At 30.8% G+C, this 72089-nt stretch overlaps 5 protein-coding genes and 1 pseudogene across 5 annotated transcripts in view; 3 read left to right on the top strand and 3 right to left on the bottom strand.

Annotated features, from left to right (window-relative positions):
• The window catches only part of LOC113363385 (uracil phosphoribosyltransferase homolog), a 4840-nt gene extending 317 nt beyond the window's left edge, over positions 1-4523 (top strand). The window contains exons 2-3 of the mRNA XM_026605883.1: positions 2856-3140; positions 4220-4523. Coding sequence (XP_026461668.1) covers positions 2856-3140; positions 4220-4478 — 544 coding nt within the window. The 3' untranslated portion in view covers positions 4479-4523. The remainder of the gene's footprint in view (positions 1-2855; positions 3141-4219) is intronic.
• Positions 4524-8292: 3769 nt separating this feature from the next.
• Positions 8293-9606, top strand: LOC113391315 (SET domain-containing protein 4). Its single transcript, XM_026627259.1, has one exon. The coding sequence runs from the start codon at positions 8293-8295 to the stop codon at positions 9604-9606; it is 1314 nt and encodes a 437-aa protein (XP_026483044.1).
• Positions 9607-12183: 2577 nt separating this feature from the next.
• On the bottom strand, positions 12184-51165 carry LOC113391314 (tectonin beta-propeller repeat-containing protein-like). Its single transcript, XM_026627258.1, is given in 29 exon segments — positions 12184-12240; positions 14110-14164; positions 14777-14925; positions 15313-15507; positions 15607-15742; positions 17642-17734; positions 17797-17935; positions 18129-18259; positions 20354-20556; positions 20621-20792; positions 35348-35635; positions 37396-37628; positions 37922-38191; positions 38798-38987; positions 39058-39352; positions 39422-39630; positions 40058-40160; positions 40284-40474; positions 41093-41163; positions 41284-41491; positions 42678-42813; positions 43597-43607; positions 43609-43676; positions 44228-44408; positions 44640-44732; positions 44975-45147; positions 45220-45382; positions 48679-48905; positions 51103-51165. Coding segments are annotated over 27 exon segments (4365 nt in total). The 5' UTR covers positions 48904-48905; positions 51103-51165; the 3' UTR covers positions 12184-12240; positions 14110-14125.
• A 3547-nt stretch (positions 51166-54712) lies between these two features.
• LOC113372795 lies at positions 54713-56092 on the bottom strand (annotated as a pseudogene).
• A 3235-nt stretch (positions 56093-59327) lies between these two features.
• LOC113391313 (mitoguardin-like) lies at positions 59328-60491 on the top strand. The gene has a single exon (XM_026627257.1). The coding sequence runs from the start codon at positions 59328-59330 to the stop codon at positions 60489-60491; it is 1164 nt and encodes a 387-aa protein (XP_026483042.1).
• A 5594-nt stretch (positions 60492-66085) lies between these two features.
• Positions 66086-69119, bottom strand: LOC113391312. Its single transcript, XM_026627256.1, has 5 exons — positions 68943-69119; positions 68416-68817; positions 66752-66835; positions 66456-66509; positions 66086-66387 (listed from the first exon to the last, which is right to left on the bottom strand). The coding sequence occupies exons 2-5, from the start codon at positions 68792-68794 to the stop codon at positions 66086-66088; spliced, it is 819 nt and encodes a 272-aa protein (XP_026483041.1). The 5' UTR covers positions 68795-68817; positions 68943-69119.
• Between the last annotated feature and the right edge of the window lie 2970 nt (positions 69120-72089).

Raw genomic sequence — 72089 nt, 5'->3', positions numbered from 1 at the left:
CAAATCAAAACATCAAGTGATGAATTACTAACTAGAGCTTTAGTGCTTCTAATATCAGCGGTGCTTTAGTGCTTCAGAAGTCTTTGAACACAATCAAAACCCAAAATTTACCTGAACCAAGCATTTCCTTTGACTCAATAATCGAGACATTTCTCATGTGTCAATAATGATATTTTATGTATTACTCCATTTTAATGTTGTAAAGATACTTCCAAGTCTCTTGAAAGTTTGCACAATGATGAAACCCCCAAATTGTCTACAAGTCTATCATCATCATATAGAAAATAACTCTATAAAACTCTATAAAATTTTCACTAAACGAAGCATATCCTTCATGTCAACAAGTTTCATCAAAATTTTTGTTTAAAGAACTCATGTAAGTCTTCAATTATAACCTATAGAATTATTTTAAAATAAAAACTGTTTCAGAAGTCTGCAAATAAAGAAAACATCATCCAATTAAAGTTGAACGAACAAAGTTTGTAATATACATTCTAATTGAGGCATTTCTAATGTGTCAATAATGATATTTTATGTATTGCATCATTTCAATATTTTGAAGATATTTCTCTAAGACTATTAAAAGTCTGCACAAAGAAGAAAACCCCTAATTGTCTATAAGTCTATCATCACCATATAGAAAACAACCCCCAAATTTTAACTAAATGTAGCATTTGCTTTATGTCAACGAGTTTTATCCAAATTTTTGTTCATAGACACTTCCATCTCATGTAAGTTTCAGTTATTATTTATGGAATCATTTTGGAATCGAATTAAACTGTTTCAGAAGTCTGCACGGGAAAGAAAACCTCATCAAATTATAGTTTAATAGACAATGTTTGTAATATACATTGTAATCAAAGCTTTTCTTTAGTGTCAATAATGTCTCTTAAAAGTCTGCACAATGAAGAAAACCCAAAGTTGTGTCTGAACTTTAAAGGTTTGTGATGTGTATTTTAATGGAAGCATTTCTTTCGAGTCAATAAAGTTGACTTTGTTCTATAAAGACTATATGAAATGATTTAAATACTTTGAAGATTCTTCCAAGACTTTCAGAAGTCTGCAGTTTGTAGAAAAACCTCTAATTGTATCTGTACATACAATGTTTGTTATATACATTCTAATGGAAGTGTTGTTTTCATGTCAATCATGTTGACTTTATCTGGTATGGACTATATGAAGACACTTTCAAGACTTTAAGAAGACTTTTATAATACACATACTAATCAAAGCATTGTTTTCATGTCAATAATGTTGACTTTGTTTTGCAAAGACTATATGAAACGATTTAAATACTGTGAAGACACTTCCAAAATTTTCAGAAGTCTGTGAATTTCTCAAATTATATCTTAACATACAATGTTTTATAATACTCATTCTGATCGAACAATATTGACATTATTTTGTAAAGACTATATGAAACAATTTAAATACTTCAATGACACTTCCAAGGCTTTCAGAAGTCTGCAGATTATAAAAATTCCTCAAATTATATCTCATTATACAATGTTATATAATACACATTCTAATCAAAGCATTACTTTTGAGTCAATAATGTTGACATTGTTTTGTAAGGACTTTATGAAATGGTTCAAATACTTTGAAGACACTTCCAAAGCTTTTAGAAGTCTATGGATTGTAGAAATTCTTCAAACTATATCTCAACATACAATGTTTTATAATACACATACTAATCAAAACATTGTTTTCATGTTAATAATGTTGACTTTGTTTTGAAAGGACTATAAATAAAGATTTAAATACTTCAAAAGCACTTCCAAGGCTCTCAGAGGTCTGCAGATTGTAGAAATTCCTCAAATTATATATGCACATACAATGTTTTATAATACACATTCTAATTGAAGTCTCATGTCAATAATTTAAATCTTTGAAGACACTTTCAAGGCTTTTAGAAGTTTGCAGATTGCAGAAAACCCCATAATACTAATTGCAACATTTTTTTCGTGTCAACAATATTGATTCTGAGAAATCATGTATTTCTTTTTTGGCATTCACTGATCAAATGTCTATTTCAATTCAACATTTTAAAGTATACCGAGTTGCTCTAGGATATACTACTCATAGGCAATAATATTTTAATATTTAATTCAGTAAAATGTAGGAGACAACCATAGATAAATAAGCATAAAGAGACAACTACATCAGCCATAATAACAGAATGGTTTGAGAGTTACAAAATCGTGCTACAGAAATAAATAAAAATTAATTTCTAAGCTCAAATTAATTATCTAATTTCAATCGCAATTTTTGAATATACCGAATCACTGTAGAGTCTCTTTACTAGAAAACCATTTACATAAATTAATTTGGAACAAATTTGTCTTTCACATCATTTATACTAATCGAATAGTTAAAAAGTTACAAGAAATAAAAAAAACAAATGTGGAAACAATTTGCATGATTAGAATCAGATGCACTATATAAATAGTAAAACGGATTAAATAATTATTAATGAAATTAAAAAACCTTCAACAAGGTATTCAAAAATATTTTGACTTCCACCCTAGTTTCCTTTTCTTCTAAAAAGTTACCAGAGATATAATATTTAAATGCACAAATAAAATGGTCAATTGACGATTCAAGATGGCGCATTTGATTATCTAGTTTTAATTGATTTTGAAGAATATAGAGTTGTTGTAGAGTGTTATCTTATAAGAAATATATTTAGATAAATTAATTTCGAACAAGTTTGTCTCTTACCTAGTTCATACTAAACGAATGGTTCAAAAGTTACAAGAGATATAATATATAAATGCATTACGAATTTAGCAAGAAAACTTCAACCTTACCTCAATCTATCATTTATTACCTCCACCCTCGTTTCCTTTTCCCAGGAACACGTCTCGAAGCGACTTCAAATTCTACGCCGATCGCCTAATTCGTCTCGTGATCGAAGCAAGTCTCAATCAGCTCCCCTTCACAGACTGCTCAGTAGTGACCCCCACAGGAGCACCCTATCGGGGCCTCAAGTATCGTTCCGGGAACTGCGGAGTCTCCATCATCCGTTCGGGTGAGGCGATGGAGCAGGGGCTGAGGGACTGCTGCAGATCTATAAGGATTGGAAAGATCTTAGTGGAGTCGGATGCTGATACACATGTTGCAAGAGTTGTATATGCTAGGTGATAAATGATAAATGATTCGATTTTTTTTATTTTTTAAGTCATTCTGAATCGTTTGATCGAAATTGGATAAAGTGTGTGTGTGTGTGTTGTGAACAGGATTAAGTAATAATTTTGGTTTCCTTTGGTTAATTCTAATGTTGAAGATTTTAAGGTTGTCTAAGAAGTCTAAAGAAGTTTTACTTCAAATTTTGTTTGTCTCGTTTTTCAGCATGTGAGGTCTTATTTGAAAGGTGAGTACTGCGCGATTTCTCATCAGAAAATTCAATACGACAATTTTATGTTTTTTTGACATTTCAAGCCGTTCTGACTCTTTTGACACAGTAATTGGGTTTGTGTACACAATCATTGTTTCTGCACCAATTTCAAAAATTTATAAGCCATTTGATGAAATTCGATGAAGACTTGAGGTGATTAGATTCTAATGTTGAAGGTTTTGTTGCATAAAAAGTCTAAAGAAGTTTTTCTTCAAATTTTATTTGCCTCGTTTTTCAGCATTTGAAAGGTCTCGGTGAGTTCAACGCGATTTTTATCAGAAAAATCAATTTGCTACTTTTATGTTTTCTTGACGTTTCAAGCCGTTCTGAATCGTTTGACACAGTAATTGATTAAATTCGATAAGGACTTGAGATGATTAGTTTTGTGAAATGATCGGCCGAGCCGTTTCTTAATGATTATCAAAAAAGTGCCAAATTTTTCGTCCATCGCTTCCGCAAAAAATCCTGAACCGATTTTGAAAATTCAAAAAGTAAGAATTCAGTTGGGAGTCGTGCTGATCAGTTTCTGGTAAAGATGGGGCTATAGAGTTCATGGTCTAAAACGAACATAATAAAATATTATAGGCCTATGGAAAGTGGATTGATTCTGAGAATTTATTAAACCAGTTTTGAATAATGGGTTGCACTTTTAGGACATACAACAAATATGTCCTAATTTCAACCCTTTCGACTCGGATGCCACCGATCCGGCGGCAAAATACATATGAATTTCGGAATTTGCGAGTGGAAAGGGTTCTTATTGATCTAGCACATTTTATTTACTACCACTTACCTAGTTAATATATCATCTCCCTATTTTAGGTTTCCAGAAGACATAGCAAAGCGTCAGATCCTGCTCATGTACCCCATCATGAGCACCGGCAACACGGTTACTCAAGCTGTGAATGTCCTAAAGGAGCATGGAGTCAACGAAGAATGCATCATCCTGTCAAATCTTTTCTGCACCCCTGCAGCAGCCAAAAATGTCTCTCGGGCTTTCCCTAAAATGAAAATACTGACATCAGAACTGCACCCGGTTGCTCCTAATCACTTTGGACAGAAGTACTTTGGAACGGATTGAGAGGAATGATGAATTATTGTTAAGAAACTAGAATTTATTGGAGTTGCATCAGATATGGAATTTAGCTAAGCGAACATTGAAGTGTGATAAATTTTATTTACCATTTTGTACTTACTGCAGCTTTATAATCTCATTGATCTATTCGAGTTCAAAGTTACTTCGAGCAACTGTTTGAAGTATATATATTGTTTATTATTAAGTGTGAAATATTTATATCAAAGAATGCATATTTTGTAATTATAAAATGTTTATGCAATTATTATTATAATAAAGTCATTTATTGTTTTTGCAAATGAATTATTTGTGTTAACTAAATTAGATAAATGTACTTTTTACAACTGTTTGAAAGTACAAAATGTAATTTATAAATTTTTTGACTACTGTGCTATTTATAGTGTTAGAGCGGATTTTTGACGTTTTCTCAAAGCGGCTGGACCGATTTAAAAAAAAAACTAGTGGGGTGGGTGGCATCGTGCCTTAAGGCAAATTGCTGGAACTTCCCGTACCGTAACGAAACGTTCGAGGAATATTGAATGTTTTCAAATAGATTGTTATAAATATTGTATTATTGTCTAATATTTATAATAATTATATAAACTGAATTGCAGAGTTGAAATTATTTGTTTAAAGTATATTAGAACTATAGTCAGAATTAAAAATAAAATCTGAATTATTTTCGATATACAAAAAATTAAAAAAAAAAAAAAAAAAAAAAAAATGTTACAAATTTTTTTTTTTCCAAAATTAATTATTTTGTTAAGACAAGCAGAAAGTTCTTTGAATCAATTGAATCGGACGCTTAGTTCTCTCAAAAACTGCCATTTTTTGTACATTTAGCTCTGTATCTCCGAAATGGCTGGGCCTGCCTTTGCGAAAAACTAATAACCCTTTCTCCCAATCATTACTAATGGAAGGTTTTTGGATCATTCAAATCGGATGCTCCGTTCTCTCAAAAACTCGATTTCTATTTTCTGCACTCTTTGCTCCTTATCTCCGTAACTGCTGGACCTGTCTTTGCCAAAAACTAATCAGCTCTTCTCCTTATTAATAGGAATCGAATGTTTTTTAAACCATTCAAATCGGTTGATCCGTACGCCCGAAAACGTGGACGAAAATTTGTATCCATACATACATACACACACACACACACACACACACACACACATCCATTTTTTCTGAGGTATGCCAAAACGTTCAGAAACCTTCAAAACGTCGAGAAATGTAAAAATTTTCAATTCCGATTTTCGGCCCATTACAATAACTTACCCTACGGGAAGTTAAAAAAACGTTTTCTCAGCGTTTCAAGTCATTTTGAACCAAATAAGACTAAATTTGAAAAAAGTGTATGTATGTATTGTTTTTTAAAACTAGAATTTAAGAGTTATTATTATTTTGTTGATAAAAATGTTATAGCATGTCCGTGGTTCTATTGAGAGAGCATTGGCCTCACCACACTAGTATCCAGCTTTTATTTTCACCTTGGCCAACCTGATATCAAGCAGTAGTGATATTAGTTTGTACTTGAAAATGAATATACTTGTTCATTGCTTCATATCATCATTAAAAAAATAATTGCTTCAGATCAATAGCCCCGCAGTCTACCTAAATAACAAACCTGTCCCACAATCAGATGCGGTAAAGTACTTGGGTATGCATCTAGATAACAAATTAACATGGAGACATCATATTAATAATAAGAAGAATCAAATTAAACAGAAAATGAAAGAATTATATTGGCTAATAAACCGAAACTCCAAATTATCTGCAGAGAACAAATTACTTTTGTATAAATGTGTAATTAAACCAATTTGGATGTATGGCGTAGAGTTATGGGGCACTGCTTCAAAATCGAATATTGCAATAATAGAAAGAATGCAAAATAAAATTCTAAGATCAATTATAAACGCACCATGGTACGTGACAAACTTTACAATACACAATGACCTGAAAATGTTAACAGTCCGGCAAACAATACAAGAGCGTGCCTTAATCCATAGAAATAAATTAGAGACCCACCCCAAAAAAGATCAATAGCTTCTGTTTTTTGAATTACTTCTTCCAAATCTTTGGTAATTTGGATTTAATTGTGATATTAATAGATTTGTGAGGTATTGGGACTTTAATGTATCACATTACACTTAGAACTATCTAATAATCTAATTACAAAGAGAATGGACAACCAATGGGTTGCCATATAATGATCTCATCACCAAGAAAATAGACAACCAACGGATTTCGCTATAATTATCTCTTCACAGAAAGGATGAACAGCCAATGGGTTGCTTTATAACTATCTCATTACAAAAAGAATGGACAACTAATGGGTTGTACTTTAATCTCACCACGAAGAGGACGGATAACCAATGGGTTGCACTAAAATAAGATCATCACGAAGAGGATGGACAAGTAATGGGTTGCACTATAGAAATCCCATCACAAATAGAATCGACAACTTGCCGGCTGGACCGATTTCAAAAATTTAAAAGCCATTCAATATAGTTCGATAAGGACTAGCGTTTGTCAGTTTTGTGCGACGATATTCCAAGCCATTTCTTTGTAATAATAAAAAAGTGTAAATTTTTGCGTCCACAATTTTGAGCTGATTAGTTTTTGGCAAAGTCAGGTCCAGCCGTTTCGGAGATAAAGCAAAGAGTGCAGAAAAAAGAAATCGAGTTTTTGAGAGAATAGAGCATCCGATTTGAATGAACTAGAAAACATTCATTTTGTAATGATGGGGAGAAGTGGTGATTAGTTTTTGGCAAAGGCACGTCCAGCCGTTTTGGAAATATCGAGCAAAATGTGCAAAAATTGTTGTTTTTGAGAAAAATAAGCGTCCGATTTGAATAGTTCAAAGAACTTTCTGCTTGTTTCAACAAAATAATTACTTTTGGAAGAAAATTTGTTTCAATTTTTTTTGTATATCGAAAATATTTCAGATTTTAATTTTAATTCTGACTTAAGTTCTAATATACTTTAAACAAATATTTTCAAATTTGCAATTCAGTTTATATAATTCTTATAAATATTAGACAATGTTACAATATTTTTATAAAAATCTATTAGAAAACATTTAATATTCTTCGAAAATTTCGTTACGGTACGGGAAGTTCCAGTAATTTGCCTTAAGGCACGATGCCATACACCACTAGTTTTTTTTTTTTGAGTATCGAAAGTAATTTGGATTTTGACTTCATTTCTAGCTAAAGTTCTAAAGCTCATTTATGTACATCAAATAAACAATTTAAACTTTGCAATTTTGTTTTTATAATTCTTATAAATATTTAGACGATGCCGTTCATTTTAAATCCGATTGATTAAGTTTTGTTTATTTACTTTTCGGTAAAAATGTATAAAAGTCGTCATCAAATTTATAAGCTTTTTTATTTCGTCTATAAAATAAGAATAATGAAAGTTACAGTATATAAATACTAAATAATCTATTTAAAAATATTTGATATCCTTCGAATATCTTATTAAGGTACGGAAAATTCCAGCAATTTGCATTAAGATAAAAACGCGACTAGTTTTTTACCTGAATTTAAAAAAAAATCAAAATTTAAAAAAAAAAATTAACGTTTTTTCAATTTAGTTTCAATTTAACGTTTTCGTTAAAATACACGTGATGCTAAGCAAAGGGGGGGGGGATTTTAAATATCACCAAGAGGAGGGAAAAGGTATAATTTTTTTTTAAATCCCCTAAATTGTAATTCATCAACGAAATTTTCTTTAAATCGCATTTTCAAAAAAACTGTATGTGCCGGCGCCCTAAACCCACAAGTGTCAAGTGTCAAAAACATAACCTCAAAAATACATCATGGGTCGCACTCAAAGAAAACGTAAACAAAAGTTAAAAACACCCAAAAATACAATAGTAAACAACGATCCGAGTACAATTAAATTAAAACAATGGCTTTGCGCTAATAAATGGACTGATGAAACCTTTATTAACATATCAGAGTTCGAGCAAACAGGCCGAGGAGTTTTGTTCAAAACTAAGAAAAATGTTGGAGATAAATTGATATCCATACCTTATAGTATGCTGATAAGTTTGAATACCTTGCAAGATGATGTAGAGTTTAATAAACAAATCTTGGAAGACTTCTGTACACCCTTGTCGATGCAACAAGGTCTGTGCTTGTATATTTTGTACCACAAACATCTTGGCTTGGAGTCTTTGTGGCACCAATATGTTGACACAATCCCTAAAGCGTTTTCTGTACCTTATTTTTGCATCCCACGAGAACAGCAAGTCATACCCAAATTGATTCATACACAACTCGAACAGCAAACTGAAAATATAAACCAAGTATTAGAATTTATCACAAATATAAAAACTAGATGCACTTGCTGCCACCAACCTTGGGGGAGCATCTTTTACCCCGATGTGTCCTGGTCCTACTTTGCTGTAAATACAAGATGTGTTTACGTAGACCCTGAAATTGTAAAAGCACTAACAAAGCCTGCAAAATGGTTGAAAGATGAGCCTTCCATAGCCTTAGCACCTCTTTTGGATATGTTCAACCATGATTGTCAAGCTCAAACTGAAGCTAAATTGAATGTGGATTTACAAACAGTGCTCCAATGCAACAATGATGTTAAATTGAGGCTATGTTATGAGTTGTACACTTTAAAACAATATGAGGCTTACTCAGAGTGTTTTATAAGTTATGGTAAGCATGATAACTTAAAACTACTAGTCGAATACGGTTTTTACATCCCCCACAACCCCTACGACTTCATCACTATAAATTTTGAAGACATAGTTCTGTTATCTAAAACTCATGTTGTGCAAAATTTTTACAAAAAGCAAATTTTTATGCAAACGAAGGATTTACAACAATATTTATTCTTAAACAGCGAAGGCTTTAGTCATAATTTGATTATGTTGATGCACTTGTTTTTTAATAACACTTTGTTATATTTTGATGAAATTTATAAAGTTAGTGATATTGAAGGTGTTAGGGAACCTTGTAGGACCTTAGTGGAAAATAAAATATATGAAATTAATAATTGTTTGAGGAAAATGTTGTGTGTTGTGGATTATACTGATAGTTTTAGTGTTATTGTAGGATTTATGCAAAGTCGTGAGAAAATGTTGCAAGAGATTCTGAAAAGAATACAAAAATAGTAAAATAAATACACTATTAATCCAAAGTAGTCCTTATGAACTCTCTATTTGATGTAATAGTAAAGGGGGCGTCTATCAATCACGTGATTGATCTTTGAAGATTTTTGTACTCTCCCTGGTGATATTCGAAATTCCCGCTTTCCCTAACATATTTGTTTTTTTTTTTTGAAAAATCTTGTTTTTGTTTTTTTTTAGATTCAGGTAAAAAGTAAAACTTCATAATGTTGAAATGAAAATAGGAAGGGCGATAGAAATAGACTTTTTATTGAACTCGTATTGTTTTTTCAAGAGAAAGTCATTAGAAGATAGAAATAAAGAACGGGATAGATAGAGAGAGAGTAAGAGATACATAGACAGAAAGAGAGAAAGATTGAGAAAAGAGATCAAAAGAGTGAGATAGAGATAAAGAAAAAAAATATGAAAGTGATATTAATAAAGCGAGATAGATATTTAGTATGAAAGAGATAGATAGAAGAAAGAGAGGGTGATAGAGGGAACGAAATAGAGAAGAAAAAAAAGTGATAGACAGACAGATTGAGAAAAAAGAGAGATAGATAGGAAAAAAGATAGAAAGATTGAAGGTTAGATAAATAAAGACAGAGATAGATAGAGGATGAGGAAGACAGAGATAAAAGGATAGAGGTAAATATATACATAAACTGAAAGAGATACAAACAAAAGAAAATGAATGCAGTTAAATAAATATAAAGAGAAGAAGATAGAAATAAGGAACGAGATAGATAGATAGAGAGAAAGAGATACATAGGCAGAAAGAGAGAAAGAGTGAGATAAGGAGGTAAATAATGAAAGCGATATTATTAAAGCAATATATTTACTATGAAAGGACACATGGCAAAAAAGAGAGGGAGATAGAGGGAAGGAGATAGAGAATAAAAAAAGTGATAGGCATATAGATTTAGAAAAAAGAGAAAGCTGGAAAGGGAAAAGGATATAAAGATTTAAGGTTAGATATAGACAGAGATAGTGGAAGATGGGGTCAGGGATAAAAAAAGATAGAGGTAAAGATATAGACGTAGAGAGAGATACAAACAAAAGAAAATGAATGCAGTTGAATAGATATAGAGAGAAGAAGATAGAAATAAAGAATGAGATAGATAGAGAGAGTAAGATATACATAGACAGAAAGAGAGGAAGATCAAGAAAAGAGATCAGAAAAGTGAGATAGAGATAGAGATGAAAGTTATGAAAGCTATATTTATAGATGGCAAGAGAGAAGAATATGTAGATAAATAGATAGAAAAGGACTTAGTGAAAGCATCTTGAGAGAAAATAATATTGCAAATATCAATGTTATGTCGTTTCTGAAAAATATAATTTAAAGTGCAAGTAAAGTGAAAAGATATTTTTTAGAATTTATTTTTTATAGCAATCTGACAAAATCGTCAATTTTCGCAACCGGGGGGGTATTGACAAATTTTTCGGGTAAAGAACAAAGTTGCTCTGATTCGACTAATATTCAAAAAGTACATTTATTATGACTTTAATAAATCGACTTTAATAACCCATGAATAACCTCCCCTAGACAAAAACTTGAAGTAATATATATTATTATTAAAAAAATAAAAAAAATATCTGACACAAAATGAGGATTTGTAAAACGCAATTAGCTGAGAATTGAAAAATTATGAAATATAAAATTTTCGATATTTGGCGTTATCGAGAGAAAACGTGTGAAAAATTGAATAGTCTAAAGTGTTAAATATAATAGAACAATAAGTACATAAGTTTTACACGACATACACTGTTTACTTCGCGGCATGGCAACAATATTTACAGACTATCTCTCTATATACTCACTCACTCTTTCTATCCTATTTTCTTCCTCTTGTGTATAGTTCTTTCTCTCTCTATCTATCAATACTAATTTCTACCTTCTGTGTATTGTTCTTTCTCTCTTTCTCTTTCTATCCTAATTTCCTTCGTTCTTTCTCTTTTTCTCTTCCTATTCTTCTGTGTATCGTTCTTTCTCTCTCTATCGAAAAAGGGCACGCGTTTTAGATAAAGACATTACACACACTGTAGCGCGCATTAGAAGTTTCACTTGAAAAAATGTTCGACTTTGGATTAATTTCATGACATGTTGAAAATGACATTTTAAAATAAATATGGAAATTATACATATATATATATATATATATATATATATGTGTGTGTGTGTGTGTGTGCGTGTGTGTGTGCAATGTTATTATAAATTATATTATGTACATGACAACTGTTAACGAATGCTTACCATGTTCTATATTTTATTTTTATATTACAAATAAAATATATTTTGTGATAAAGCCTTTGTTTTTGCCAAACTAAAATAATTATGTAATTAGGATAGATAGATAATAATAATCTCTTCAAAATCTGTACCACAAATACTAACTATGTATATAAACATACAAGTACAGTTTAAAATATATATATTATTATTATAAACAAAGAATTTACCTTGTACAAACATGACTTATTGTATATATTGGAATATTTATAATAAAATACAACTCAGTAAACACGATGTGATCTGAGCGGTGGTAGCAATCTGAAATCCACAAGCTTGTCTTCAGCGCTGTGACATATATGTGGAACCTACGTGGATTTTATATTGCCACTGCCGCTCGGCGATTACTAGGAATTCACAACATTGTATATAGTGTTTCAAAAGCTTAATTATAAATTTGAAGTCTTACCAAATTATATTAAATGCTTTTTAAATGATTTTAAACTATCACGAGCCAAAAAAAACTAAAGTCTTAAAATACATATGCACTCGAAAACATTATTCATTACATAAATGACCAGCAATTGTAAACGAGGCACAAATTGTACTTTGTGCATATAAATATTATAATAAAAATATTGATGCTGATCAAGTAATTAAAATCTTAATTAATTATCAATAAAACATGTATCATCCATGAATTTGTGACTTAATTTGTTAATATTTATGGCATGCAAATAATTCAATTATAATTATATTGTAATTGAAATAGCTTAATGGAATTGTTTTCACAGTCAATAACTTATTATTAGTTTTAGACTTTGTTAAGATATAAAAGTATATACAGGGTGTCCCAGAACTTAACTTCAAGCAGAAACTGATAGTATTGACCCTAATTGTACTGAACAATTTTAGAAAAATGTAAGCTTTTAAGTACAATTAATACTAAAATTATATAATATATAATTACATTTTTTTAAAGGAAGGTCTTTTAAAGTCGACCGATTTCAAAAAAATTAAATTCATAGTTGAGCAAAAAAAATTTAATTCTTGAAAATTTGAGGTAATTGTGTTATTAATTTCCCGTAGGATAAGTAATAGTAATCGCAAAAAATCGAAAATAAAAATTTCTGCATTTCTTTACGTTTCAAAGGTTTCTGAACATTTTGGCATACATTAGAAAAAATGAATGTGTGTGTGTATGCATGCATGTTTGGATATAATTTTTCGTCCACGATTTCGGGCGCATGAATCAACCAATTTGAATAATTTAAAAAACATTCGATTCGGATTGATAAGGAGACGTGGTGATTAGTTTTTGAATAAGGCAGGTCCAGCCGTTTCAAAGATACGGAGCAAAAAGTGCCAAAAATAATAAAAAGTGCAAAAGCTTTTGAGATAAGGAAGCGCCCGATTTGAATGATTCCAAAACATTTTTTTTGTATTGACAAAATGAAGGATTGATTGCATTTTTGGAAAGGCAGGTCTAACGGTTTCGGAGATATAATAAAAAAAGTTAAAAAATATATCATTTGGGGATCAAAAATGATCATTAGACATATGCACATCAAATTATCAGATGTTTTATAGATTTTATTAATAAGTATAAATTTTGTTTTTATTGCTATGGGTTCCGTACCAATGTTTATCAATTAGACTGCGACACGGCACCTACGTGCTTTGATATCTCTTCTCATTTATGAAGTTTAAATGAGCAAAATTAATATAAGTTAAACACATTAACTAAATGATGGTCATAATTTCACTAAAGCTCTTTGAGCTTTCACTTTGAGTTGAACTTAAAAAAGCTCATGATTTCCAAACAACGCGAGATAATTTTTTTCCCTAAATTTTTTCAGGACAGTTATGGTCAAACGTTTCTGGTATGGGACAACCTGTATATTTGATTTATTCAACTAAAATATATTTAGATAATAATTCATAAAGCTATAATACTAATTTAATTCAATGGCAGCAGAAAAGTATTCAGTTTGTTGAGCACTCTATACATAAATTATATGTATATAAGACAATAAAAAAATTGTTTTTATATAAAATGGGCTGAATTAAAAAATGGTTTGGATTTATATAATTTTATAATAATTGTAATTAATAGAAAACAAACTGCCATAATAATCGACCAAGTATGAATAACCAGATTTCAAGGGATCAAATAAATTATATATATATATATATATATATATATATATACGAATAAAATACAAAAAATATAATCAAAATAATAAGATACAATTATATCTTACATGAAATATTACCCGTTTCTCCTTACTATTATTTGAGTCCTCTTGCGCACACATGCTGCCAATTTCCCTGAAAAATATCACATAAACTATAAATCTATGTACTTCACTCTTTTTCTATCTACCCCTACGTTTGTATATTTTTCTTTGTCTCCATTCTCTTTATATCTATCTCTATCTTTCCCTATCTATCAATTTTCTTTTGCTCTCTATATCCCTTCTATATATCTCTATTTCTTTCTCTTTCCAATTTACCCCCTCTTCTCCGCCTATTTATATCTCTTTCTATCACCTATTCTCTATCATCCTTTTTCTCTCCATCTATATCTATGTCTTGCTCTTTCTTTTCTCTATATTTCCCATATATCGATCTATTTATCACTATCTCTCTCTCTCTCTCTCTCTCTTGCACACTGGATATGTTTTTTTTATTCTAGTAAAGGTTATAATTCCGTCAAAAAAAAAAAAAAACTTTCGTCACTTGTACGAATTTAAACAAGCATCTTTTTAAATTTTATTATATAATCTTATAAAAACAAACAAATAGTTCACTAGAAATCAATTTCTTCATAAAAATATAAATAAATTGTTTTCTGGTTCAAATTCCTAATTTGAAAATGTTCCCAGTTTTGCTCCTACTACGCTGAGGACCTATTACATATACTATTTTTATAATACTTACAGCAGCTCCTACATTCCATCCGGTCCCTGCAGGATTCTCTATGGAGACTCCAACTCGTCTGCAGAGCACCCCAGCACCTATGACACCCCACACGTCGTGCTCAGCTCCCACACTGACACTACGGAATCCTACTGGAGTTGCACCATTGTCTAAAAACAAAAAAATTAAATTATCTCATTAATTCATATTGTAAAATTTTATACATTAATCACAACATTTTTAATCACATTAAGGCAGTTAAGGCAAGTTGAATGAATTTCCCGATAATTCAATAAAAAATCAATAAATTAACCCTCTGCACTCGGATGCAGCCGCTTTCGCGAGTAGAAAGGGTTAATTTATGAAGGATTTATAAGTTATAAGTATATCAAGTTGATGAACAGTTTACATATTATAAGAAACTATTGCAGATTATTTGATTTGGACAAATTTTGCACAAATTTTGGTTGTAAAACAAATTTTCAAATGATTTACTAAGGAACGATCCGACCGTTCTTTGTCAGAAACCAAGCGATTTCCAAATAATATAATTCCACCTTTGGAGTTATCTTCCAACTCATGCACAGACACTGATCTCCATTCATTCCCTGCTTGATTTTGATATCTACTGATTCCATAACGAACAAAAAGTCCACCCCGAGCATCCAAAGCCCAAATACACCATGGAGCTCCTGCACTTAAGGATTTGACATGAGATCCCTTTGGGGGTTCTAGTGCTTGCCAAGTACTGCCTATAAATGATAATTAATTGATAACCACATTTATCATTAGTATTATATTTATTTTCAAGAGCTAGTTTTATCATCAAGTATTAGTTTCATCTTTTTCACCTAAAGGATTTATTGTGTCAGCACCCTGTCTTCGATAAACACATCCATCAGTACCAGCAGCCCATACGGCTAATTTGGTGTCACAAGTAATGGCGCAGAGTGGCTGCTCGCTTACAACATGCTCCCACGAGGTACCCTGAAGAGGAAAATTTAATAAAATTGTAATTTTGCGCGTGGAAGAAGTGAAACTTTGTAAAACGTGAATGAAAATAGACAAGGCTAGGAATAAATATTTGGATATTGTTGTTTCTTTAAAAAAAAAAACAATAAAAAATTAAAAATGCTCGTGTAGCGTCGTACACGTAAATGGAACATTTGTTGAAAAATGAAAAATAGATATTCAGTGAGAAGATGTAAAGAGAAAGAGCTCTAGATTCCCTAGATATTCAGAGAAAGTGAAAAAGAGCGAGAAAGGTAGATAAATGGATAAAGAATAGAGACGGAAAAAGAGAGACGGAAGTAGAGAAAAAAGTGACGAAAATAGAGAAAAAAGAGACGGAAATAGAGAAAAAGAGAGACGGAAATAAAGAAAAAGAGACACGGAAATAGAGAAAAAGAGACACGGAAATAGAGAAAAAGAGACACGAAAATAGTAAAAAATAGGGACGGAGGTAGAGAAAATAATAAAACAGAAATAAATACATAGACAGAGAGAAAAATAGAGAAAGAGAAAGGAAAGGATAGAGATAAATAGATAGATGCGGAGGTATAGAAAAAGAGAGATGGATACGGAAATAGAGAAAAAGGGAGAGGAGATAGAAATATTTACGACATACAGATACATAGAAAAAAAGAGATAAAAAGGCAAGGTAGATAAATTAAAATAAAGGGAGAAAGATAAATATATAAAAAGATATAAGAATTGATAACTAGCCAGAAATGAAGATAGCGAATAATTAAAGATATAAATAGATAAATGAATGAAGTGAAAAAAGGTAGATAGATGAATGAGAGAAAGACTTAAAAAAAATAATATTGTCATTACAAAATTGCAGAATAAAAATTATTATTATCACAATATTCAAAAATATAAGTTAAAGTTATATTTGAAAAGGAAGAAGAAAATAAAGTGGCGTTGAAAAAATATAAAAACTTGCAAAAAAGATATTAACAACAAAGTTAGATAAGAACATAAATTTATTATTATCAAAAATAAATAAAAAAGAACTCACACTCTACTGGAATTGTGTATTATTCTTTCTACTTCCCAAGAGCGTTAAACGTTTAATGCAACCTTGTTGCAAATCCCTTTAAGAGTTTCACTCAAATAGGTTCAATGCATAAATAAAACTAGTGGTGTATGGCATCGTGCCTTGAGTTAAATTGCTGGAACTTCCCGTATCAAATTACAATTTTGAAAATCTGAATTAATTTCGATATTAAAAATTTTTTTTTGTGAATTAAAAAAAAATTGCAATGAAAATCTTTTGCTCCGTATCTCTGTAAAGGCTGAACCTGCCTTTGCCAAAAACTAATCAGCACATCTCCCTATCAATAGGAATCGAATGTTTTTTGAACCATTCAAATCTGTTGATCCGTGCGCCCGAAAACGTGGACTAAAAAATGCATACACACAAAACACACACGCACACACACATCAATATTTTCTGAGGTAAGCCAAAATGTTCAGAAACCTTTGAAACGCGAAGAAATGTAAAAAACTTCATTTTCGATTATATGCCCATTACTTTAATCTACAGGAAGTTTAATAATATTGCAATTATAAAATTGTAAAATACAAAAAACAATATTATCTTATGTACAAAAATGGAAGTTAAAGTTATACTTGAAAATAAAGAAAAAAATAAAGTGGCAAGTGTGAAAACGTGCAGATAACATATTTAACAACGCTAGAACGTTCAACGTTTAATGCAAACTTGTTGCAAATCACATTAGAAGTTTCACTTCAACTAGGTTCAATACATAAATAAAATAAATCACAGATTAAACAGAAAAATATATGACGAAAACAGTTTGATTAAATTTTAAATAAAAACTTTAAAAAGCTTTAAAACAATATCAATATTTCAATTACCCCTGGGGTGCTCCTAGTGACCCCTCTCCTGTACAAAGCATGACCATTTGCGGACACAGCCCAGATGTGTATCGAGTCATCCTTTTTATTAACCTGGAGCAAAACAAAAAATTGTAACATCAAATTCAATACAATCATAACTTTCTGGTACTCACTCTGATTGTTACGTCTAACACTTTGACTTCACCACTTCCACCGAGCTCCCTCCAGGGGCCACTTGCAGATACAAGTCTTGCTCTTCTACACCACCTTCTACGTCTTACACAGTCAGCAAAGGATTTTTGAGGATGATACCTAGAGGAAAATATAATTATTAAAATAAAATCATATGTTTGTTAATTACAAATTTATTTTCTTATTGATAAACTTTCTTAATGCTAATTTACAATTTTTGTTAGAGAATACTGGATAGAGAATAGAGACGGAAATAGACAAATAGAGAGACGGAAACAGGGAAAAATTAAGCCAGAAATATTTCCTTTATTACCTCCTGGCTGGAAAATCAGGAGCGTAACGCCATCCTGCAGAATCTACGCCTCCTCCACCAGATGTTAGCATTTCAAGAGTTGTCCCGTCAGAGCAACCACTCCATTGATGGTCCACGAGCCAATCTGACACCTTGATAAGAAATTGATTAGTACCTAAAGTGTAATGTAAACTTAAGCTGAAAGAGCAAAAAAAAGTAATAAGTCAATTCGCTTCAAGGAAACAGTCACGTTTGTGATTTAAAACAGAAAGAATTTGGCTTATCTCCAAATGTTTCGTGAATCCTCTCGATTACGCCTAATGGTCTTCATCAGCTTCTACCACAAATCCAGACTGAGTTTGTTCGTCAGCAAAGTTCCTTTTCTCAGAGTCCATGTATCTGATTCGCAGAGAGTATTTTGTATGCTTCTTCCTCAGTTTGAACGTCAGTAGTATTCTTTTTTCATAGTCCATGTCTCTACTCTGTAGAAAACCACGTTGAAAATGTAGCTTTTCGTCAACATTAGTGAGCCAGTAGTTTTTTGATTATTGTTTATGATTCTTGTCACATGTGAAGTTTATTTTATAGGTTTCTTGTCCAACTTTCTATTTAGGTTGCTCATCAGTAGAGTACCTTCTGTGAAAGTCTATATTTCCGATTCGCAGAGATTTATTGTAACAATTTAAAATGTTATAAGTTGGCTTTGACTTTGTTTTATTTCATTTTTTAACAAAACTTTAAACAATATTGATCTTTATCTATGGCGCTCCCTCAATCCCTTTCTCTAACTATATCTATTTAACTCTTTTTCTCTATCTATAATAGTAAATAATAAATGGTAGTCTGCCTGAAGGCAGGTCCACCACAGATAAATGATTTCCCTCCTCTTTTTTCTTGTATTTTCCTTTCCAAACTTCTGCTTCCATGCTTCATGATCCTGTGCTTTGGCTTTCAGTTCCCTGAATTTTCTCTTCTTGCGTAAGTCGTCAATCATCTGCATTCTTCCTCTTCCCATTGCTTTCAGTCCTTATACTTTACCTTCGACGACGTCGTGCAGGAAGCACTCTTTTTGCAGGACGGATCCGATTCAGTTTTCTTTTCTTTTCAGGACTGTGCTCAGTGGAGTCCTTTCTTCGCCCACTCTTCTCAGGACTTCTTCATTCGTAATGTCCACTTTATCTCCTCCACACTCATTTCAAAACTCACCAAGTAGTTCTTGACGTCCGTTTTTAGAGTCCATGTTTCTGATCCATACAGAGCTACGCTCCAGACATAGCACTTTATTAATCTCTTCCGCAAGTCGAGACTCAGTTTGTTCGTCAGTAGCGTTCTCTTCTTCGCGAATGCCGCCTTGGCGCTTGCAATTCTTGTTCTGATCTCTCTGGTGCAGTATCTGTCTCTGGTCAGGATGCTTTCAAGGTATTTGAAATGATTCACGACATCCTATTCTAGATTTCCTACCGCTATCCTCAGGAGCTCATCTTGTTTCGTGATTCTCCTCACTTTCGACTTGTCGACGTTGATTTCCATTCCGTAACTTCCACCCACTTCGACGATTCTGCTCATCATGTTTTGTAGACATCATATTTTGAGTCTGTTCGGTTTGGTTTTTCGATATCATCACTAGATCATCAGCGGACTTTATTTTTCTTCCTCCAATCAAAAAAACTCCAGTGTCTTCGAGTGCCTCGTTGACGTATTTATCTATATATTTATCTATGTATCTCTATCCATATTATATCTCTTTAGCTATCTCTATCTATCTATCGCCAACTCTATGTCTATTTCAATGTATCTATCCCCATCTATTACCATCTATTGTTTCCAAGTCTTTCTTCCCTCTTTCATTCTACCTTTTTCTCTCTCTTTTTTACTTTTTATTGTTTTTTAAGATATAACACGAGTTCACTAAAAACCAATTTCTATTCCTATTCCTACCCCTTCCTACTTTTATTAACACAAACGCACTGAGGTACCCGAAGCATTATATTTTATACCAGATAAGTTATTTGGTGATTCTCAAAGTGGTTCATGTGAATCCCCAGGAATCCATGACAACTTTCAAAGGGCCCACGTCAACAAACAGGAATTATAAAGATCCATCACAAAAAATTGATATCGGTTAAATAAAGAGTCCATGGCACAGGTAAAAGGGGTCCAAGACACAAACCACTTTGACAACCAATAAAATAACTTAACCATAACATTAACTATTAAAAAAAGTTCAATAATCTATTATTACTGACCCATTGCCATCGGACAGATGGTAATCTGGTATGCTCCTTCGATCGTTTTAACTTTCCGGTAACATCACTCCACATATATCTATCAGTAGGTAACCCCTTTGCTGTAAATCCACTGAGAGGATTCCACCTTTGGTTCTCGTACACAAAATAAGTCTGAGTATCAGACATGGGGTTGATGGCACCACCTGTGCCAGGCTCGAGACCTGGAAGAGGGATAAATCAGTTTAATAACTGATCTGGTTTATTGATTGTTTATGATAGGAATACCTTTAAGAAAATGTCCACCCCATCCACCAGTGTAAATCCAGGGTGTTCGATCGTATGCCACTCCCCAAGCTAAAGGTGGTCCTGTTGCATCTTTGGGTCCTGGGGCAGCCTCTACACGCCTCAGGTGACCACCCATTTGACGACAGAACATTTCTTGCATTGGGACGATTATCTGGAGGGAGATTAAAGAGACGATTATAAAAGTTGATGCTCATCATTAACTTCTTGAAGGATAAGTTTATGTTTTTGCCAGAAAATTCGATTTGCTAATTTTGTTTTCTCGACGTGCCTTCAAGACAAATGTCCGAACCGTTTTTTCATTATTAGCAGATAAGTGCAATACCATTTACTTTTATGATGCTCCCTCTATCACATTCTTTATCTTCAATCCAAATCTTTTTATCTCTCTATTTATCTAGTTATCTATCTAAATAGCTCTATCTTTTTTCTGAAAATATTTTCAAAATTCAAGAACTTTTTGAAAGATTTTAGTTCAGAATCGCGCTGATTAGATTTCGGTAAAGACCTACCAGGTCATTTCTAGAAAATTTCATTTCAAATTGCACATTGCCAAATTTCATGACCTTACCGAATCCTAAAATATTATAGGCCAAAAAAGTAGATTAGCTACAAAAAAATCATTAGCATAGTTTAAATATAGACCACGTATGTTCTGAACAGAACTACTTTTGTTTTGAATTTAAAAAAATTAACCCTTTTCCACTCACAAATTGCGAGACTCATATGTATTTTGCCGTCGGAGCGACGGCATCCGACTGGAAAGGGTTAAAATTCAAAAATGACGTTCGAATTGTATATTTTGTATCTAACTTTTGTAAAATTACAACATTTTTTTTTATATTGCAAAATTTTATAAGCAAAATGTTTTTTGAATCATTCGAATCGGATACTCCACCTTCTCTAAAAATGTCATTTCACCACTTTTTGCTCCATATCTACGAGACCTGCCTTTGCGAAAAAATAACCAGCACATTTTCCCATCAATACGAATCGAATGTTTTTTGAATCATTCAAATCGGTTGATCTCTTAAAAACCGTCATTTTTTGCACTAAATCTCTGAAGCTGCTAAATCAGCCTTTGTCAAAAACTAATCAACACGTCTCCCCATCGAATCGAATGTTTTTTGAAATCCGTGCGTCCGAAATCGTCGACAAAGAATTGTAGATACACAAAACATACACACATACATCCACTTTTTCTAAGATATGTCAAAATGTTCAGAAACCACTGAAACGTGAAGATATGCAAAAATTATCATTTGCAATTTTTGAACAATTACCATATAACTTACCCCATTACTCTACGGCATCCCTACGAGAAGTTAGACATAGATAAGGAGGCGTCCATTAATCACGTGATCGATTTTTTAAGGATTTTTGGACACTCCCTCCCCTTTGGTAATACACGGTGATTCTCAAAATTACCCCATCTCCCTCATCAAACATTACGTGTGTTTTTAGTTACGAGATAATATTGTAAAATTTTTGTATTATTTTTGTAAATGTTTGAAAGATATTCAGGTAAAACATACATACACGTAATATTTTACTATACCCTTACCTTCCCCACGTGATATTTTGTAATTTGTTGTCAAACCACCGCTCTCCCTAAAATCTCTTGCTTGTTAACTTCCCGAAGGAGAAGTTTATGTTTTCATCAAAAAATCCGATTCGCTAATTTTATGTTTTCTCGACGTTTCAAGCCATTCTGAATCGAATGAGACCAAATTTGGAAAAAGTATGTGTGTGTGCGTGTATGTGAACAGAATTTTTGCCGTAAATCGACATTTTCTCAGAAACGGCTGAACCGATTTCAAAAATTTAAAAGGCATTCGATTATCGTTTGCGCTACGATCGGCCGAACCGTTTCTTTATAAATCGCAGAAAAGTAAAAAAAAATTCGTCTACGTTTTAGCCCGCAATTCTGAATCGATTTTGAAAATTCAAAAACCGATCGAAAGATATTGATTGGGAATCGTGCTGATTAGTTTTTGGTAGAGATCGGCCGGGCCGTTTTCTTGTAATAAAGTTTAAAAAAAAAAATTCGACGATTTTTATGATTATTTTTTTGGCGGTAGATACCATAGTCTTCTAGATCATTATAAAATATTACGGCCCTACGACAACTCGTTAAGCTTTAAAAATTCGTCAAATTTTTGCAAAAATTAGTATGGTCTTTTTGGCATTTGTCAAAATTAGAACTTTCATCGACGTTTGCTCAAAAACGCCTGAACCGATTTCAAACATTTAATAACCATTTGATGTATCTCGATGAGGATTATCGTTTCTCAGTTTTGTGCGACGATCGGCCTAACCGTTTCTTTGTAATTTAAAAAAAAGTCTTAAATTTTCGTCCACATTTAAGCTCAAACTACCGAACCGATTTTATAAAACCAAAAACTGTTGGAAAGATATTAGTTGGGAATGATACTGATTAGTTTTATGTGAAATACCGAGCCGTTTTCTTGTAATTAACTGTTGGAAAAAAATTTAAGCCGATTTTTATGGAACTTGTTTTGGCGATAATATCATGGTCTTATAGAACTCATTGAAATATTACGGCCTTACGACAAGTAGTTTAAATTTTAAAAATTTGAGTTTGAGAAAATGAGTAGTTTTTTTTTTTACGTTTGTTAAAATTAAAATTAGACGATTTACTTGGTATAACGATAGAGTTCTTGGTTTTAATGAACATACTGGGCCATTAAAGTCCAATGGAAACTGGTTCAATTATAATAATTGTTGATTTTTGAAAATTTGCTTTTAGAAAATACTCCGAGTCAAAGCGTTCGTTCGTGTTCAATTATGTGTAATAAATCCACTCGGAATGCTTTTAATCACTCATAAATTAATTTATTTTTTATTGATTAAGTCGATTATTCACACATATCGGGAAGTTCATGTAACTTGCCTCAAGGCTAAATACCAAATCAACTAGTTTTTTTTTATTGATTAAGTCGATTATTTACATATATCGGAAAGTTCATATAACTTGCCTCAAGGCAAAATACCAATACCAACTAGTTTATCTATGCCTCACGTGATTAATGGAGCCCCCTAATTGTTATGAATCTAAAAAGATGCTAAGTGTTTCGTCTTTACAAGAACATACACTATCTCTATGCTTCCACGGTAACCTCAAATGTCAAACCACTAATGTTTTTATTTCCAATAATTAATATAAAAATAGTTAAATTCATTATAACATTTAAGAATAGCATTGATTAATACGTAATAGTAAATATTTTAGGGGAGCTATTTGAATTAATATTTGTTGAATGTAAGCATTGCAAATATCTCGAAATGTCTGAAGCAACAAGTGATTCTACCAATGATCTTAAAATTAAAACTGAACCACTAGAATTTTCCATCGAAGACGTTAAATGCGAAATTAAAGATGAATTTGATGATATCAATGGTATTGTTAAGTCTGAATCATATTCTGAAGATGATGATATTGATGACATTGTTATGACTGAATCATGTTCTGAAGGTGATGATATCGATGACATTGTTAAGACTGAATCATGTTCTGAAGATGATGATACATGTTTAGAAAGATTCATGAATTCCGATGTAACAATTGAGGAAGAAGTCAAACAGGAATTAATTGAGGAACCTGCTTATGGGGAAAAACCTCTTGCATGCAAAATCTGTAACAAAATATTCACAACAAAATATCTATTAGATCAGCATGAATGTGATAATACCATAAAAGAAACTTCAAAGTCTAATGAATCTGATAAACAAAAGCAAAGTAGCCACAGTCATGCTGGTAAGCGTTCTCACAAATGTGGAATATGCAATAAGGCATTCACAACACCGAGTAGTATGAAAAAGCATATGCTTATTCACACAGGGGAACATCCATATAAATGTGAAAAATGTGACAAGACATTCAGACAATTGAGGAGTTATAAGGTACACATGCTTAATCATTCTGAAGATCGACCTTACAAATGTGAGGTTTGTTATAAAACATTTACAAATGTGCACACTTTGAATCAGCATGCATTAAATCATACCAGAAAACATCTTTGTGAAACATGTGATAAAACATTTGCACGATTGAACGAATTCAAAATACATATGCGCATTCATTCTGGAGAACGTTCTTTCATATGTAAAACGTGTAACAAAGGGTTTCATTCATCAAAGGTTTTAAAACAACATATGCAAATTCATACTGGAGAAAAGCCCCATAAATGTGAAAAATGCAATAAGGCATTCACACGACTGGCTGATTTGAAATCTCATATTCTTATTCATACAGGAGAACTTCCTTACAAATGTGCAACATGTAACAAAGGGTGTCGATCATCAAAAAAGTTAGAAGAACATATGCAAACTCATACTAGAGAAATATCCTATAAATGTGATATATGTAATAAGACATTCAAAAAATTAGGTTATCTACAAATTCACATGGCTATTCATTCCGAAGACTGTTATAAATGTGAGGTATGCAATAAAGCATTTCCATCATCATGTAATTTAAAAAATCATATGCGGATTCATGCTAAAGAAAAACCCCATAAATGTGAGAAATGCAATAAGGCATTTCAAACTCTATTAATCTAAAAAATCACATGATTATTCATTTAGAAGAGCGTCTTTATGATTGTAAAATATGTAATAAAGTACTCCTTTCATCAAGTAATTTAAAAAGTCATATGCAAATTCATTCTGGAGAAAAGCCTCACGAATGCCAAATATGTAATAGAACTTTCACACAATTAGGTGGTTTGAAAACACACATGCACATTCATAGCAGAGCACGTTCGATAAATAAGCAGGATGAAAACTAATTTATGGGGCAATTCTGCCATAACAGAGCTCATAAAATAGCGTTGTCATGGCAATGGTTTTTTATGTTTGTTCTTGGTATTGAAAATAATGAAAATGTCTATCTATTTGCCGTGCGATCAGGCGTATTTTGCATATAAACGAGCAAGGGATAATCTTATGATACCTGAACCATTTAGAATTCCGTCATCATAACATTATTCCTTGCTTGTTTATTGTAAAATACGCCTTATCGCATGGCAAATAGATAAACATTTTCATAATTTTCAATACCAAGAACAATCATAAGAGAGCATTGCTATGACAACGCTATTTTATGAGCTCTGTTACGGCAGAATTGCCTCCTTAATTACTAAATGGCTATTACAAGATGGGGGTTACTGATAGAGTGAAAATTTAGGGTTGTGTGTACTTTCTAATTTCATAATTTATTATGAAAACAATTTGTTGAAAGAGGCATTCAGCCTTAGTTGAATGAACTTTTCGAAATGTGCTATAATTGACTTAATCAACCGAAATTTAGATTTATGGACCGATTCTGCCACATAATAGCCCAATGTAATGACAAAGTCATGCTACACTCCAACTTTCATACATTATGCTACCGAATTATACTAAAAACTGTCAAAATGTCATGTATTTGCTGTGCATTCAGGCATTTTACACATAAACTGCAACATCACTCGTATGTTATAAAGCTGGGTCAGAAAGACCATGTTGACTAGCACCGTTTTTTTGACATTTGTGCGGTTTCTAGGTCAGGTTTTCTATCTGACAGCCTGAGCAATATGTCTGACTGCATAGAAACCACATGGCTTTTGACAATATTTAGAACTATTTTGTTTAGAAAGTTCTACATAACATAGCCTTCCCATAAAATTGGTCTGTTATGCGGCAGAATCGGTCCCTTAGATATTTAGATGAAATTAAAAAAAAAAAAAATAAACTGTATTTTTTCAAAAATAAAGTAATTATATGTCCTGAAATTGAAGTTTATTATTCCAAATTTAAATAAATTGACAATGTATGACGCATCACATCACAAAAGCAACTTTTGATAAATATTTTAACTATACTATTTTTTCAAATTTTGATGATTTTTTTAACTTGTTTTTAGGACCATGATATCTACCAAATCAAAAAGTTTCATCGTATTTTTAACTTCCTGTAAGGTCCGCATTTTTTCGTCCACGTTTTCGGGCCCACGGATCAACTGATTTGAATGATTCAAAAAACATTCGATTCCTATTGATAGGGAGATGTGCTGGTTACTTTTTGGCAAAGGCTGTCTAGCCGTTACGAAGATATGGAGCAAAGATTGCAAAAAATACAAATCGAGTTTTTGAGAGAACGGAGTATCTGATTTGAATGATCTGAAAAACATTCAATTTGTAATGATTCTCTCAAAACTTGATTTCTATTTTCTGCACTCTTTGCTCTTTATCTCCGTAACTGCTGGTCCTGCCTTTGCCAAAAAACTAATCAGCACAGCTCCCTATCAATAGGAATCGAATGTTTTTTGAACCATTCAAATCGGTTGATCCATGCGCCCGAAAACGTGACCGAAAAATTGTATCCATACATACATACATAAACACACACACATACATTCATTTTTTCTGAGGTTTAGAAACCTTCAAAACGTCGAGAAATGCAAAAATCTTCAATTTCGATTTTTGGACGATTACAATAACTTACCCTACGTGAAGTTAAAAAACGGATCACATGCACCCAGACATACTTTTTCCAATTCCGATTCAGAATGACATGAAACATCGAGAAAACAATATTGGTAAATCAACAGTTAATTACAAAAACAGGGGCCGATATTTATTAAAAACTAATTAGCACGATTCCCAAACAAACGGTTTTTAAATCTTTACGTTTCCAGAGTATGTGTGTGCGGATACAAATTTTCGTCGACGATTTCGGGAACACGATTCGACCGATTTCGATTATTCAAAAAACATTCGATTGCTGTTGATAAGTTAAGATGATAAGACGTGCTGATTAGTTTTTGGCATAAGCAGGTATAGCCTCTTCTTTTATCTATGGGTATAGCCGTTTCGAAGATACGGGGCAAAAAGTGCCACAAACGGTAACTCAGTTTTTAGGAGAACAGAGCGTCCGATTTTAATAATTCAAAAAACATTTTACTTGTATTGACAAGATAAAGAATTGATCAAATTTTCATGAAGGCTGGCATAGCGGTTTCGGAGATCTAGTGAAAAAAGTAAAAAAAATGCTATTTGACGGTCAAAAATGATCATTAGACATATGCACATCAAATTATCAGATATTTTAAAAAGATTTTCACAATAAGTATAAATTTTGTTTACATTCCTATCGGTTCCGTACCAATGTTTATCCGTGAGACGGCGACGCTTACGCGCTTCGATATTTCGTCTTTATGCAGTTAAACTTCAGAAAAATTTATACTTTCTCAAAAATCTAATTTTTTCAAAGTAAATTTATTTCAAAAATTTTAATTTAAAAAAAAAAAAAATTTGGTACGAGAAGTTCTAGCAAATTGCCTTAAGGTACGATGCCATTCACCACTAGTTTATCTATGATCGGCTCTTTAAATTTGCAAAAGTTTTGTCGTTTTCTTCTAACAGATAGAGCCATGATAGAGCATAGAGAGTTGTTATGAATTTAAAAAGATGATGAGTGTCTCGTCTTTATATAAACATAGTCTATGCTTTGACTTGAACTGACAACTGAAACGTCATGTTTACATAAAAGAGATAAGGATTGCATTTGCAAGAATTAATATAAAAGTAATTAAATAACTTATTATATTTCAGATCAAATAGATTAGTAAATATTACAGGGATTATTTAAGTTAATTTTTAATGAATATACGTAGTGAAAATATTTAAAAAATGTCTGAATTAACATGTGATACCAAAATTAAAATCGAACCACTTGAATTTTCCATCGAGGAGGTTGAACGCGAAATTGAAAATGAATTTGAAGGCTTTGATGGTATTGTTAAATCTGAACATTCTGGAGATGACGATACGTGTTTAGAAAAATTCATGAATTCCGATGTGAAAATTGAAGAAGAAATCAAAGAGGAGTTAATTGAGGAACCTGGTAAGAAATCTCTTTTATGCACAATATGCAATAAAATATTCACTACAAAATATCTTTTAGATCAGCACGTTTGTGATCAAACCATAGAACAACTTTCAAACTTCAGTGAAAATGGTAATCAAAAACAAAATAGGGGTGCACCTACTGGAGAAGGTTGTTACAAATGTGAAATATGTAACAAAGGCTTCAGTCATTCAAATAATTTAAAGCGGCATATGGTTACTCATTCTGAAGAGCGTCGTCACAAATGTGAAATTTGCGAAAAGGCATTCACAACATCAAGTAATATGAGAAAGCACATGCGTATTCATACAGGAGAACGTCGATACAAATGCGAAATTTGTGACAAGTCCTTTATCCATGCAGCCAGTATTAAAATACACATGAGTATTCATTCTGAAGATCGACCACACAAATGTGAAATATGCAATAAGACATTCAAACTTTTAAATAATTTAAATCAGCATATTTCTTCTCATACCGAAAACCATACTTATAGTTGCGAAACATGCAACAAAACATTTGGACATTTAGACAGGCTTAAGACACACATGCGCATGCATTCTGGAGAACGTCCTTTCGTATGTGAAACATGCAACAAAGGGTACCGTTCAGCAAGAAGTTTAAGACAACATATGCTTGTTCATACTGAAGAAAGGCCCTTTAATTGTGAGCAATGCGATAAGACATTCACCCGGCTCGCTGACATGAGAAACCACATGCTTATTCATACAAAAGAACATCCTTACAAATGTGAAATATGTAACAAAGGGTTCCGCTCATCAAAACCTTTAGAAGTTCATTTAGAAACACATGCCGGGGAAAAACCTTACAAATGTGAAATATGTAATAAAGCATTTAAAGAATCAAATAATCTACAAAGACACATGGTTATTCATTCTGAAGACTGTCCTTATAAATGTGATATTTGTAATAAAACATTCGGTATGAAAACTAATTTAATGTGCCACATGCGAACGCATTCTGGGGAAAAACCTTATATATGTGATATATGCGGTAAGGCATTTGCACAATCTGGTAATCTAAAAACTCACAAAGCCATTCATTCCGGAGAGCGTCGTCATGAATGTGAAATTTGTAGTAAAGCATTCCATTCCACAACTAATTTGAAGCATCATATGCGTACTCATACTGGGGAACGCCCCTATGAATGCGAAATATGCAATAAAACATTCTCACAAATTGGTAGTTTGAAAACGCACATGTTGATTCATTCGGAAGAGCGCCCACATGTTTGTGAAATATGTAATAAAGCTTTCACACAATTAGGTAGTTTGAAAACGCACATGATGATTCATTCGGAAGTGCATCCATATAGTTGTGAAATATGTGATGAAGGATTCACACAATTAAGTATTTTGAATGCACACATGATTATTCATTCGGAAGAACGCCCAAATAATGGTGAAATGTGTAATGAAGCATTTGATTCTTCAAATAATTCCAAACTTAAAACTGGGGAACATTCCTATGAATGCCAGATGTGCAATAAAACATTCACACAATCAAGTAGTTTGAATACACACATGATTATTCATTCGGAAAAGAGTCTGAATAATGGTGAAATGTGTAATGAAGCATTCGTTTCATCAAATAGTTCCAAACCTCATACTCAAACTGAAGAGCATCCCTATGAATGCCAGATATGCAATAAAACATTTCCGCAATCAAGTAGTTTAATTACACACATGATTATTCATTCGGAAGAGCGTCCGAATAATGGTCAAATATGTTATGAAGCATTCGTTTCATCAAATAATTCCAAACTAGAAACTGGAGAACATCGCTATGAATGCCAGATATGCAATAAAACATTTACCCAACCAAGTAGTTTGAATACACACATGATTATTCATTCTGAAGAGCGCCTGAATAATGGTGAAATGTGTAATGAAGCATTCGTTTCATCAAATAATTGCAAACTTGAAACTGGAGAACATCCCTATGAATGCCAGATATGCAATAAAACATTTCCACAATCAAGTAGTTTAATTACACACATGATTATTCATTCGGAAGAGCGCCTGAATAATGGTGAAATATGTAATGAAGCATTCGTTTCATCAAATAATTGCAAACTTGAAACTGGAGAACATCCCTATGAATGCCAGATATGCAACAAAACATTCACACAATCAAGTAGTTTAAATACACACATGCTTATTCATTCGGAAGAGCGTCCGAATAATGGTCAAATATGTTATGAAGCATTCGTTTCATCAAATAATTCCAAACTAGAAACTGGAGAACATCGCTATGAATGCCAGATATGCAATAAAACATTTACCCAACCAAGTAGTTTGAATACACACATGATTATTCATTCTGAAGAGCGCCTGAATAATGGTGAAATGTGTAATGAAGCATTCGTTTCATCAAATAATTGCAAACTTGAAACTGGAGAACATCCCTATGAATGCCAGATATGCAATAAAACATTTCCACAATCAAGTAGTTTAATTACACACATGATTATTCATTCGGAAGAGCGCCTGAATAATGGTGAAATATGTAATGAAGCATTCGTTTCATCAAATAATTGCAAACTTGAAACTGGAGAACATCCCTATGAATGCCAGATATGCAACAAAACATTCACACAATCAAGTAGTTTAAATACACACATGCTTATTCATTCTGGAGAGCGCCTGAATAATGGTGAAATGTGTAATGAAGCATTCGTTTCATCAAATAATTCCAAACTTGAAACTAGAGAACATCCCTATGAATGCCAGATATGCAATAAAACATTTACCCAACCAAGTAGTTTAAATACACACATGATTATTCATTCTGAAGAGCGCCTGAATAATGGTGAAATGTGTAATGAAGCATTTGTTTCATCAAATAATTGCAAACTTCAAACTGGAGAACATCCATACGAATGCCAGATATGCAATAAAACATTTACACAACCAAGTAGTTTGAATACACACATGATTATTCATTCTGAAGAGCGCCTGAATAATGGTGAAATATGTAATGAAGCATTCAAGTCATCAAATAGTTCCAAACCTCATACTCAAACTGGAGAACATCCATATGAATGCCAGATATGCAACAAAACATTCACACAATCAAGTAGTTTGAATACACACATGATTATTCATTCGGAAGAGCGCTCAAATAATGGTGAAATATGTAATGAAGCATTCGAGTCATCAAATAGTTCCAAACCTCATACTCAAACTGGAAAACATCTCTACGAATGTCAGATATGCAATAAAACGTTTCCACAATCAAGCAGTTTAAATACACACATGATTATTCATTCCGAACAACGACCATACAAATGTGAAATATGTAATAAAGCATTCCGTTCATCAAATAATTTGCACTATCATAAGCGAATGCATACTGGAGAACGGCCCTTCGAATGCCAACTATGCAATAAAGCATATACAACATTAGGTACTTTAAAAAAGCACATGACTATTCATTCGACAGATCATCAATTTAAATGTGAAATATGCAATAAAGCATTCAATACTTCGGGTAATTTAAGAACTCATATGCGAACCCATACTGGAGAAAGACCTTATAAATGCCAAATATGTAATAAGGCATTCAAACAATGGGGCAACCTAAAATCTCACAAGACCATTCATTCAGGAGAACGACCATATAAATGTGATATATGTGATAAAGCATTCTCACAAAGAGGTACTAGGAAATCACACATGCTTACTCATCGACTGTCAAAATGTGAAATATGTGATGAAGCATTCTATTCATCAATGGATTTATATCATCATATGGAAACTCATAATGAAGAAAAACCTTATAAATGCGAAATATGCAATGAAACTTTTACAGAATCAAGTAGTTTGGATACACACATGACTATTCATTCCGAAGAGCGACCATACAAATGTGAAATATGTAATAAATCATTCAACTCTTCATATAATTTAAAAGTTCATATGCGAATTCATACTGGAGAAAGACCTTATAAATGTGAAATATGTGTTAAAACATTTCAGACATTAGCTACTGTAAAACAACATATGCTTGTTCATACTGGAGAACGACCTTACAAATGCAAATTATGCACCAAAACATTCTCACATCCATCCAATTTGAAAACGCACATGTATATTCATACTGGAGAGCGACCATTTAAATGTGAAATTTGTAAAAAAGCATTCCGTTCATCAAATAATTTATATTATCATAAGCGAGTTCATACTGGAGAGCGGCCTTATGAATGCCATGTATGCAATAAAGCATTCACACAATTAGTTAGTTATAAAAGACACATGACTCTTCATCCTGAAATAGCATCCGTGTAAATGTGAAATATGTGATAAAGCATTCACATAATTAGGTATTCGGAAAACACACAGCCTCATTCATACCAAAGACTTGTAAAAAATGTGAAATATGCAATTAATTATTATATTATCAAGTGAGATGAGGATGCCCAAAAAAATTTCATCGTACATCTTTTACCATATATATATTAGAGCGGGTCAAATTTGTATGGGATTTTAACTCTTATCTTTGGATCAATACACGGGACATAAGAATTCATTTTAAGGGGGGGCGATACATGTAACAAGAAAAAAAAAAAACGATTTTTTTTTTTTCATAAATCGTTACAATAACATCTCAAAAATATGCCTGCAAAAATTCAAAACAAAATTATCATTATTTATACCTTAAAAACTCATTTAAGTGCCACGCCTCAACTCGACGCTCGAGTGCAATTGTACTCTTATCTGTTTCTGTGTCAAAACTTTAAACGCGTTTTTCTCAAACGACATTTTTGAATACTGCGGGCGTGATAACTCAAAAAGTTCTCAACCGATTCCAATGAAATTTTGCACACATCTACTTTACAGTAATAGCTTCTAGTTAAACCTCAAACATTCCAAAAAAAATTTCAAAAATTAACCTTTTACCAAAAAAAACAGTGAAAAAATGGTGAAAAATCGAACTTTTTTTTTCTGAGGTCTGCCAATTTACGATTTTGTGACTTTTTTAATTTTTTTTTGGTTTAACTAGAAGATATATGTTTTATGAATACGTACAAACTAATTTTTTTGAATTCAGATCACCGTACGAAAAGTGAGAACGCCCGCAGATTGATGGCGTTTTCCGAGAGGGTCTTGGCAGATCTATTTTTACGGCAGCCATTTAAAAAAAAAAAAATAAAAAAAAAATGTTTTTGTGTATTTTAATATATAATAAATAACCATAAAAAAATTCAAAAAGATTCAGTTATTCCTTCCCAGTTTAAAAAGTCCTCAAAAAATGGTAAAAATTAAGGCGATTACATGTATCGCCCCCCTTAAAGGTATGGTTTCTTCAGCAAAGTATCTTTTTTTGATCCCTAGAATCCGGAAACCATATGTGTCTAAGTGACCTTTAAATCGATCCGCCCTAATATATATATATATATATATATATATATATATATATATATATATTAGATGGTAGAGTCTTGGATTTGTAAATATTTTGTAGAGCTTCGAACAAAGAATCTCAAAAGTGATAAAAAAACAAGAAAGTTTTTAAAAAAACCATTTCTTTATTTATTTACTGTCGACGTTTCGGAACTAGGTACGTTCCATCTTCAGGACATCTGTCAAGAAACATGATTTGTATAAGATTTAAGCAAACAATATATTTAAGAAAAGCAGAAGATGGTGGATTTTTTTATATAAAATAAATAAAATTGTGGAAAAAATATTGTAAAGAAATATGACAATATAATCAAAATGAAAATGATAAAAATAAATGAGTGGATTATATAACAAAATATTAAGTTTTAAGAAAAGGTTATTGAAAAAACAGAATTAATTATCTGTATGATTGTATATGCACTAACACTTTTTCACTAAAAAGATTTAATCAAAACAAGTGATTTTATAAATCTAAGAAAAATTTTGCAATTCAAAATTTCTTTGAATATTATTTGAATTACAAAATTTGTTTCTTCGTTTTATAAAATCACTTGTTATGATAAAATCTTTTTTAGTGAAAAAGTGTTAGTGTATAATCAATCATATAGATATTTAATTCTGTTTTTTCAGTAACCTTTTCTTAAAACTTTCTAATTTTTTAACATTTTTAATATTTTTTTATATAATCCACTCTTTTATTTTTATCATTTTATATAAAAAATCCACTATCTTCTGCTTTTTTTAAACATATTGTTTGCTTAAATCTAGTAAAGATCATGTTTCTTGAAAGATGTCCGTTCCGAAACGTCGATAGTAAATAAATAAAAAACAAAAAAGTTTTTTAAAACGTTTCTTTATTACTTTTTGGATTTTTTATTCGAAGGTCTACAAAATATTTACAAATCTTCTACCAGATACCCTTATTTCATAATAGCTATTTTAGTAATCATTGAGAAGCAAAAATTATTTACCTGTAATAATTTAAATTATTACAGGTAAATAATTTTTGCTTCTCAATTTTATATAAAACCTTTTTTAGTTATTTCTTATTACTCTTTACCCCGGTACATAATCCATTCCTTTATACAATTTTTTTCTAATTAATCTGTATTGACCATCGTTAATTAATGTTAATCAATATTTTTAAAAAACATTGTATTTGACGGAATAAATCTGATGATGGAACGTACCTAGTTCCGAAACGTCGTATTAAACATCTTCAAAAAACAAATTGTTTTTTATTATTGGATTTACTGTTCGGAAAAGAAACAATCAATATATTGAAAATATCCAGGACTTATCTATTGAATATATATATATATATATATATATATATATATATATATATATATATATATATATAATTCTTTACCTCGTTAGTTTCATAAGTAATCTTGAACAGCCTCACTGTCCCCCCAATCTTCAGTCGGCTGACACTCTCCGGAGGAAGTCTATGCACATACTTTGCAAAGACTTTTGTATCGACACTTATAACAAAGCACTTCTCTTCACATTTAATATTCAAAGTGAAGTCTCCGCCTTTGAAGAATGGAAAGTCTTCGTATCTAACTTCTTCGAGCCAATTGTTGTCTCTCATTGAATTTAAAACTAGGATGTCTTCAGCAAACCGAACACTTAGGTGGAATGGAATGTCTCTCATCTGCAGAAAAAGAAAAGTGGATGTAAATGAAGTATTATTAGGATTTATGTTAATATTGTTAATTTGAAGGTTATGTTGTCTCTCGAGAAGTATTTATGCCTGCTGTGCCATATATAGATTTTTTTAAGTAAATATGTTAAAAAAACTGTAGTTTATAGATTATAGAGTTTGTAGATTATTATAAATAATGATACTAGCATAGATTGCAGGTATATTTTAAGAAAAAAACAAAGTGTTCATTAAATTCAAATAAAATTTATATAGATTTGTAGTCAATATATAAAATAAATGTGTTTTTAGCAGAATGGAGTTAATGTTTCAGATTAGATTAACATTGATATGGAACTCATAGAAGTGTAAACAAAATTTGTACTTATTGTTAACCCTTTCCACTCGCGAATTCCAAGATTTATATGAATTTTCGGCATCCGAGTAGAAAGGGTTAACCGTACTAAGTGTTATTGTAATCGTTCAAAAATCGCAATTGAAAATTTTTGCATATTTTCAATTTTCAAAGGTTTCTGAACATTTTGGCATCACATTAGAAACTACTGGTGTATGGCATCGTGCCTTAAGGCAGATTACTGGAACTTCCGTACCATAATAAAATATTCGTAGAATAAAATTTAGTAAAAAAAAATATTTTTTAGAAATTTAAAAAAAAAAAATTGTCCAAAAGCAATAGTTTCGTCAACACAAACAGAAAGTTTTTTGACAAAATACAAACTAAAATAAGCCATCGAACTCAAAATATACTCCTGTACAGAAAGTCGATAAAAATTAACAATATCACAAGCCATCACAGACGATAAAGCCAAAAAACACAAAACCATGAGTCGCAAAAATAAACTTCCTAACACTTTTATAACACATTTTGGTATTAAAATTGAACCTGTCTTTTACATCATCGTATAGTTGTAAATCTTGCAAAATTTGCAAAAATTTTGTACGGTTGATGTATTCGAAAAATACGTAAAAAAATATCAAAAATTGCCAAAATCCATGTTGGTCACTTATTACCATTCTAAGAAGACCAGTTTGGCGCAAAATGTCTTTCCCGTCCAAATATTTTATCATGTATAATGTTACCAAGATTTCGTAAATTAAAATCAAGAATGTTTGGCAAGTTGCACGTTTGTTGAAATAAAATTCGCCTTTTTTGTTTATTATGTAAGGTGATAGGCCTAATGGAAGGCCTAAGAGGTATATATTAGACGTAGATTTTTTATTAGGGGACCAGATATCAGGATTTTAGACATTTTTATAAAAATTCATAAAAGTTGGTCCAAATTTAATCAGATTTTAGTTACTTTTAAAAGTCTAAATGGTCCACGACACAAACAATGTTTGGGAACCTATGAATCTAAACTTTAGATCGTGACTATATCAATTTTGTGTAAATTATATGCAATTATTTTATTGAAATTGAATTAGAAATGAAATGACGGTTGTTAATGTCCCTGGAAACTTCGCGATAAATTGATTTATGATCTACATTTGATTTGCTCACAGTGTTAATTCAGATACCACAAGACACCAAAAATAATGAAAGTCACAGTATTTATAATGATCGAATATTTCATGATGGTATAAGAAGTTCCAGCAATTTGCTTTAAAGCATGATGCCATGCACCACTAGTTGTAGATTATTTTTAAACAAACTTGCTTTTTTTCATTAAATTGTTCAATATAGAAAATAAAGATGTACCAATTGCTTGATTCTTTCTACTATCTAATAAGGGGTAGCCCCCTTGACCAACCTGTCTTTCAGCCTTGTGCTTTATCGTGACGACTTCGTGGCATCTTAAATCCACTGTAAATCTTTCTGATTCGTCCAAAACGTTACCGTGAACACTAAGTTCCGTACCAACAGGAAAGGAGGCATTCAAATCCATCTCGTAAGGGGCATCAACTGCCTGGAGATCAACGCAGATGGCATATCTGGGAGCCCCTTTGGTCACATTAAGATCTGTGGTAGGAGTTTCTTTGGTATCTAAAATTAAGGTGAAAGATAAGAATTATAGAATTAAATGTCTTTCATTTTCTGAAGTGAATCATGTATTTGAAAAATATATTCACAATTAAATAATCTACAACATTATAACACATACATCAACTCAGCATGCTTATAAATCTCCACTGAAAATTAATTTTATAGAAAATTGACTATAATTAAGTGTGAGAGGAATAAGATAGAGCGAGCAACAAATAAAGTTAAACAGAAAGAGAATAATAAGAGACATGAAATAAAGTGTGAAAAAAATTGTTTATAAAATAATTTATCACCTTTATTTTCCTCACTTGCTTTAATCATTCCATCTTCCTGTTCGCTCTTCAGCAACGCTTCATTAACATTAATATTCATATTGTCTAGATCCTTCTTCACCGATTCCACAGATTTTGGTACAAGTCTTTGTTCTCGAAGGGACTCCGCCAGAGACTTCTGTTGTTTGGCCAAGGGCTCCGGGTCAAAGTTGAAGACATCGCCCAATCTGGTCGTCAGCCACAAGGATCGAGGACCAGAACCGCCACTGGCTTCGTTCATTTGACAACAAACTGGAATAGAAATAGAAATCTACTGACCAGCAAAATCTATTTAAATGCACTAAATGTAAAACTCTTTGAGTGAAGTACAAAACTTTAGTATCAAAAGAAATAATGAATTTACTGATGCACAAAGTGAATCTTAACTTTATCAAGGAAAACAAAAATATACTGGAGAGCAAACTTAATCTGATGGACTCTATTCTAAAAGAAAACAAAGCCCTACTGTTCAGCAAACCAATTTTAGATCGAGAAAAAAAAAATGAAACTGAACAAATAAACCAAATGAGTAAATTCCGCTGATCGCCAAACTAAGAATAAACTAAAAAAAACAACTCTACTGATAAGCAAATTGGAATTAAGGAAGAAAAAGATCGCTATACTAGCATATGATCTGGATCTTTACTTGATGAAGAGACATGGCTTATCAATTTTTAAAACTTGAAATTGGTTAAACAGTTTTTGATAAAACTGCTCGACGATTTTGTCGAACACTTTTCCAACTTCGATGAAAAACAATTCAAAATGTCTTGAAACATAAAAGCCACAAAATATAGCATTGGAAAAAATCATAAAATTAGCAAAATGTAACCTCAATTAAATATACTTGTGTCTGACCTGATGTAAGATATGCAAGCCAGTCTTCCATATCAGCATCTCCCGAAAACTGCAAGACTACAGGAGGTGGTGAATGTTTATTTGAAGGTGCTCCATGTCCCAAAGATCTTGGAGCCTGCAAAGCAATACGCGGGGAACCAGCTTCACTGCAGCACCAAACACAACAAACATCCGATAGACTGATTTGAATCTGCATAAAAAAACCAGCAATAAAGACCAATGACCTTATAAAAAATGCATTTCTATGGTATTTCTATTACCATTGTTGTGGCTCCATCAGCATTCAGTATTGTCAAACTACCACTGTCCAAAGTGCTGTCTCCAAACCACTCCAACTCCAACAAACAGTCAGCAAACATGTTGTCATCTTTTAGGCAGCACCTGGCTTCACCAGTTTTGGTCCAGGAGCCTCCTTCAGCAGCATTTTCATAATGTTCCCATTTGGGATCAGTGGAATCAACTGTTGCATTGAGTTGTTTTAAGGAGTTTAAGATATCCAGGCGCCACTGTTGGGTTAACTCGACTTGGGGAAGAGAAGACGACGACTCCATAAACCTAGAAGTAATTGGTTGATAGAAATAAGAAGGACAGTTGAAATTTTGTATTAACTTTTCTTTCTCTTACCAGTTTGGTAGATGAGCAGGATCAACCATGCAGGCTCCAGCAGCTACTCCATCCCAGCATGCAGGAGTCTCCTGGACACCGCCTTCGCCCCAACACATAGAAGCCCAGTCGTCCTCATCACCTGGAACTCCTCCTGCATAACTGTTTGTGTCACAAGAGTCTGCATCGAAGACACTCACGTCGGCATCTGCACTTGCTTCAGTACCAACCTGTAAGAAAGAAATTTTTTTTCAACATTAATCCTTTCCACTCGGATGCCGGCGGCAAAATTCATGTAAATCTCGGTGTTAGCGAGTGAAAAGTCTGAAATTCCGAAGAAACGGCTCGGCCAATTTTACCAAAAACTAATCAGCACGATTTTCAAGAATTATCTCTCAAACAGTTTTGGAATTTTTAAAATCGATTCAAGATTGTGGCCTAAGAGGTGGGCAAATATTTTTTTACAAATTAATTGCTAATTACAAAGAAACGGCTCGGCTGATCGTCGCGAAAAACTGACTAACGCTAGTCCTCATCAAGCTACATTGAATGGCTTTTAATTTTTTTAAATAAATCCAGCGGTTTTTTGAGAAAACGTCGACTAATTTGTTAGAATACAGCATAAGATACTAAATTTTCAATACAAAGGTCACTTACCATTGAACCAACACTTCTGACAGGACTCCAAGCTCGTGGGTTTTTCAATTGTGTTTCAAAATGTTTTGCAGTCACAGAAAATTCCTCAACCATTGAACTTGGCCTGTGAAAAACCAAAAATAATATTAGTCATATAATAATCTATATATAAATTAGTAGTTATATATCAATGAGTCCGTATAACTTTTTCCAGCTGGTCTATTTTTTACATTTCAGGTCAATTTACCTAGCAGTATTTTTCCTGATATTATTAGTTTGTTGATTCGTCTGACACTTTTGTTTATCTTGATTTTCAACATTTTCATGTAATAATAAATGTTCAGTAGGTGCTGAATGAGAAGTCTCTTCGAGATCATTTAATTGCAATGAGAATGCAGCATGTTGCTCAGGAGTACTACCTAGGGTGTTGGTCCTATTCTAAAATGGAAAAAATATTTAAACATTATTAACAGTCAGTGTATATATAATTTGAACACAACTCGTATAAAACATTTTGTTATTATGTAAAAGATTATAAAAATATAAAAAAAGAAAAATTTACAATTTTATATTACAAGTATTTATAAATTTTTAAATGTCTCAAATAATACTTTGGCATCATAAAGTCAATATTTGAAGAATATGATTTTCAAAATTGGATTTAAATTTAAATTTTCATAAATTAGAAAAAGTCAATCTATAAAAAACATAGATTTAATCGATTTAATAACAAAATATAATAGTTTTGTAACTGAACATTTTGGAAAATACCTCTAATCTTAAAAATCATAGAAAAAATTGTTCGAAAACTTATAAAAATTTGAAAATCAATGATTTTTTTACAAAAATATCAAGTTTCGGAAAATTTTGATATTCTTGCAGCATATGTGAAACAGGATCCACAACTTTTATACATAATATTTTTGGTTGAGATTTATGTAACATGTATGAATTATTAGGTAATGTACGTCCATATTTCTTACAGTAAAATTACGAAATTGTACGTGACTAGTTTAGTGAGTATTATACGATTTAAGGTTTTATTTAGATATTTACCAATTGCATTAAGCTGTGGTGTTTCTTATCTCGAGGACTTCCTGAAACACTACGTCTGCTATTATTGCTTGCTGAAAACAAATAAACAAAACTTATTTCAGATTTAATAGCATATAATTGTATATAAATAAGTTAATAATTAAAATAAATAAGCTCATCAAAATTTTACAAAAAAGAAATATAACAAGCACCAAGCAAGAATATTACTTTTTGCCTTTCAATATGAAAATTATCATGAGGTTCTTCTAGTGTTTTATTTTTACCTAAAGATGCCATGCTCTGTGTTCTGCTCATTGGAAGTTTGGCCTGGACACATCTCCATTTTTTACCAGTTGCATCTGTAGCACTTACACCAGATCGAAAATACAGACATCTGTCTTCGCTTCCGATACCCCAAACCTATGATAAAATAAAAGATATTAATATATCTAAATAATTGATATAATTTTTCATTTTCAATTTTTCAAGTGGATTTAAAATAGAATACCCAAGTATTACTAATATTAAATTAATTTTATTAAAAATTCAACAAAACAATATTTTTAAAAACAATACTTTACTATACAGTAACACATTCCAATCATATTATTGAGTAATTTAATTTTGTGTATTTGTTTATCTATAATAAAACGTGATCAATAATAAAAATTATTTCAGGCTCTTATTAATTTATTATTTTCAAATGTCTCAAATTATATTTTGGCATTATAAAGTCAAAATTTGTAAAATGTGATTTTCAAAATTTGATTTGAAATATAATAATTTGTTATTAAACATTTTGAAAAATAATACTAATCTTAAAAATCCTAGAAAAATGTTTTTAAAATTATAAAAATTTGAAAATCACTTATTTTTTTCAAAAAGTATCAAGTTTTGCATAATTTTGATATTCATGTAACATATATGTGTCCACAACTTTTTTACGTAATATTTTTGATTGCAATTTATGTAACATTTATGCAATTCTTACGTAATGTTCGTTTCACATTTCTTACACTAAAATTACGAAACTGAAATAAAAATTACTCTAATCTTAAAAGTCATAGAAAAATGTTTGAAAATTATAAAAATTTGGTAATCATGGATTTTTTTTAAAAAATATCAAGTTTTGCAAAATTTTTATATTCATGTAACATGTATGTAACAGTTCCACAACTTTTTCACGTAATATGTTTTGATATCAATTGAAGTAACATTTATGTAACTATTATATAATATAGTGATATAAGTTTCATATTTCTTATACTAAAATTGCAAAATGAAAATTACTCTTATTTTAAAAGTCATAAAAAAAGTTAAAATGATAAAAAATTGAAAATCATTGATTTTTTTTTTCAAAAATATCAAGTTTCGAAAAGTTTTGATATGTGTAATATATATGCTTATAGATCCACAATTTTTTTACGTCATATTGATTTCAATTTATGTAACATTTGTGTAATTATTAATTACGTATCATCATGTTACGTAATGTACATTACATATTCCTTACATTAAAATCACGAAATTGTAATCAATACATAACTGGTTTTGTAAGTATTGTACGATTTAAGGTTTTATCACATCTATTATAAATATTAATCACCTGATCGTTACTAGCGACTGATATTTGTGACATTGAGCCAACCATCTCGACCCATCCCGCCCCGACAGCACCCTCTTCACCGCCACCAGGAGAAATTCCTTTTCGAAACCAAACTCTTTTATCAGAGGTCAAACACCTAAAAGATAAAAAGTATAATTCAATCAATCAACAAAAAAAATCCAATAAAATTAAACCAGAGCACAACCTCTCGATTTTGGAAGTTAACTTCTTACAAGTCCGCTTTAAACGTTTAATGAAATAAGATCATACTAGGGCAACAGTTATGTTTTCCAATTAAAATGAAAGGCATCAGATTTTTTCTTTAAATATAAATATTGTTCATTTAAAAATATTTGTGTACCATGAGAACAATCACATGTCATACAACTTTATTGAATTAAGTAAAGTACTGTAAACAGAATAAGGAAAATAATTTTATTAAACTTATGGGTTGCATGGATCAGAGCATTTCAATTTAAGGTCATTTCAAATACTGGTTCTTGCTGTCTCAAATAATCAGATACCAGGAGTACAGCACTTTACAATATGATAATAGAATTCATTTTTACGATATTATGCAATTCAAATTATAATGCATACCTTTGCCTTTCAAATAATCAGGTACCGGGAAAACAGATAAATCCTCATTACAATAATATAAATCATTAATACATTTTTACACAATTCAAATTATAACAAAAATAAATTATTTAAATAACTATTTTTTGGTAAACAATGAATTTAATTAACTATATGACTCATGAAACAAATTATAAGATATTAGAAAACCTAAGTGTTTCTTTTATAAAAAAAAGTAATTTTAATGATTGCTTTAAATTTTACTTGGAATAGAAATATTCAAAATATTAAAACAAATATAATTATTATTAAATAATTTGTCAATTATATTAATTCTTACCAAACAGAATTTTGAACCAACAGCTACTTGTGTGATTTTCAAACCCTCACCAGGAGGTTTCACTTCTAACCAGGTTTCACCTGTAAATAATATTAACCAAGTATTAAATATTTCTAGTTTAGTTTAATAATTAATAATTGGTTTTATATCATAGCAAATTAACATTATAAAGAACATTGAGACTGTTAATATTAATTCGATTACCATCAATCAATGAAATAATTTCAACAATAAATGTATTATGTGCTTCTGATAAACCAAAAAAGGCCAATATGGAGTGCAAAAAGTATTTTAGTAGTAATTATAGAAAATAGTTGAAAAATATTACAATTTATGAAAATAATTGTGCAAAAGTGTTTTGAACAGCATGTTATAAAAATATTGACATCAATTTAATTTCCAAGCAATATATATTCAATTTGTTATTTTAAATGTAGCATAAAAAATCCTTAGAGAATCATGATTTCAATTAATAGATCAGAATATTTGAAATTATATAAAAAAATAAAAAATATAAAAAAATCTATTATCTATTATGCTTAAATCATAACAATCAAAATTAATTTAAAGCTAAAAACGCAAAGAACATCAGTTTATGTTGATCAATATTTCAGTTTATCAATTTCCTCACCCATGGGAGCATCCCTTGTAACTCCGCCCCTGGCCAAAGCTCTTCCAGACCACAAAGCGGCCCATACCAGTCCAGTACTGCCAACGCTGACTCTGGTAGCCTCAGAACCTGCTGGTGTAGCTACACAAGTCCATCGTCTTCCTTCTGGTAAAGTAGCAGATACACCACTTCTGAACATTACCTAAAAAAATTAAAGAATGATAAATAAACATTGAAAATGTAAGTAGTTTAGATAATGAATCTTATTTGGTAAGACATATCTGTTTAAATCAGCTATGACTACTAATAATGTTCTGAAAAACAATCATTTTTTTTACATTTGTGTAATTAGGAATATATTGGATACCTAGTATTGCAAGAATAATCTTTTATCTTACAATATTCGATAATATAAGACATTATCTTTACATACCCTTCCTTGTGCAGTGACAGCCCAAACGAGCAAAGTTCCTGGTGCAGCACCTTCTAATTCTGTACCACCAATGCAAACATCTATAAAGGGCTCCTGAAACAATATAAATATACAAAATATTGTTCAAGAAAAATTTTGAAAAATATTGTCTCAGACTTAAGTGATATCATTTTATGGAAGTGCAACTTATAAAGCTGATTCCAAAAAGGTTACCCTCATCATGTACTCCATTTTCTTATTTTGTAATCTATTGTCTTAAAAAAATCTCATGATAAAAACACCAGAAATCAATGTCCATCTATTCCTATTTTCATTTCAGTGCACTATTTTTTTACCTGTGTCGGATCTCTATGCAAAGGTGCCACAGCACACCAAGCACCCATAGCACTGTATCTCCTTCTCCTGCACCACTTTCTTCTTCGAACACACGATGACCATTGTTTTCTTGGTCCAAACTGTGCTGGAAAATCTACTGCGTAAGTCCAACCATCATGTTCAAGAGGTTGTCCTTAAAAAAAAAAAGAAAAATAAATAAACAAAATTATAAAATTCTGCCTTAAAAAACTATGTCTTTTGTTACCATCTAATGTTGTATCAATATACCAATCTCCTTCCCACTGCCATGCCATCGAAGGCAAACGGATTTGATCAATGGAGCGATCAACAAGTCCATCAACAGAACTGAAATGGTACCTATCGGTTGGAAGCAGACGACTGCTGAAGCCTTCCAGGGGCAACCATCGCTGGAAAAGATAAAATTTATATTAAAAAAAAAATTATATTATAATCTAGTGTTAAAATTGAAAGAGATAGATAAATAGAGAGGAAAAAGGATAGATAGATGCTAAAACCGTAAACACTTGATAGAGAAGAGCTGGGCCACGGCGATGAGCCCAGCGGAGCGAGAAACATCGCAGATCGAGAAACCCTATCGAGCGCCCCCCCTCGAGATAGTTTGAGAGAAAAAACTAGATATGTAGATAGATCTATAGAGAAAAATATGAATATGGAGAAATATATCAGGGTTTAATTTGATTTGATTTATATTTGATGAAAATTATAATATAATTTGCTGAATCTTGTTTTATTCAATTATTCAGACTTTTCTAGTGTTAAAATTGAAGGAGATAGATAAATAGAGAGGGAAAAGGATAGATAGTTAAATAAAAAATTGAAAAGGTGACAGAGCAAGAGATAGGGAAAAGGAGAGAGAGAAAGAGAAAGATAGAAACAGTTTGAGAGAAAAAACTATGTGAATAGATCTATAGAGAAAGATATGAATGGAAAGAAATGTATCAGAGTTTAATTTGATTTGATTTATATTTGATAAAAATTATATTATAATTTGCCGAATCTGGTTCTATTTAATTATTTAAATTCTTCTAGTGTTAGAAGAGAAAGGGTTAGATGAATAAAGAGGGAAAAGGATGGATAGATAGATGAAAAAGTGAAAAAGTGATAGAAAAAAGAAGACAGAGAAAATGATAGAGATAGTTTGAGAGAAAAAACTACATATGTAGATAGATCTAGAGAGATAAATATGAATGGAAGGAAATATATCAGGGTTTAATTTGATTTGATTTATATTTGATAAAAATTATATTATAATTTGCTGAATCTTGTTATATTTAATTATTTAAAATCTTCCAGTGTTTAAAGAGAAAGGGATAGATGAATAGAGAGGGAGAAGGATAGATGAATAAAAAAGTGAGAAGGTGATAGAGAAAAGGGAGAAAGAAAAAGATAGAAATAGTTTGAGAAAAAAAACTAGATATGTAGATATTTCTATAGAGAAAAATATGAATAGAAAGACATATCAGGGTTTAATTTGATTTGATTTATATTTGATAAAAATTATATTATAATTTGCTGAATTTTGTTCTATTTAATTATTTAAATTTTTCTATTGTTAAAATTGAAATAGATAGATAGATAGGGTGGCAAAAGGATAGATAGATATATAAAAGTGATAGAGAAAAGAATAGAGATAATTTGAGAGAAAAAACTAATAGAAATGAATATATTAGGGTTTAATTTTGGTTTGATTTATATTTGATAAAAATTATATTATAATTTGCTGGATCTAGCTCTATTTAATTATTTAATCTCTTCTAGTGTTAAAATTGAAAGCGAAATATATAAATAAAGAGGGAAAAGGATAGATAGATAGATAAAAAAGTGAAAAGATGACAGAGAAAGAGATAGAGGAAAGAAGAAAAAGATAGAGATAGTTGGAGAGAAGAAACTAGATATGGAGATATTTCCATAGAAAAAATATGAATGGAAAGAAATATATCAGTGTTTAATTTGATTTGATTTATTTTGATAAAAATTGTATTATAATTTGCTGAATCTTGTTCTATTTAATTATTTAAATTCTTCTAGTGTTAAAATTGAAAGAGATAGATAAATAGAGAGAGAAAAGAATGGATAGATAGATGTTTAAAAAAGTGAAAAGGTGTAAAGAAAGAGATAGAGAAAAGGGGAGAGAGAAAACGATAGAGATAGTTAGAGAGAAAAAACTAATAGAAAGAAATGTATCAGGGTTTAATTTGGTTTGATTTATATTTGATAAAAATTTTATTACAATTTGCTGGATCTTGTTTTATTTAATTATTTAATTTCTTCCAATGTTAAAAGAGAAAGGGATAGATGAATAGAGAGGGAAAAGGATAGGTAGATAAATAAAAAAGTAAGAAGGTGATAGAGAATGAGAGAGAAAAGGAGAGAAAGAAAAAGATAGAGATAGTTGGAGAGAAGAAACTAGATATGGAGAGAGATCTATAGAGAAAAATATGAATGAAAAATATATCAGGGTTTAATTTGATTTGATTTATTTTGATAAAAATTGTATATAATTTGCTGAATCTTGTTCTATTTAATTTCTATTCTATTTAAATTCTTCTTCTGAATCTTGTTCTTCTTAAATTCTTCTAGTGTTAAACTTGAAAGAAATAGATAAATAGAGAGGGAAAAGGACAGATAGTTAAATAAAAAAGTAAAAAGGTGGTAGAGAAAGAGATAGAAAAAAGTAGAGAGAGTAAAAGATAGAGATAGTTTGAGAGAAAAAACTAGAAATGAAAATAGATCTATAGAGAAAGATATGAATAAAAAAAAATATATCAGGGTTTAATTTGATTTGATTTATATTTGATAAAAATTATATTATAATTTGCTGAATCTTGTTCTATTTGAACTAGTTATGAATTTAAACTAGTTTAGTTTAAATTCATTTAACTATTTAATCTCTACTAGTGTTAAAATTGAAAGAGATAGATTAATAGAGCTGGTAAAGAATAGATAGATAGATAAAAAAGTAAAAAGGTGATAGAGGAAGAGATACAGATAGTTTGAGAGAAAAAACTAATAAAAAAAATATATCAGGGTTTTAGTTTGATTTGATTTATATTATAAATATTAAAATTAAATTATAATATTATTATATATTATATTATAATATTATTATATTATTATTATAATTTTAATTATATTATAATTTGCTGAGTATTGTTTTATTTAAGTATTTAAATACTTAAAGTGGTAAAATGAAAAGAAATAGATAAATAAAGAGGGAAAAAGATAGATAGATAAATAAAAAAGTAAAAAGGTGATAAAGAAAGAGATAGAGAAAAGGATAGAAAAAGAAAAAGATAAAGATTGTTTGAAAGAAAAAAACTAATAGAAGAAAATATATCAGGGTTTAATTTGATTTGATTTATGTTTGATAAAATTTATATTATAATCTGCTGAATCTTGATGTATTTAATCATTTAAAATATTTAAATTCTTCCAGTGTTAAAAGAGAAAGGGATAGATAAATGGAGAGAGAAAAAGATAGATAGATAAATGAAAAAGTGAAAAGGTGATAGATAAATAAAAAAGTGAGGTGATAGAGAAAGAGATAGTTTGAGAGAATAAACTAGATGTGTAGATAGATCTATATTAGATAAATATATTAATAAAAAGAAATATATCGGGATTTAATTACCATTAGTATAATTTTCCTGATTTATTTATAATGGGTCTTTTACTTTTTTACCTCATTTTCATAAGTCTCCTCCTTTACTCTTATAGGTACATCCAATCCATGGACATGAACATAGACCTGTCTATCGACTCCCACAGCCCACAGAAAATGCGGCACAGCCGAAAGTCTTTTGAATTCTAATCCCAGATATAAAAATTCACGCCAGACTGAACCAGAAGTGGAAAGTGCATAAATCCGTCCTTCGGTGTTCAGGGCAAATAGCAACGAGGAAGGCATCTCTAGAATATAAAATTAATTTATTAATATTACTAGAATACAGAATTAATTAATTATACTCAAAGAAAAGGTTGCCAGAAAATCCAATTTGCAAATTTCATGTTTTCTTGGCGTCTCAAGTCATTCTGAATCGTTTGACACCGATGATTATTAAAATAATCAGCCTTTATGAGTATATATTGAAATCTTGCGTGGTTTAATTTTATATATTTTATTTTATTTTTATTTTTTAAATATATATATAATTAACAAGTATGTGCAAATTTACTCGCCAACGTTTAATAAAATTAATTAATAAAAACAAAAAATCAATAAAATAATTTAAAACATTTATTTATGTATATAACTGTATAATTAAAAAATAGAAGATTTTAAAATTTGCAATAATTACAAATACATTGGTTTATAGCTTGATTAACAATTTTTAACTTTCCATAGGATATCGTTCAAAAGTCGAAAATGAAAATTTTTGCATGTTTTTAAGTTTCAGAGGTTTCTGAACATTTTGGCATACCATAGAAAAAAGTGTTTGTCTATGTGTGGATACAATTTTTTGTCCACGTTTTCGAGGACATCAACTGATTTGAATGGTTCAAAACCATTCAATTCCTATTGATAGGGAGATGTGCTAATTAGATTTTGACAAAGGCAGGTCGAGCCATTTCGGAGATACGAAGCAAAGAGTGCAGAAAACGAAAATCGAATTTTTGAGAGAACGGACCATCCGATTTGAATGATTCAAAAAACATTCACCTCGTAATAATGGGGACAAGTGGTGATTAGTTTTTGGGAAAAGCTGGTCTGGCGATTTCGGAGATACAAAGCTAAATGTGCAAAAAATGGTAGTTTTTGAGAGAACATGGTCGATTCGAATAATTCAAAAATACTTGGAAAGAACCGATTAGTTTAGGAAGTCTAAAAAAAGTTTTTCTCGAAATTATTTTTTTTTTTTCTAATTTCAATTTTATTTAAATATCAAAAATGACTCAGATTTTAATTTTAATTCTAGCTTAAGTTCTAAAACTCTCTTATATACTTATAACAAATAACTATAAATGAATAATTTTAATTTTGCACTGCAGTTCATATAATTCTTAGTGATATGAGATAAGGTCCTTCATTCTAACTCTGCTTGATTAAGTTTTGTTTATTCACTCTTCATGTAAACTTATATAAAAGTCATCGTCCAATTTATAAACTCTTATAATTTGTCTATAAAATATGAATAATAAAAGTTAGAGTATTTATAATAATATATTCGAAAACATTTAATATTCCTTGAATATTTCATTACAGTATGGGAAGTTCTAGGAATTAGGCCTTAAGGCAAGATGCCATGTACCACTAGTTTAGTGTAAATTCATAAACAAATTCAGAACCCATTTCATGTAAAACACTGAGAAATCTATTGAGACACTCAAAGACTTTAGAGTTAAAAATCTAATTTAAATATTTGATTAGATACTTAAGTAAAGTGTCTTAAAGACATTTTAGTAAATAGACATGAATACAGAAGTTAGAAAACATCAAGATTTAATATCATAAAGAACAAAGGTGTAAAAATAATAATAACAAATTGTGAAAAGACTCTTTATGTTTGGTTTTGTTCTCGAAACAAGACTTCACTTGATGTAAATTTGATTTCAACAAATTTTGGTTTTTATATAAAAGAGTCACATTTAACTAATAAGGTCAATCTTATTTATATCTGGTACAGTTTTTTAATTCAGTTTCAAATTAATTGTGATTAACAAATTGTGAAAAGACTCTTTCGGTTTGGATTTGTTTTCGAAACAAGTCTTCGACTCGATGAAAATTTGATTTCCACAAATTATTAATTGCTTTAAATTTATTACTTAAGATTATCTATAAGCCTTGTTTTTAAATATTAATTAAGAACTCTTATAAGAGACTCCATTAGAAGTAGAAAAAAGTATTAATTTATTAATACAAAGGCTTTTTTATTACAAAGGTTATATGTGTTATAAATACAAAGGTTATATGGGTGTATTGTTGCAAATTTATCCTGGGTTTTTGTTTATTATTAATTAAAAATGTATCATTTACAAATAAGTCGCAAAAGCATATAAATATTATATAATTCATAGTAAAACCAAACAATTTATACCTTAAGTCATTTACAACAATTTGTCAAATTGTGCAAAGCAAATCAATACATTTTATTTCCATAAAACTTACTGTTTAACAATTATCATTTCACTACACGATGGCACTTGAATTATTACATAACTAAATTAAATTTTCGACACTTATTGGATATTAAAATATATTTTATTATTAATTATTTATCGGTGGTTTTATTAGTCCGAACTGTTGAGGTTATGAGAAGTGTGACTAAGTTTGACGTTTGAAAGATGAATGAAATTATGGCGCCATCTTTAATGATTTTAACTCAGTGGTTTCCAACCTTTTTTGCAACAGTTTAATTTTATAAATATTCAACTGATATTAACAGACTATAAATTAATATGCAATATTATGTAAAACTAGTTGGTATTGGTATTTTGCCTTGAGGCAAGTTACATGAACTTTCCGATATGTTTAAATAATCGGCCTAATCAATAAAAAATAAATTAATTTATGAGTGATTAAAAGTATACCAAGTGGATTTATTACACATAATTGAAAACGAACGAACGCGTTAAATCGGAGTATTTCCTAAAAGCAAATTTTCAACTAGTGGGGTGTATGGCATCGTGCCATGATCGTGCCTTAAGGCAAATTGCTAGAACTTCCCGTAACGTAACGAAATGTTCGAGGAATACTGAATGTTTTCAAATAGATTATTATTAATATTGTAACATTGTAAATAAACTGAATTGCAAATTTAAAATTATTTGTTTAAGTTATTGTGGGAGATTGGTTAGAACTTTAGTCAGAATAAAAATAAAATCTGAATTATTTTCCATATACAAGAAAAACTTAAAAAAAGAAAAAAAATATATATATACAAATTTTTTTTCCAAAATCAATTATTTTGTTAAAACAAGCAGAAAGTACTTTGAATCATTTAAATCGGACGCTTAGTTCTCTCAAAAACTGCCATTTTTTACATATTTAGCTCCGTATCTTCGAAATGGCTGGGCCTGCCTTTGCAAAAAACTAATAGACACTTCTCCCATTCATTACTAATTGAATGTGTTTTAGATCATTCAAATCGGATACTCCGTTCTCTCAAAAAGTCGATTTCTATTTTCTGCAGTTTTTGCTTCGTATCTCCGGAACGGCTGGACTTGCCTTCACCAAAAACTAATCAGCTCTTTTCCCTATCTATAGGAATCGAATGTTTTTTGAACCATTCAAATCGGTTGATCTGTGCGCCCGAAAATGTGACTGGAAGTTTGTATCCATACATACATACACACACACATCCATTTTTTCTGAGGTATGCCAAAACGTTCAGTAACCTTCAAAACGTCGAGAAATGTAAAAATTTTCAATTTCGATTTTCGGCCCATTAGAATAACTTACCCTACGGGAAGTTAAAAATCAACAATTTTTATAATTGAACCAGTTTCCGTAGCACTTTAATGATTTAGTATGTTCATTAAGACCAAGTACTCTATCGTTATACCAAGTAAATCGTCTAATTTTAATTTTACCAAACGCCAAAAAAAAACTACTCATTTTCTCAAACTTGATAAATTTTTAAAATTAAACTACTTGGCGTAAGGCCGTAAAATTTCAATATGTTCTATAAGACCATGATATATATCGCCAAAAAAAGTTCCATAAAAATCGGCTTAATTTTTTTTTCAACAGTTAATTACAAGAAAACGGCTCGGTAGATTTTCACCTAAAACTAATCAGTATCATTCCCAACAAATATGATTCGAACAGTTTTTGATTTTTTAAAATCTATTCGGTAGTATAAGATTAAATGTGAGCGAAAAGTTTAACACTTTTTTTCCATATGACAAAGAAACGGCTTGGCAGATCGTCGCGCAAAACTGACAACAATAGTCCTCATGGAGATACATCAAATGGCTTTTAAATTTCTAAAATCGGTTCATTATTGTAATTTTTCACCCCGTATCTTCGAAACCACGTCTCCGCATCAATACAAATCGAATGTTTTTTGATTGATTCAAATCGGGCACTCCGTTCTCTCTAAACTGCAATTCTTATTACTTTTACCCCGTGCCTTCGGAACCGCTGGATAAGTAAATAAATATAAATAATATAATATAAGTAATAAAATAAGACAATATTTTTATGATGAGTTTTAGAAAGATCTTGCACACATATAAAAGAATTAAGTTTTTAAAATTGGTTTAGGTTTAATTCATTCTCAATTTTTATTTAATTTTGCAAATAAAATTTAAATATATTTTTCAAAAGCATAACCTTACACAAGCCTTTTCTTAATTGTGTGAAATTTGTTGCATTTCTTCGCGTTTCAAGAGCACCTGAACATTTGAGCAAACCTCAGAAAAAAAATGATGTTTGTGCGGATACAAATTTTCGTCCACAATTTCCATTGCACAAATCAACCGATTTGAATGATTCAAAAAACATTCGATTCATATACAATAAAAAAAATATCCACTTTTTCATATACTCTTCCTTTATCTATAATTGGATTCCTATTGATTAAGACGTTCTGATTAATTTTTCAATAAGACAAGTCTAGTTGTTTCGGAAACATAGGGAAAAGGGTGCAGAAAATGTTGGGAGTTGTAACTGGTTAGAACTGGTAAGCAGGAAGGCACATAGACAGTTGGATAGATAATCGGGTGAAAAAGGGGAAGAAGGGAGATGTAGACAGATAAACTCATAGGATAGACTGATAGACAGGTAAGCTGGAAAACAATTAAAGAGGTAGGCAGGTAAACAGGTCGACATGTAAGCCGATAAAGGGAAATACGCGTATAGAGGTAGGCAGATAGACAGGTAAACAGATAGATCGTATATGAATTAAAAACTATTTTTGAATAATAGCATACCGTTGTCATCACAACACTATGTTATGCTTGATTCTTGGGAAAATGTCTATTGCTGCTGCAATCTGATGTATTTTACATATAACAAGCAAGAAAAAATCTTATGATAATTGCATCATCGAAGAATCTGTTATCATAAGATGTGCCTGATTGAACAGCAAATAGATTTTACACTTTTTAGACATTTTCACACTTTCATTACCAAGAAACAAGCATATGGGGCAGAATTATTTCCACATATTGGATCATTTATGCATCTTACTATAAGGCAAAATGCTACCTACAACTAGTTTATTATTTAAAATTATTCATTATTTTTGGTGATTATTCTGGATATCAATTCTAGAATATTATTAGTATGTACAATTATAACGATAAGTAAATTAGTAGTAATAAAAAGTACAAATTTTAAATTGAATATTCTTCAAGCAATATTTAAATAAAAAGAATTTATTGCATTTATTCTATAAGAAATTTTTAACTTAAACTATTTAAATATAATGTTTAAATATATCGTAAAATTATGAATAACATGTAACTGTTGTTTTCTTTATATATATATTGAATTCGATAATCCACATGTTTTGCAAAAAACATCTTGAATAAACGACATGTAGTTATATTTAAAAAAAAGTAATATAAATATATAAATTTGTATATATATATATATATATATATATATATTAATGAAGAATTTAAACTATAAAAAGTCATGCAATTGAAATAATTCTTTATGATTTGAATAGAAATAGGAGCAATAAATGTCATTTATGAAAATACTTTATATTAATATTACTTTGCATTACTTTTAACAAATCAATCAACAAATTATTTACAATTGTCCATTATTCTTCCTTCTTTGCGTAACCAGGCCTGCACTCAGGGTATTTATCCGTCATAAAACTCTTTAATTCACCATGTTCCACCAACATATTTAGTCTAACCAGATCGTGGTTCCTCCTCTTTTCACATTTCTTCAAATACAAAGTATGAGAAGGCATACTAGCGTAGAACGGTGGATATTTTTTCTTTTTCAAAACAACTTTATCATTCATAATGTATCTATTATAATCTATAACTTCATCACGACTAATTTCTTCTGCAGACCTAGGATTTTTAGGAGAGGCTACGACGACAGGAAACTCATTGTTGCCTTTAGAAAATTCTACTAAATGTAATCGCTTTTCTTCAGCGATTACTTGGTGGCTTTTTTGTTGCAGTAAGCCTAAGAAGAAGGCTTTGACTATGTTTTGTAAGTTTGTGGAGCCTTCAACTTTAGCATGTAAGTCTTTTATTCCGATGACTTCACAAATTGATTTGATGGCTCGATGGCATACCAAACCATGGCCTTCAGCCTTTTTGGTAACAAATATTTTGGTTTTACCAAAGCACGTGAAAAAATCATGGAATATGGTATGATTTTTGTATAACTCAAAGTACATAAGTTTTTGTCCAGCTCTGTTTTTAGCCCTGCGCAAAGCTGCTCTTGTGTCAGCAGCTTTACCTAAACCAAAACCGGCCAAACCTTGTCCGTTACCTGTCACCACAAAAATGGATTGGCAACGTTTACGTCCAAGTGTACCGGACATGTGAAAAACTTGCTTCATTTCTAAAACTTTGGTATCAAAGTTCTCAAAAGCGTCTTCGCCTACAGCATCTGGGGGCCCTACACTTCTACCCGGAAGCCTTGCACCTGACCAACCTCTTTCGATAGGACTTAATTTAATAGAACGAAAACTTTGGTGCTCATCTCGGAGTTTAGCTAGTTTATTATCGCGGTCAGGGTCTTCAGGAAGTTTTTGTTGTTGCACCAGTTCACGTCCACGGATGATAGGGGCTGACAAACCAGGCCAGATCATATTACCTTTCCCCACACCTATTATCTGTCCCCTGTTCAGGTTTTTTATATTCTTTTTGTTAACTGTTTTACCACGTCCTCGTTTCTTGCCGGCATTACTGACAGAAGTGCATCCTTTCCACAGGAACTCCGCCGGTAATTTGTTGAAAAAACTTGTGTTTCTAGATTGTGTGAAAAAGACATTGCTGTATAAATCGATTGTGGATGTTACAGGCTGCTTTGTGCTTAATGTGTAGAGCCTTTTGTAGATATTTGAGACACGGAAAATATTATTTGCCAACATTTTTAGAGCATTGTAATGGTAAATGTCAGATGAAAACAATTTAACCTCAAACTTTATGTAACAAAGAACCATAGATATAGGATAAATAGATCGCTGTATGGCGATTTGACGTTACCTTGATTGAAATGCCAAACTTTGATTAGATGGCAGCACATGTACATTTTGTAAATTAATCCCTGGTTACTACTTTTACATTTGTTCACATTATCAATACAGACAAAAAACTTGAATAAATTTCATTATTGGAAATGAGAACAAAACATACGAAATACAAATGTAATTTCAAATGAATCACAGAGACACAGCGTGACTGCAGCGCCCATGCAGCGCCCATGCAGCGCCGTAATAAATATGAACTAATTGGGGGTATCAGTGTGTGGTTTTCATGGGTTTTACATGTTTGTTAAAGAAAAAAGATATTAAATAATTGTTATAAATAATAATAAACAAGTTACAGTAATAATGTGAACGTTGAATGTTTATTGAAATTATTAAATTTACTTCAACGTACTTAAAACATAGTTAAGTATAATGATTAATTAAATAAAGAAATGCAGTAAATAATTTTAAGGTTAAGTGCCTCAAAGCTTATGTCATAATCTCGGAATAGTTCTTAATAAAAACAATATAATAATGATAAATAGTATTTTATCAATAGAATAAGTAAATAATAAATTAATTTACTCATTTTTTTGGTCAAACTAAAGACTTAGACACTATTATAAAGACATAATTTAGACATTATTATAAAGACAAGACCAAGTTGACAAGTAGGTAGGACTCAATACCCCGACCGATTCACTGCAAATGCGATCATAGGGCTTGGGAACCCACGGTGATCCATCAACACTACAAATATATATTTCGCATTATTTCAGCATTGTATTTATTAAACTGTTTGCAAAATAAACATTTTTACGCTATGTGATAACTTTTATTTTTCTTTTAATCATAAAATTACAATTATTATATAATAAAATGTAATTAATATATAGATAATAGTTATACATAATCAATATACAATATATAAATATGTATTTTTCATTATTTCAGGCTTGTATTAATTACATTGTTTTACAAACATTTTTTTAGTAAGCATTAAATTTTGATAATACAACAATTTATTGACTTATAATTTTTCTTTTTCTAAACATAACAATTTTACAACTATTCATAATACTCCAAATTGTATTTTTATAACAATAAGGTTATGATACTTACTTCATTCTTCTAACCGCTGCGATCCACTTTTCCCGTTGATTTTCTTTCCACTTAGCTGTAAAAAATGTATAGAATTTGCAGTCACTTTTTCTGCTGGTATTTCTACAACCCACTACACAACAGACATGGTGGTTCATTTTTAATTATCTTATTTAAATTTGAAATAAATAAATATTTTATGTGTTTTTGTTTAAAATTTTGTTTATAATAGCCCCTTTTAGTGCTCCAAGTTAGCCACTACGAACGCTTCGGTCGATTTGACTTCCCCTTCCATGCCTTCACACATAGCCAATAGCGAGGCAAAGTTACGAAGTTGCCAAACAAATTAATATACTGAACGAACAGTTTATATTCCGCCTATAAAATTATTATAAGAGATCTAAAATCTCATACAGGTAAAAAACATTTCACATGTACAAAATGCAGTAAAGCATTTACTGAAAAATATTTAGTGGATCAACACGTTTGTGCCCTTTTCCAGAGAACAAATGCGGTAAAGCATTTACTGAAAAATATTTAGTAGGTCAACACATTTGTGCCCTTTCCAGAGACAAATTTCATATTTGAATAAATCTGGTAATCGAAAACAAAATATTCGCACTCATACTGCAAAGGGACCAGGTGAACGTCCCCATATTTGCCAGATATGTGATAAGACATTCACAGCATCTCTTCTTTTATCTATGACATCTCTTCTTTTATCTATGGAGCATATGATTATCCACACGGATGAATGTTTTCATAGATAAGGAAAATGTTCTCACGGATAAATGTTCTCATTTATGCTTATTTATCTAGGAATGTTCTCATATTTGCCAAATTTGTGATAAGACATTCAAACACTTGCGTAGTTTAAATAGACATATGCTCATTCACACTGGAGAATGCCCCTACAAATGCAAAATCTGTGATAAGGTATTCAAACGTTCCGAAGCCCTGAAAAGGTACATGGTTGCTCATACCAATGAATAATTAGTATTTACAAAATTGGTCACAAATTTACATATGGCTGCTTATAGAAATTAATGATGATAAGATATATGAATTATTTATATATTATATAAAATAAATAAACATTTTTATCGAAGACTTGTATAAATGTTTTATTAATAATGTTTTACATCCATTCCAGGTTTAATAACATTTGCAATTGAGCCATAACTATTAGTAGAATCTTCTTCCCGCGTATTGCAATCGTCCAAAAATCGAAATTGAAATTTTTTGAATATCTTTACGATACAGAAGTTTTTAAGCATTTCGGAATACCTTAAAAAAAGGGGTGTGTGTAGATACAAATTTTCGACGACGATTTCGGGCGTACAGATCAACCGATTTGGCTGATTCAAAAATCGATTCCTATAAATAGAAGGATGTGCTGGATAGTTTTTGGTAAAGGTCGGCCAGCCGTTTCGGAGATACGAAGCAGAGAGTGCAGAAAATAGAAATCGAGTTTTTGAGAGAACGGAGCATCCAATTTGAATGATCCAACTATAGTGGTTTATGGCATCGTGCCTTAAGACAAATTGCTTGTACTTCCCGTACCAATAATTTTTTTTTTTAAAAAGATTAAATTTTTTTCAAACTATGAAAAAATTAGATTTTTGAGAAATTTTAAATTTTTCTTGTGCATATTTATTATGCTCTTGCGCATGTAGTATCCCGAAATAAGTGATTCAAGTTTTCTATGGTTTTTGTTAAATTTGAGGTTGATCTATATAAGTTTGACGTTTAGTGTTCTATGGTGAGAGTTATCTAAAACTGTCAAAAGTTGTAAAAATTAAAAAAAATGTAAATAAGTTAATTAAAATGTAAAATTGTTTGTTAAAATGCTTAAAACTCACTTTACAAATAAATTACTGTACTTATTTACAAATTAAATACCAATATATGATTCAAGCTAATCAATTATAACCTGTACAAAAAAATATAAAGTTGTGTATAAAATGTCTTTACTAATTAATAACTTTAGATTAAAACCTTTGTTTAACAAATGTGGTACATTTCAAACCTTAACAGTCCTAGCAGCAGGCGTAATAACTTTCAGCTTATTCTCACATTATTGGAAGAAAAAACGTAAAAAAAGTAGTCCTAAAGCTGTATGCTTCATAAAGGCTATTTTTTGTTCCCCCAAAACTATAAAAAAAAGTCGATCCTCCGAAGTACCATCACATTAAGTGACATAGACAACAACCTTTTATCCATAAATGATTTGTCTACTAAAGGCTTTTCAGCTTTAAATCAAAGTATTAAATTGTGGGAACAAACATTAAAACTAAAGTCTGTAGAGGATGATAAGTTCCACGATAACATCAAACTGTTACTAGTAAACGCTTACAAGCTACGTGAACAGTATGAAGCCCTATTCTTGAACGACTATCAGTCCATGCGCTCAGTTTATGGATCCATTATCACTTCTACGGATGATTCATTTGTGTCAGCCGAAGACGAAGTCGCAGACTTGGATGAGTTTAATGATGTTTTTGAGAGTGAGACTTTACAGTTTTATAGACAGAATCAAGAGTTGTTGTTAGAAAAAGGGATTCCTTATCGAAGTTTACGCACAGAGTTTGTACGATGCAGTTCTGATAACGAGTATCTTGTTAAATTACATTGTATTCGATTAGCATTCCAGTATATACTTAAAGATGCAACAAAACGGTTGTGGGTTATTGAAACGATGCAAGAGATTTTGGCGAATTTATTAGTATTCGGAGGAAAAGATCCTGAAAGGTTTTTAGCAAGTTATGAAGACATGATTAAGTTTGTTGAAGACACGAGTAATCATGAGTTGATTGAAGAAGAACTTGCTGTACGTAATGTTAAAATGATTACTTTCTACGACGTAGCTTTAGATTATATCCTGCTGGATGCTTTTGAGGATCTAGAAAAACCACCATCCTCAGTAGTCTCGGTGGTGCAAAACCGTTGGCTTTCAAACGGCATCAAAGAATCAGCCTTAACCACCGCCGTATGGTCCGTTATAAAAGCTAAACGTTGCATGTTAAAGTACTCAGATGGTTTTCGGTCACGTTTTTACAATTTATCAGAACAAATAATCCCCTTCATGGCTTGGGGCTTCTTGGGACCTGATGAAAAACTGAAGACCATGTGCCAGTATTTCAAAGATGAAATGTACACATTTTTTATTGATATTTATGATTTTAATAAATGCAGATACACAACTATGGAGGATTTATCACAAGATGTGTTCAGGATGTTTGAGACACGAGCGAATAATATTAGTAAAATGTTGAAAGTGTAACATGTAACATCACTTTTATTTGCATTTAATTTAACTAGTGGTAAATGAGTTCTGTGGAGCCGATTTTGTTAAATAAAATTATTTCATTGTCTTTGAGGTTTTATTTATAGTAAAATAGTACTTAAGGATTTAATATTTGGTTATTCATACCAAGTGTAAGTAAAAGACTACTTAACCCAGTGGTTTCCAACCTTTTCGTATCGCCGCCATCTTGTTTTTTTAGCAATCTAATTTCATAAATACTCATTTTATCTGGCTACAAGTTAATATACTATTATTATAGTTAATATAATATGTAAAAATATGCACAATAAATAGTTATTTATTAAGGGGGTTGTTCTTTTTTTATATTTTTTTGTTTCGGTTTTGAGATTTTTTGATATTATGAAAGCTAAAAACCTTAGAATTATTTAAAAAAAAAAAATCATCTCAATATCTATTTTTTTGAATAAGTTATAGATATATTGATATATATATATATATATATATATATATATATATATATATATCTCTATACGTGTGATCCTCTGAAAGCGTTTTTTTATCGTTCCGCGAGCTATTGTATGCCAGCTGTCTTTTTTTCATTATAATACCTCATGCACATGACCTTTTTAATGTATCAGCATCTTTGAACACCATGGTGTATTCAGTACATTAAATTAAATGGTGTATTTAGTACATTATATTAAAAACTTTAAATACGTTTTTCTCAAATTGACTATTTTCAATGCGGTGCCACAAATTAAAAAAAAAACTACAAATCGATTCGACTTGCATTTTTTTTAATTTGTTCACAACTGCAATACCTAGTCCCCCAACCTTAAACAACTTGATAACATTACGCAAAAAAATGTTGCGAACCTTCTCGTCCCAAAACAAAGGCCTTTTTGGACACTTTTTTTTTAAATTAGCTGCCATTTGTTTCCTTATTGCTTTTTTCTTTCATTTTGGTAGGGGGACTGGATTCAAACTTCTTCTTCAACGTAGTTTCGTTTTTGTTTGTTTCAGGCGATGCGCAACGGATTTATCTGTGGCACCGCAAATGAGATCGATTTTGCAACGCCCACTTTGGCGCCCCCTGGTTAAAAAATGACGGCGAAAAAAAATAATCTTAATATTCTATGATTTTGTAATTTTTGTTTAAAAAAACCGCATGTCTTTATGATAAATACATTTCGAGAAAAACAAAAACAAATACCTTGCATGTTTTGTAACAAAAAAAAGAACAACCCCCTTAATTTAGTTATCATTTCAAATGTTTTTGGTTTATTTTTTTGGAAATAGTATTTTGGAGCTGTACGCTTCCTGATGGGTCGCGTCCCACAGGTTGAAAACCACGGTAACCCGTTAATGCATATTAGCCAAGTTATTTCAGAGACTTTCTGGCCTAAATGAGCCCATAACATAGCGTTGTCATGTTTCTTGGAATTGAAGACTGTGAAAATGATTGCACAGCAAATAGTCATTTTTATAGTTTTTACTAACAAGAAAAGAACTCGCGTCGCCCTGATGCCTGGCGTCCCACAGGTTGAGAACCACGGTAACCCGTTAATGCATATCAGCCTAGGTCTAAAACTCATCGAAAATATTTTTTGTCTACGAGTAAACTAATTTAGTTCAGATAACTTCTTTTGCATATTACACAAATGTCACGTAAACTGATGGGGCAATTCTGGCGTAAAAGAGGCAATAACATAGCGTTGTCATGGCTACGCTATTTTATGCTTGTTTCTTGGAAGTGAAAACTGTGAAAATGACCGCATAGCAAATAGATAAACATTTTCACAGTTTAACATAGCGTTATTTATGAGACAATTCTGCCGTAACAGAGCTTATAAAATAGCGTTGTCATGTTATGAAGATTTTCCAAACTTCGAGAAGGAAACACTTAATTGAAATACAGAGATCCTGGCATAAAGCAGATGTATGTTGTTGTTATTGTATTTGTATTGTATTAACTTGTAATTTTATTTCAGTTATTCAAAGGCAAGGTATTATTCGGTGTGAATGAAAAGTAAAGCACCAAACATTTTCACAGTTTTCACTACCAAGTAAAAAGCATAACAAAGCGTTGCCATGACAACGCTCTGTTTTTAGAGCAAAGCATATACAGCTCTTTTTTTTTAAAAAAAAGGTCTGTTTGGATCTTCTTCAAATCATTTAATTCGCAATTTATTAAAAAAAAAAATTTAATTATTTATACACTTGTAAATAAATGTCCATGATAGTGTCGTCATGGCAATGCTATCTTATGCTTATTCATTAGTAGTGAAAACTGTGAAAATGTCTATTTGTTATGCCATCAGGCGTATTTTACATATAAACAATCAAGGAATAATGTTATCATAACAGAATTTTCGATGATGCAGTTATCATAACATTCTTCCTTGCTTGTTTAATATGTGAAATAAATAGATAGACATTTTCACAGTTTTCACTACCAAGAAACAAGCATAGCATAGCGTTGCCATGGCAGTATTGCCATTTTAAATTTTATATTTTAAATATAAACAAGCAAGGAAGAATCTTATAGCTGCATCATCGAAGATTCTGTTATCATAACATTCTACCTTGCTTGTTTAGATGTAAAATATGCCTGATGGCGCAGCAAATAGATAGACACAGTTTTCACTACCAAGAAACAAGCATAACTCTATGCTATAAGCTCTGCTACGACAGAATTGCCTTATTAATTTAATAGTTTATTTTCTGTTTATAAAAATTAGTACTTTAGGTGTTTCAATTTTAATTTATTTTAAAAATAGTACTTTAGGTCGTTTTTTCATAATTACTTTTTGGATTTAGTGAAAACAAATTTTGAAAATAAAATAGACTATTAGAATTAATCTAATTAGCAAATTGCAAATTCAAGTTAAAGTCTTCATCAAATAATTCTTAGTAAATAAGTTAATTCCTTTCTCATAGATTCAAACTAAATGATGCAAAGCAAGGCACGGGTGTACATTAATTTTGTATTAATTTCCCAGAGACATCATCCATATAATCAAATGGTTTAAAAATTACAGACAATATAACAATGATGAATTTTAGCAAAAAAACAGAAGAAGAATTTCATTTAAGTCAAATAGAAGTTACAAAAAATGTATAAACGCATTTTCTAAAAGGCTAATATGCATTAACATAGAATAACATTATTATATTTAAAACAAAACGTTATTAAATATAATATTGAAATATTGAAATCTTAAAAAAGGATAATTAATGTATCTCTTTTCAGGTCAAGTAGTCACTATCATTTACCTTAAATATATTTTTATAAAATCTTACTTATATTCTTATTCCAGGTACCTTGTATATATAAATAAAAAAATAAGCTTGTCCAGTTGCATATTTTAAGTCTAAGCCTTTGCATATTTAAGGTTAAGTCTTTGTTTTCATCATTTTTGGCCTGATTGCTTCTCTGAATTAAAATCATCACCAAATACATAATGCAGTTCGGTTGTTTGTAATCGAGTTCTTTATATTCATTGTTGCTGCAAAAAAAAAAAAAATAGGTGTGAGAGACAATTGTAAAAATTAATTAATTAGAAAACATCATAATATAATAATTATTATTCTAATAATCGTGTTGTACTCGATAAGACCTTTCAAATAAGACCCCACACGATGAAAAACGAGACAAAAAAAATTGAAGTAAAACTTCTTTACACTTTTCATACAAAACTTACAATGAAATGAATCAATGAATGATAAATTAAACAAATCTAACCGGATTTATTACGATGTCATTTTGAGAAAAAGTAAATTTTTGGCACACATACAGACACACATACATACTTGTTGTAATTTTAGTGTCAACTGATTCAGAATGACTTATTTAGTTGAGAAAAATTAAGGCACATCATAATATAATAAATATTATTCTAAAAATCGTGTTGTTCTCGATAAGACCTTTTAAATAAGCCCCCACATAATGAAAAACGAGACAAAGAAAATTTGAAGTAAAACTTCTTTACACTTGTCATACAACGATATGTCATACAAACTCACAACGATTAAATTAATTAGATCTAACGCGAATTTTGAGAAAAAGTCAACTTTTGGCACATATACAGGCACACACATACTTGTTTCAATTTTAGTGTCAAACAATTCAGAATGACTTATTTAGTTAAGTAAAATTAAAACACATCAAATTATAATAAATTTTTTTCTAAAAATCGTGTTGTACTGGATTTACCTTTTAAATAAGATCCCATATGATAAAATAAAAGATAAAGGAAATTTGAAGTAAAACTTCTTTAAACTTTTCATACAAAACTTACTACGATAAATTAATCAAATCTAACCGGATTTATTACCATGCCCTTTTGAGTAAAAATCAACTTTTGGTACACATACAGGCACACACACACATACTTGTTCCAATTTTTGTGTCAAACGATTCAGAATGACTTATTTAGATAAGTAAAATTAGAACACATCATAACATAATAAATATTATTTTAAAAATCGTGTAGTACTCGATAAGACCTTTTAAATTAGCCCCCACATGATGAAAAACGAGACAAAAAGAAATTGAAGTAAAACTTCTTTATACTTGTCATACAAAACTTACAATGATGACATTAATTAAATGTAACCGGATTTATTATGATGTCCTTTTGAGGAACGGTCAACTTTTAGAACATATACACATACTTGTTCCAATTTTAGTATCAAACGATTCAGAATGACTTATTTAGTTAAGTAAAATTGCAACACATCATAATATAGTAAATATTATTCTAAAAATCGTGTTGTACTGGATAAGACCTTTTAAATAAGACCCCACATGATAAAAAACGAGACAAAAAAAATTTGAAGTAAAACTTCTTTATACTTGTCATACAAAATTTACAACAATAAAATTAATCAAATGTAACCGGATTTATTACGATGTCCTTTTGAGAAAAGGTCAACTTTTGGCACATATACAGGCACACACATATACTTGTTCCAATTTTAGTGTCAAAGGATTCAGAATGACATATTTATTAGATAAAATTGGAACACATCATAATATAATAAATATTATTCTAAAAATCGTGTTGTCCTCGATAAGATCTTTTAAATAAGACCCCACATGATGAAAAAAGAGACAAAAAAAAAAATTTACACTTTTCATACAAAACTTACAACTATAAAATTAATCAAATGTAACCGGATTTATTACGATGTCCTTTTGAGTAAAAGTCAACTTTTGGCACATTCAGAATGACTTATTTAGTTAAGAAAAATTAGAAAACATTATAATATAATAAATATTATACTAACAATCGTGTTGTACTCAATAATACCTTTTAAAGAAGACCCCACATGATGAAAACGAGACAAAAAAAATTTGAAGTAAAACTTCTTTACACTAGTCATACAAAACGTACAAGGATAAAATTAATCAAATGTAACCGGATTTATTATAATGACCTTTTGAGAAAAACGTTAAATTTTGACACATATACAGGCACACACATACTTGATCCAATCTTAGTGTCAAACAATTCAGAATGACTTAGAGTAAATCAAATTTTCTGATAAAATATAGCAAATTAAATCATAAAATTAAACTTACTTCTTTTCTATTTCCTATAACTCTAACTATTACTCGTGGGACTACAATTTCCTTGAATAATTTGTTTAATCAACAACTCGTGTGTCTCCTGTCTTCTACGTTCTTCGTTCTTCATGTGCTCGACTTTCAGCTCGTGCTCAATTCTCAAGAATTCATGATCACGTTTTGCAATCTCGATTTGTAATTGTACCAATTCCAATTGAGCTGCACTTAGTTTATCATTTTTATTTGATGATTGTGGATTGGAGTCTTCGGTTTTTATAAGTCCTACGCTGAGATTCTTTGGGAACTTTGTTTTCCATTTGTCATAATTATTAGAGACAACTGGAAGAGGAATATTCTAAGATTTTATTCATACAAATAGATAAAAATAAATTGAAGCATTTATTTACCTTTAGACGGTCCATTTTCTTGAGAAATAGTAACACAAGGAGGCTCTTCGATTACTAGAAAAAATTTATAATTAGAAAAATCTCATTAAATTATTCTGAAAATCAACACCATAATTATAGAAGAAATATAAACAAATATTATTTCAATTATAAGTATTAAATGAATCATTAAATTTATCCATGTGTTTGATTGAAAACCAGAAAAAAAATGTTAATATTATAATAAATTATGTAATATCTCTTACTATGTAAAAATATGTTTTCATTGAATTTGTAATACAATTTATGTATATTACCTTGATTTTGTCCAGATTCACATGGTTCATTTATCGGAGCATTTTGCATATGTTTTGGTAAAGCACTTTCTGGTGTAGCAACTTCTAAAATATATAATATATACATACATACATATATATATATATATATATATATATATATATATATATATCATAGATAAACGATTTCGGCCTATTACTGTAACAACCCTACGGGAAGGTAACTAGTTGTAAGTGGCATTTTGCCTTGAGGCAAGTTGCATGTGTAAATAACAGAGGTTTGTTAAAATTAGACCTTTCATCGACGTTTTACCAAAAACGGGCGAGTAAATTTATTTAAAATTTTGCACTGTTTTGCTAATTCTAAAGAAACGGCTTAGCAGATCGTATAAAAAAACTAACCAATGCGTATAGTATTTAAATTTTGTGAAACTGACTCGCCCGTTTTTGAGAAAACGTCGACGAAAGGTCTAATTTTAACAAACCTCTGTTATTTACTCATGCAACTTGCCTCAAGGCAAAATGCCACTTACAACTAGATTAATTTGCATATTGAGCCTCGTCTTTTAATAAAAACGAGGCTTCCAAAAATTTACTACCTCTATAGTAGTGGAAACGTGTAACATGAGGCGTGAAATCACTTTGACAAGGTAAAAGACGGCAGTACTTCACAACGCGCGCTAGAAAGCAATTGTCAAGTATTTGTTCGAATAATTGGGTATTTTTAGTACTCAAACTAGAACGATCTAGAAAAACGTGTTTTTTTTAGAAATTGTATTTTGAAAATTTCTAAGAAAACTCATTACTTTAGTATTTATGATCGTAGTAGACATAATGAAGAAGAATGTAGCACAACATTCTAATGCACTAATCAGTTTAAACTTTTACTTGGAGGAACATTTTCAATGAAATTATAAATATCTTGAAAATTTTCAAGAAACCTTACCGATTTTAGTATTTGTCATTATGGTATACATATTAAAATAGACCATATTAAAATTACAACATTCTAATTCAAATACACAATTTTTTATAAACTTCTAAAACTTTCATATCAGTTTACTCCGTACTTACTTAGACTTGGAGGTGCTTCTTTAAGAAAATTATAAATATTTTGAAAATTTCCAAGAAAACATCAATTTTAAGATTTGTCATCATAGTAGACATATTAAAATATAACATATTAAAATTAAAACATTCTAAAGCAAATACACAAATTATTATAAATTTGCAAAACTTTCGTATCAGTTTTCCACATACTTAGACTGGAGGTGTTTCTTTAAGAAAATTATAAATATCTTGAAAATTTCCAAAAAAACTCATCGATTTTAGTATTTGTCATTATAGTAGACATATTAAAATAAAACATATTAAAATTATAACATTCTAAAGCAGATACAAAAATTATTTTAAACTTCTAAAACTTTCATATCAGTGCATTTCATACTTGGACTTGGAGGTGCTTCTTTAAAAAAATTATAAATATCTTGAAAATTTCCAAGAAAACTCATTGCTTTCCGTTTCCTTAACAACATTCAAAAAGATTTATCAAAATTTAAATAATCGTTTAGGAGGATTATCCTTTCATACATTACAAAAGAATTTTATATATAAGATATATATATATATATATATATATGTATATATAAATATATTTATATATTTATGAGTGTTTTACCACCTACCTACAGAACAATCACTGCCAACTCTATTCTCAACCCCATAAACACTTGTACACATCGCCAGCACCTTCTCCTCAGCATCATACATCTCAGGATCAGTCGACAACCCGTCATCAAACAAAGGGGCCATTTGTTTCTTCGAAGCCTTCTTCAAGCCATCATATTTCAATTTTAAAGTCTTTGCAGTCCTCTGCGGAGAGACTATAGCGGCATTGAACATACTCTCGATAGTAAGCCAAGCTGCTTCTTTCTCTTTGTTGGAGACTGCATCGTTCTTTTTGTTTTCGATGGAGTCTCTATAAGCAGCTGTCAGGGAGCTTAGGAGACGGATTTCGGCGATTGTGAAATTTGCTGAGCGCTCTCGGCGTTTGGTTTCTTGCATTTTGTAAAGGATATATGAAGAAACTGGAAAAGGATAAAATTAATATGACATATGACAAATAATGTTTGTACATAGTTGTAAAACAAGTGTTGAATATATTTAGCAACAATAATATGACATTTTTAGTGTTTTAATATGGAAAACAAACCTGAGTACAAGCCGACATATAAATTTGAGGTTATGAAATGACTTTTGCACGTACACACTTTTAAAGTTTATTTTTTGAACATAAATATTAAATCACAAGCAAACTAATAATTTTTAATTCTATTTAAAGCATTACTACACAATAGTGATAAAATTCATGTAAAACTTAACTAAAATTAAAAACATAACAAAATTTGTTTGCATATCAAATTTTTTAACACAACTATAAAAAATTTTTATACCGATTAAAGCAAAATATATATTAATATTTATAAAATAATTAAAATGTCATAGATAATGAATATATTTATTTTTGACAAGTTATTAATTTCATAAATTTATTCATTTTTTATGACAGATGATGTTTCATTGACATTGACAGGTAGCGCTCGATTTTAAAAATATGTTTTTTTTTATTAATAATTATTTTGCATTTATTTATTTAAAAAAGATATATTTAATATATTAACTTAATTCAAAAGTGTAATTATTCCGTTATTTGCATTTTTTTTCTTATTTTACGTGTAGTTTTTGAAAAGTTTGAAATTCGCGGTTACGTAGTTTCTAAGGGTGCGGGCACACGTGAGGAATAAAGATTAGAGTTTGTCACACACATACTTTTTGACTTCCCGAAGAAAAAGTTTATGTTTTCGCCAAAAACAAATCTGATTCGCCAATTTTATGTTTTCTCGACATCTCAAGTCATTCTGAATCGAATGGGACTACACTACTTAGACTGCTAGTCCTCATCATAGTTAAATAAGCATTGTCAAAAGATAAAAGACGATAGTAACGTCATTGGGTAAACGAGTGTTGCCGAGAACCGTCGAATACCCTCGATTACTACTCTAACTCTTGCTAGAATCATAGACAATACACTACATAAACTGCTAGTCCCTATATGTTTTCCGTTGTATATAGTGCTCAAACATAGAAGGGTATGTGACGTAACATGTCTGAGCAAACATTGCCGACGATAATCGCGAACGCTCCCGATTGGTCAAATGTCATATGCCATATGTTTATAAATAATATTTCAAGTATATAAGCGAGCATTAGAATTTTAGCTAAAATTAAAATTAAAATCTGAATTATTTTTGATATTCAGAAATGAAAAAAATGGATATGAATCGTTCCGTCAATACAAGCAAAAAGTTTTTGGAATCATTCAAATCGGATGCTTCGTTCTCTCAAAAACTGCAATTTTTTGCACATTTATCTCCAAAACAGCTGGACCTGCCTTTGCCAATAACTAATCACCACTTCTCTTCATCATTACAAATTGAATGTTTTTTAATAATTCAAATCGGATGCTCCGAGCTCTCAAAAAATCAATTTCAATTTTATGCACTCTTTGCTTCGTACCTCCGAAACGGCTAGACCTGCCTTTGCCATAAACTAATCAGCACATCTTCCAATCAATAGGAATCGAATATTTTATTTAATAATACAAATCGGTTGACCTGTGCACCCGAAAACGTGGACGAAAAATTGTATCCATACAAACACACACACCCATTTTTTTCTGAGGTATGCAAAAATGTTCAGAAATCTTCAAAACTTGAATATATGCAAAAATTTTCATTATCGATTTTTGGGCGATTACAATAACTTACTTCACGGGAAGTAAAAAAGTAAATACTTCATAAAAAAAAGCAACAGAAAAATAATACGTCATAATTATAATAAATTAATTAATTGATCAAATAAAGTTGTTTCAATAAAAGTCTTCCAAACCGCAGAAAAATATTAAAAGAGCCGCATGAAGCCCGCGGGCTGTAAGTTGCTCATTCTCGAAGAATTGTAGTTGACGCTTCAATACGAACTGAGTAGTTGTGTATACAAACTGGCATGTGCCTCAAAGGAGACAGCCAAGGTATATGCAAAACTTATGTTGTCTGCAAAAGGGGACAACCGAGCGCAAAGTGTTAAATATAACAACCACGTAAATCGTTAAATCTGCTACGTAATATTAAAGGCATCATTACATCTTGTGGTGTAATAAGTAATAAATATAAATAATGACTTACCTTATTAATTAATTTGGCAATTCACAGAATAATCACAAAATTAAATCCATCCTCCAACATCTACCAATGTCATAAACACTTTTTTGTTCTTTGTCTGATATAGTAGTGTAGATGTTCTCCAGCAAACACAAAGCACGTAAAACAACAACAAATCAACCAGGCGTGAAAAATAAACTTCAAATCCTCATATTCATAAACAGTTCCTGCTCCAGGATCAGAATTCCTGAATAAAACATAATGTTGAACTTTTAGATAATGGTAAACATCGTCTCTCCATTTTGGCATCAGACCACTCTCTCTAATTTTCATCAGGATGAAATTGAATCTATCTCTATATGGCGAGTTCATAGGTACCATATGAGCACTGTATCTATTCCTAGGAGCATCTTCTAATACATGTAACAGCATTTTACCAGTTCTAACATCTCTGGTATCGAGTTGAATAAATTTACAACTCATTAAAGCATAAAGCACTGCAGCATCTTTCACCAGGCTCACTCTTCGTATAACTTCAGTAGAATTATCGATGATTTCCAAACGTTTGTATAATTCCATGAAATATCCAGGTGCATCTTCAGCAAAAGCCACGTCTTTCAAAATTTCTTTTAAACCTCTTGCTGTAACAATTTTCAAATTTGTTTTGGCCAAGTCTTCCATGGAATCAATGTCTAAAGATACAACGCTCGTTGTCAAGTGCTGCACCATAGTGGCTTGGTATGTAAAACTGTTCACCATAGAAAACAGTATTAATCCTGAATATAAACAACGTTCGTGCAACAAATCTTTGCGAGGTTGTGGCACGAGAATGTAGTTACCAAACGTCCAAAAGGTAATACCAATTAAAGTCGACGACTTTGTGTATTGTGTCCTATTATGAAACTTTTCCAGGATTCTCCAAACAGCAATGAAGACAAAGAATGATGCACATATGAGTATAGATGCCTGCCAGCTGTAAATTTCCAAAAACGAAACAGTGGAGCCTTCACGCATTTTAGGAACTAGAAAGGCCATATCCATAGTATCAGGAGAAAACAGAAACTCAGACTTGTTCTGTCCGTAATCTTTAACAGGACGTAAATTAGCAGTGATATCAACATCACCTTCATCCACATCTTTTA

This window comes from Ctenocephalides felis, unplaced genomic scaffold (assembly GCF_003426905.1).
Source record: "Ctenocephalides felis isolate EL2017-DRISC unplaced genomic scaffold, ASM342690v1 CF-g0.4_SCAFFOLD_00845, whole genome shotgun sequence".
NCBI classification, from domain to species: domain Eukaryota; kingdom Metazoa; phylum Arthropoda; class Insecta; order Siphonaptera; family Pulicidae; genus Ctenocephalides; species Ctenocephalides felis.
The sequence above is the reverse complement of the archived record's forward strand: the minus strand, read 5'-3'. Positions and strand labels throughout refer to the sequence as shown.

Coding starts and splice junctions, on each gene's coding strand:
- LOC113391315 (XM_026627259.1), top strand. CDS start 8,293: ATGGGTCGCACTCAAAGAAAACGTAAACAAAAGTTAAAAACACCCAAA.
- LOC113391313 (XM_026627257.1), top strand. CDS start 59,328: ATGCTTCATAAAGGCTATTTTTTGTTCCCCCAAAACTATAAAAAAAAG.
- LOC113391312 (XM_026627256.1), bottom strand. CDS start 68,794: ATGCAAGAAACCAAACGCCGAGAGCGCTCAGCAAATTTCACAATCGCC. Junction 66,836..68,415: donor TGGCAGTGATTGTTCTGTAG/GTAGGTGGTAAA, acceptor TATATATTTTAG/AAGTTGCTACACCAGAAAGT. Junction 66,510..66,751: donor TGAATCTGGACAAAATCAAG/GTAATATACATA, acceptor AATTTTTTCTAG/TAATCGAAGAGCCTCCTTGT.